The sequence below is a fragment of the Anguilla anguilla genome, chromosome 5 (genome assembly GCF_013347855.1).
Source record: "Anguilla anguilla isolate fAngAng1 chromosome 5, fAngAng1.pri, whole genome shotgun sequence".
In the NCBI taxonomy this organism is placed as follows: Eukaryota; Metazoa; Chordata; class Actinopteri; order Anguilliformes; family Anguillidae; genus Anguilla; species Anguilla anguilla.
Genome location: NC_049205.1, coordinates 12778903 through 12839953, shown reverse-complemented (window position 1 = coordinate 12839953; position 61051 = coordinate 12778903). Strand labels below are relative to the sequence as shown.

At 44.0% G+C, this 61051-nt stretch overlaps 4 protein-coding genes across 4 annotated transcripts in view; all 4 read left to right on the top strand.

Annotated features, from left to right (window-relative positions):
- The first annotated feature begins 2081 nt into the window (after positions 1–2081).
- LOC118226801 (WW domain-binding protein 1-like) lies at positions 2082–15234 on the top strand. The gene is made up of 6 exons (XM_035416708.1): positions 2082–2482; positions 6492–6536; positions 6731–6775; positions 7111–7258; positions 8337–8498; positions 9142–15234. Exons 1-6 carry the CDS (start codon positions 2432–2434, stop codon positions 10065–10067), a joined length of 1377 nt encoding a protein of 458 aa, XP_035272599.1. The 5' UTR covers positions 2082–2431; the 3' UTR covers positions 10068–15234.
- A 3949-nt stretch (positions 15235–19183) lies between these two features.
- Positions 19184–38752, top strand: pdcd4a (programmed cell death 4a). Its single transcript, XM_035417506.1, has 12 exons — positions 19184–19429; positions 19592–19669; positions 27291–27599; positions 27829–27926; positions 28778–28891; positions 29097–29318; positions 30781–30878; positions 31364–31478; positions 35009–35116; positions 35447–35557; positions 35905–36044; positions 36492–38752. Exons 2-12 carry the CDS (start codon positions 19633–19635, stop codon positions 36541–36543), a joined length of 1404 nt encoding a protein of 467 aa, XP_035273397.1. The 5' UTR covers positions 19184–19429; positions 19592–19632; the 3' UTR covers positions 36544–38752.
- A 746-nt stretch (positions 38753–39498) lies between these two features.
- Positions 39499–45840, top strand: mogs (mannosyl-oligosaccharide glucosidase). Its single transcript, XM_035417505.1, has 5 exons — positions 39499–39792; positions 40510–40882; positions 41889–42112; positions 43194–43387; positions 43721–45840. The coding sequence occupies exons 2-5, from the start codon at positions 40525–40527 to the stop codon at positions 45483–45485; spliced, it is 2541 nt and encodes an 846-aa protein (XP_035273396.1). The 5' UTR covers positions 39499–39792; positions 40510–40524; the 3' UTR covers positions 45486–45840.
- Positions 45841–59520: 13680 nt separating this feature from the next.
- The window catches only part of LOC118227180 (early growth response protein 1-B), a 3745-nt gene continuing 2214 nt past the window's right edge, over positions 59521–61051 (top strand). The window contains exons 1-2 of the mRNA XM_035417373.1: positions 59521–59935; positions 60214–61051. The exon at positions 60214–61051 is cut by the window's right edge and continues 2214 nt beyond it. Coding sequence (XP_035273264.1) covers positions 59779–59935; positions 60214–61051 — 995 coding nt within the window. The 5' untranslated portion in view covers positions 59521–59778. The remainder of the gene's footprint in view (positions 59936–60213) is intronic.

Sequence of the window (61051 nt, the reverse complement as noted above, 5' to 3'; positions counted from 1 at the left end):
TTGTTCTCTGGGACGTGTCAGATGTTCCAGTCAGTGAACTTGGGCCCTCGTGTGAAACTGTACTCCGCTTAGGCGGAAACAGCTGAGGCCTATAGCAGCGGTCGAACCACAGGCGGGTTGGAAGCCACACTGAACCCCAACAACAATCAGCAGAGAGGATGGGGGAAGGAGAGCATGATCTATCCCATTCTTACCCTTCTGCCTCCGGCAGCACTGCGGTCAGCCGAAGGAGGGTGGGAACAGAATACCCACGGGTTTGGCTGACGTGTGCACCGCACTTACCGTGATGTTCCACTTAGACAGCGACTCGCGGCATGCTAAAACTCAACAGCAGCATATGGTCACAAGACTCCCCTGTCTGCCTGCGACGGCAATAAAAGCTTTCTGTACCACTGGCGATAAAGCAATAAACCGTTCAAATGGGTATGGCAATTTTACTTTATGGTAAAAGTAGCTTGTTATGCAAAGCTTGCGCCGTCTCGAGCGTGTAGTTCATTGCACCATCATTAACAAGGCACAAAAAATGATGTATTATTTGATTTCATTTTCTTCTTTGCAAAGCATAAGCGATTACATTTTTGTTTTCACTGCTAGTTTCTTTGTGTGCAGTCCTACGACATGGGAACTTTTCCGACCGTTTGCTGACATCTAGCGTCTACGTTGTTCGTTGCAACCTATCCTCAGACGAGCGGGCTGACTTGGTCCGCCGTGGAGAAGATGCTGATGCTGCTGTTGAGAGGGTGATGCAGCAGGCTGCAGTCGTTACCCCCCCCCCCCCCCCCCCCCTTCAAGGAAATAGAAAGGGCTGAAGGGCTGATGGTAAACATGTCAGTAAATAATGAATGAAAATCCAATTTTTTAATTTTATTATTTCTTTTTTGTGTATCAAATATAAAAATAAAATAGTTTTTAAAAACGAACAGAAATACAAATGTTTTCTCTTTTAGCAGCAACTTGAAAATGAAAACAGCCTGACCGGTGTCAATATTATGTTTTTTTTTGTTTGTTTGTTTAAGAATAATGCATGTTACTGGATAACATTCAAAGGGAATTGTCTTTTACACATGCTGAAACTGAGTCGTTACTGTAGGTATTCTGATGACTACCACTTCCTTATATACTATTTTATTATCAAAAATGATACAAATAAAATTTAATGAGGATTTGCTATTTGCTAGCCGAATGTTTGTTTTAGCGTATGTGGTGACATGCCATATGTTAAAGGAAATGTGTTTTTTTCTGTGAGATAAAAAATTCTCAGACGAAAGAAAAGATCTATAAACCAGTTTATTTTATTCTGTCACAGTTGCTGCAAAGAAAATGGTGCAACAATTTGCTTTCACCATCATATTTCAATGTGGACATAAATACAGCGCACTGAAGATATACTTTTTTCCCCAGAATAACAGCTGCGTTGTTTTTATTTTTATTTTAGTGCTATACACAACAGATTGCGTTGGCTGTAAAACAATGTATCTTGTTAAGAAACCTATTAATGATCGTTTCCCTCTGGAATCACACTGTCTCAGAACTTGAGATGTTCACAAATACAGATGTCACCATCACATTTTCTTGTGGTTACGGCAAACCAAATGACATCTTTATTCCTCGGTACATGGCACGTGGCATCTTGTTCATATTTTAATTTCGTCCCTGAAACGATCAAGATAATTAAACGAGACACTGAAATGCGCTCGTTGTAAGGTGTACAGCACTTGCTTAAGCGAATATGATGCCAAAAATGCCCCTAAAGCCTCGACCTCTGCCGACAGCACGACCTTGCTCGAGACTCTTTCCCTTTCCCCGGTCTCCTGGCCTTATGGATCAGGGATACTTTCGGGCTGCAGGGGGGAAATATTCCCAGCAATTGACAAAAAAAAAACAACAAAAAAAAAAAAACATACACCTCTGAATACACGTGGATGATATCTTTGTTTCCAAATGGAGCAGATGAAATGTAGTCATTTGGAGCATATTAATAACTATAATAATTATAAACAAATCTCTCTTCGAAGCATCTTATTTCCATTTTTGCGGCTGTTGCTAGGATGAGGCGCATCCAATCAGCGGCAGGGCTTTCATTTCGCTCCCAGTTAGGGGGCTGGAATAAATGACATCATTAATTCAATTCCCAACCCTCGGAGAAAAAAAAACAGTGATTGCTTATCTATTACAACGATAAGCACTCTTTGGGTGAGAATGGAAGGACTTTCTTGAATTGGAATGGTTTCCTTCCCAATCAATATAACCTTTGCCATTTCTGGATTGGCCACGGTTCCTTTATCGGTGTGGGGTTCGGGGAGGGGCGTCCTGTCCTGACGGGAATGGCGGATGGGTTGGCTGGGCATCTGGGGCGAGGGAGCGATGGGGGTTTAACAGAATAATATAGAATTATTACATTTACATTCCAAGAAGTATTCTGTTTATCGTCATGGATTTGGAAAATACTCTCGCGTTCTGCTTGGGTCTGAAAGCGGAGGAGGTGCGTATATTTGCAATTTTACATTAAGATGAACTATTAATATAGCCAATGAATTATGATAAAATCTTAACAACATTTATCTTTCAGAATAAGGCAACATGAAACCACTAGGATGTATACCTAAGATAGGTTCATTCAGCATGTTCTACATCCATACATCGTTTATACAAGTGTATCCCGCATATACAGTAGTTTCTCAGTTTAAACCGCTGTCATAAACAAAATACGTGCAACAAATGTAATTTCAAATGGAGATATTAAACATCTGTTGCAAGGCTAGCTAGATTGAATTAAAACGCGATTTAATAGTAAGTTAATGGTCGCATATAGCGTATTTAGCACGTGTGTAAAATGATTGACTATTACGTTTGATTTTAACATGGTACCTTTTTGTGCAATACAAAGGACAATATGTCGCATTTATGCAAAATCAATTAGAATACTGATCTTGCTATTTAAGAATCCTGTTGCGTAATTTGGAAAGTTGCTGGCTTCTTCGGGAAACTCGTTTTGGCAGTGGAATTGCACCAATGCAGCAAAGCCTAAATTGGTAGCCAACTATGACAAAGATGTTTTTGTGAATATCCACACTTGAACTTTCAGAAGGCATTCATAACATTTTCAGTTAACCCCGGAATAAAATGACATCAGTATAATAATTGTTTACTGGGATAACAAAATTATTGTGTGTGTGTCATATTAAGCTGTAACATTGCCACAAACATACTTAAAATTGTTTACATGCGTACATAAACTGAATAACAAGGAGTTCAATATTTTAGAAGATCCACAATTGTGCAGGACAAAATAAGAACATGCAAGTTACGAGGAACTACAAATATATATGCACAGAATTGTAAGGATACAGTATCATGCCATGAAGTCATATCAGCAACAGTTACTGGTTTAAAAGTGTACGGTTTCATGCTGGACTAAACTGAAAGCCTGGTGAAACAGATAGTCCTAGTATTTACATTAAACTGATTGTCATAAATGCAAACAGAGAAACACATGTGTGTGCATGCACATAAACATACAACATATCCGCATAGACAGACAGGTACACACACACGATCTCATAGACATGCACACATGCACGTGGAAGCACACACACACATGCACCCATACAGTGTATACAAACACACACACACACACACACATGCACATACACAAACAAACATACAGACACAAACACACACAGATGTGCACGCGCGCACACACACACACACACACACTATTAAATAAGAGTATGTGCAGAGTGGAACTTAACACAGGTTCTAGGTCTGTGATTAGGCTAAAATACAATACGATAACACATATCCAAAATTAACAATCCTTACAGTGCTGCAAAGCACAACACACATGGTAAACTGCATGAATGACGGTATGCTTTTTTTTTTTTAGAACAAGCTTCATTCTAGCCTGACCTCTGTTGTGGGTGTCACAGCTGTCTGTTTCTGTGGGAAGTATTGATTGCGATTGTTGACGGAGTTCATCGTCTCAAAACACTTATTTTTTTCTAAATTTAATCTCCACTACTGTGAGCTGTTCTCCTGTGAGTGCCCATGTTCCAGCAAATCATCTAGGTGGGGATTCTTTAGAAAAAATCATACGTATATCATTGGTTCGTTCTACTCTGTATACTCAGATGACCAGCCAAAGATCTTGTACAGTTGATATATCTGACCCTGCTATCTTCAATAGCTTGAACCATGGGGAAAAAAACTATAGCTGGCGTTCTCCCCAGGAATCTGTGCCATAAGGACTTGCAGTGTGATCACTGGTGGCAGTACAGTACAGTACAGTACCGTCCCACCTGTACAGTTCTGCAGGCAGCAGACAAGTATGATAAGTCTAAATTTTTTAATTACTTAACTATAAGGTGTCTATAACTAGCACTGTAGTGGGCAAAGTGAGAACAATCAAGCAATTTTTCTCTGTGACTGGGGTGCTAACTCTCAAAACAAAAGATGCTCTTCTGCAGGCAGAACAGATTTGTGCTTTACATTGCACTGGACTTCTGAGCTTTGAAAAGGACCAACTGAGAGAAGTCAGTCTCTGTTTACCTACCTACCTACATTTTGGTAGAATTGGGATGGCATTGAGGGATGGGAATAAGCTTGGGAGTCCCTGTTTTTCCAGCCCCTCCCCTCCCAGCCAAGCCCTCCTTTGACTGGGGGTGTGATTGATTAAGGCTCTTTCCTATTCTTTTTTTCCCAGACCACCAAGTGCTGCTCCATAATCAATAACTGACCAGGAGAGCGGGTGCTGCTCCTGGTGTACTGCATAGCTGGGCATTGTATGGGGCTCCGGTGCCGGGCAACAGCTCACCTGTTAACAAAAAAGCCCATTTGCATGGCACAGGCCACTGGAAAAAAAAAACTTCCAGAATCTCTGGGCTGCACCTTTTTTGCAGCCACAATGCACACTAAAGACACACTATGCATTATTGTCAGGTTCTATAACTCTGCACTGGTGCATGGAATAGTCATATAGGGAGCTTGGGGGTAGACTGGAGAGCAGGATGGTTTAACTTACGGCCTGTCTCATTCTGCCTGTTGAGTGGCCCGTCGTTGAGTTTCTGCTGAGAATATTGCGGATTCGTTATCACTCTTAAGCGTGGCTTAAGCATATACAGGACTGGTTGGGGCCTCTGATTGAAGGTTTCCTTCATTTGACAGCTTCAGCTGCTTGACAAACAGAGAACATTTCTGCACATTAATGGGTCATTGTAGAAGTTTTGTGTGTATGTATGTGTGTGTGTGTGTGTGTGTGTGGGTGTGTGTGAAACACACCTGCACAGGTGCAATGCACAGGTGAGGGGAAGAAATATGGGAGTTCATGTAATTGCCTTACCACTTATGAACTATTAGCTACACCTTAAACAATATGTCTGAACAACATATTTTAAATAAAGAGAGATAAAATAGAGCATTAATTCATAAAATTGTAAAAGAAAATAAGTAGTGCTGTAAGGCAAATTTTTCATACAGCATCATTCACCAATAGCTTAGCATTTTCAGCTGGTTTTAGTTCACTGTGGCCTTCCTATGTTTTCACTTGTGCGGCCTTCCTTCTAGGGCTAACCTAGACCTCTGAGTATTTAAGATTTGAAGAAACAAAGCTAAACTGAGTGAAATGACTGAATAATGAATGAACTGTGGAAGTGGCCGAGTGTATGATTACGCTCAGGCCGTTGTGAGGAGGTGGGGTGGAGGTGGGGCTCGCGCTCGTTCCGCCCTCCTGTCCCCGGTGAGTCTGGGTTTTTGACACCGTCTGTCTGGACGCAGTATAAAAACGCGCGGAGCACAGAGCCTTCCTGTTTGAAGTCCACAGCCGCGTGTGAGCTCCCTCGACATGGAGGCAGGCCCAGCCAGCCCTGCTGTGTCTCTCTGAGAGGGCAGTGTGGTGGAGACAGAAACCATGGCACCTGTAGGAAACACATCCTTTTGTGATAAGAGGGGCTTATGCTGTAGATTGAAGTCCCCCAGCAAAGAAAGTCGCGACTGTGCCCTGTGCTTTTTTAAAAATTCGGTCAAAACGTCAACTCGCTGAATGAGATAAAAAAAATTATGTTTTCACTATGAAGAAGAACAACAACAAGAACAAAAACAGAAGTATGGTGTGTGATGCAGATGTGTTCATGTTGAATTTATAATGAAAGGATTGGTTGAAAATGATTACACAGCAGGGAACCAGTGTTTGGCAATGTACAACTCTGCTGCCTCTTTCCTGCTCCCTTCCTCTCTCTCTGTCCCTCCTTCCCTGCCATCCTGCAATCCATCCTGCAGCCTAAATGCCACATGCATTAACCCTTTAAGGTGTAAGATCTCAAATATGTGATTAGAATGTTCTTAACTGAACATTCTAAGGGCTGCTGTAACAATCACTACTGGTAAGTGAAAGCTATGGAGTTCTGGAACACTAGACTTAGAATTTTGAAGAAAAAAACATTCCAAAAAAACCTACTATTCAAAGGGTTTAAGCTACTATCTGTCTCTCCCCTCAGATGACCATCTCCCTGCAGCAGGAACCAGATGTGACCACCGTGAAGGTAAGGAGCAGCCGGTCAGTTTAACCAACCCAGACCACGCTTGGTTGGGTTCAGAACTTCCAGAGAGCACTCCTCCACGACAAGCTATTAAAACCACATCAAGAGCGCTGCTGTGAATTTCATCAGTATGGAACTGTGAACTTTGCATGGCCTAAATACAACAAACTAACAATGAAAACTATTTTTACTCGTAGATGAGAGTATCTCAGAAGGTTCCGGACATGGATGGCATTAGCAAGGTACACAAAGAGTTTATGTTTGATTTATTTTCAAGTATTAGAAAATACTGGCATATCTTGTAGCTGTTGAGGTCTTCTCTTGAAATGGACATTGATCAGAGCAATTTAGTCCATCAAATGTCCCCTGCCACTCTCTCTTTTATGGACAATTTTACCTCCAAATTTCCCTCAAAACAAAGTATGTAGTTTTGGGGGCGTTGAGGTATTTGGTAGTGTCCTTCTCCTTGTTATTATTTGTTCAGCATTCTTTGTTTGGGAAAATTGGTTGGATGTAATTGAGAGTTGATGCCCCGCTGTTCTGGGATCAGAGTGAGAACTGGCATCCTTTTCCCCAGGGCGTGGAGTACCAGGGAGCTGGCAGCCAGCCCATTATTGCCAGTCCGAAATACTGCCCCGGCGTCAACAACAACGGGGGATATCTGTGTGAGAGTGGCCACTGCTGTGGAGAAACTGGCTGCTGCACCTACTACTATGAGCTGTGGTGTGAGTAACTTTCACTACTACACCTACTACTATGAGCTGTGGTGTGAGTAACCTTTACTACTACACCTACTACTATGAGCTGTGGTGTGAGTAACCTTTACTGCTACACCTACTACTATGAGCTGTGGTGTGAGTAACCTTTACCGCTACACCTACTACTATGAGCTGTGGTGTGAGTAATTTTTACTACTACACCTACTACTATGAGCTGTGGTGTGAGTAACCTTTACTGCTGCACCTACAACTATGAGCTGTGGTGTGAGTAACTTTCACTACTACACCTACTACTATGAGCTGTGGTGTGAGTAACCTTTACTACTACACCTACTACTGTGAGCTGTGGTGTGAGTAACCTTTACTGCTACACCTACTACTATGAGCTGTGGTGTGAGTAACTTTCACTACTACACATACTACTATGAGCTGTGGTGTGAGTAACCTTTACCGCTACACCTACTACTATGAGCTGTGGTGTGAGTAATCTTTACTACTAAACCTACTACTATGAGTGGTGGTGTGAGTAACCTTTGCTGCTACACCTACTACTATGAGCTGTGGTGTGAGTAACCTTTGCTGCTACACCTACTACTATGAGCTGTGGTGTGAGTAATCTTTACTGCTGCACCTACTACTATGAGCTGTGGTGTGAGTAATCTTTACTACTACACCTACTACTATGAGTGGTGGTGTGAGTAACCTTTGCTGCTACACCTACTACTATGAGCTGTGGTGTGAGTCATTTTTACTGCTGCACCTACTACTATGAGCTATGGTATGAGTAACTTTCACTACTACACCTACTACTGTGAGCTGTGGTGTGAGTAACCTTTACCGCTACACCTACTACTATGAGCTGTGGTGTGAGTAATCTTTACTTCTACACCCACTACTATGAGCTGCGGTGCGGAAAGTCAGTACTACTACACATTCTGTTACAAACTGCAGTGTGGGTACACTTCACTACAACTGAAAACTTGTGAATGCAGCACTTATGTGTGAATGCAGAATGCTGGTTTTGGCTGTGGACCCGCGGTACAAGGCTAGCTGCGAGCTCTGTCGCACTGCTCTGGTCCTGCAGGGTTCTGGCTCCTCTGGACCGTCCTGATCCTGTTCAGCTGCTGCTGCGCGTACCGCCACCGCCGGGCCAAGCTTCGGATCCAGCAGCAGCAGAGGCAGAGGGAGATCAACCTCATCGCCTACCACGGCGCCTGCAACTACCCCACCTCCATGCTGGACCTCAGTACGACCAGGCCTCTCAGCCTACGCTACCTTTAGCTCTGATGTTTTACAGTTGGTTTTCTCTCGCAAATCTTAATATGTGATCTGAATTACCTTGTTTAATCAGATTTACATTCATTAATGCATTATTTATAAATATTTGTTGCTAAAGCCCTTTTACAAGGTGACTCTGAGAGCATTTATGTACTCAAGCTCAAGGTAAGCTCTGTAAATATGTACAGGACTTGTGTTTTGGAAAATGCCAGTGTATGAATTGGCTGTTCTCCTGTCCCAATGTTTCTTGTTAGTTTTAAACAATTTGTGAACATTTGGCGCTTATCATCCACTTGTTGAAGCTCCACCTATTCCATTATGGCATTCCCATGTGGTTCATAGATGTTGGAGATTCATAAAATTGTAAAATAACCTGGGAACGTCGGGTTCTGTGTGAATATGATTTTTTTAGATAGTGAAACCGTCAATACTGTTTCTCACTGTATTCAGCCGTTTTGCAACTGTCAGATTTAGGCTAGACTGAAGATACTCTGATGATCAGATTATTTCAGTTATTATAGCTGAAAATCCTTGGTGAGAAATACTGTGTGTGCTAATGCGAGCGCCCTGAAATGACAGTAAAGCTCACGATAAATTACGGTGCTTTTCAGGTTTCTTGGCCTCCCTCAAGCTCCCGTCCTACGAGGAGGTCGCTGCCCGGCCCAACACCCCTCCCCCCCCTTACAGCACCGTGTTCGCCCTCCAGGGGGGCGGCCACTATGCCCACGCGGGCCCGAGTGGCTTAGCGTCCTCCCCGAGCTCGGACAACTACACCAGCTGCTCCTGCGAGTCCTGCTCGGCCACCTCCCCCTGCAGCACCTCCTTCTCCGTGCAGGTGACCGACGAGACCGACACCAGCAACGCCACCACGCCCAGCGAGGCGGGCGAGTCCCGGCCACCCAGCGCCGCCGAGCCCCCGGGGCCCGCCTCCCCGCTGACCCCGCCCCCTCCTCCTCCTCTTCCTCTGCCTCCCCCTCCCGCTGCTCCCGCGGCCCCAGTCCCCCTCACGGACCCCTTGGGGGTGTTGGCGGAGCAGAAAGACGAGGAGGCCCCCGGCAAAGAGCCAGCCGCGGAGGGGGACGGGCCTCCCCCAAAGCCCGCCCAGTCTGTCCCCAAACAAACGCTCTTCTCCTCCAATGTGGACTTCTTCGAGCCGGACGGCCACACCACAGGCGCCTCGGAGGGCGAGGAGGACGCCGACGAGAACCACTTCCGCCACCGGCGGCTGACGGGCGACTCGGGCATCGAGGTGTGCCGCTGCCAGGTGGAGAGCGAGGAGGAGGAGGAGGAGGAGGAAGAGGAGGCGGCGGCAGGGGCGGGGGCAGAGGCGGGTGAAGGGGCGGAGCCGGGGGAACGGGAGGAGGCCGAGGGGCAGGAGGAGACCGGCTTCCTCCACGACAGCATCGACTGCTCCGCCCGGGCCCACGCCCACGCCACCCTGGCCCAGCCCCCGCCCGAGGAGTGCGCCAGCCTGTGTGGCTCCGCCCCCATCCTGCAGAGGGGCGGGGAATGCGTCATCACTGTGGAGACCGTGTGAGGGTCTTGCGGTGTCCGGCAGGGGCTGCAGACGAGTGGCGTTAATTGCTCCGAAAACACCAGAGGATGATGGGAATGTGGCAGAACTGAGCGCGTCTGTCCGTAGGAACGCCGAAGGAGCGCGGTGGACTTTCGGCGCGGTGTCGCTCACGTCCTGAGTACCGCCTCGGAATGAACGCACTGACGAAATAAAGGTCCGTGCGATACGTCTGTGTGGATCCATCGAGAAATAACCTATCTGGAGTTTCTGAAAAAATGCAAACAACATTAACTAAACAAATGAATGTGCAGACTCATTTATCATTCATTTCCATTTGTGCGCGGAACAACCTTGGTTATGCAAACCAAGAACAAAAGGGGGCGTTTTTTTCGTCTTGTTCAAGAAGACAAAAACAAATTGTGAAGACGGAGCTTGGAGTTCCTCGGCCCTGCGGAGGTACGTGACGAAAGCTGGCGGCTGACACGGGCAGCGTGAGGTCATCGCGCGCCACGGAAACAGCCCGTATGTTCGCATGGCCCCGTCAACAAGAAATGTGTGCACTTAACCCTCCTCTGTCCGTCCTCGGCTGATCAACAGCTGCTGTTGTCATGGGGATAGAGGGAGGGCTCTCCAACCAGCCTACCTTAAAAGGATCCCTCCCTCAGACTAGACTTTCTGTTGCTCCCATTGATCCTCTATGCTGCTTGGACTGCTTGTTGATTCAAAGGCAATAATGATAATTATTATTATAATAATTATTATAACTATAGTAATAATAATGTGCTTGATTGTTTCCTGCGAGTTGAGGCCTGGCAGAGGATTTAGTGAGTTTGGGGTATCCCTTTATTGATGAATGTTTAAAATACTACCGGTTGTGGTGTTGGATTCTTGGCAAAGACTCTGTTCCTTTTACCTGATGCTGTTTACAAGCAGCTTCGGCAAGACTCTAATACAGGGCTGCCCAACCCTGTTCCTGGAGACCGACCATTCTGCAGGTTTTCATTTCAACCTTAACAAAGCACACCGCATTAAACAGATCTTGTTGAGATCCCTAAAGATCTCGTTGAGCTGCTAAGAATTAGTATCAGAATCAGGTATGCTTTATTAGGGCTGAAATGGAAACTTGCAGGACAGTAGACCTCTGGGAACAGGGCTGGGGAGCCATGCTATGATAGCCGTACGGATTCCAGATGCATATGAACAGCTGTGTGTTGCCTGAACCACCAGCCCTTTTAGCAGCTCTCGCCCTTATCAGCCAGCCCCTAGCCCCCAGACTAGAGGGCGCTGTCGAGGTTCACAGTGAAGGCCTGGTGGATGCCCTGCGAGAGCCTGGCTCGAATTCCTCTCATCACTGATATTGAATGTAGTCTCCTCATCACATAAGAGAACACCTCCATTTTCTCAGCGCGCCGAACACTCCGGAACACTCTGGAACACAAGATGGTTCCCGCGGAATTACCCTATGGCTGCTACACACATGCAGACGTACGCCCAACAGGGAAGGTGTTCTACCTTTAATTTTTTTGCAATCGTTCAGTGTCATTCAGTTTGATCACTGATTGATCACTTAATAGTGACTCCACTCCCCCATATATGAGTTTGTGCTGAATTTCCATGTGACTATAACCAAGTGTGTGTTTTTTTAAAATTATTATTATTTAATTGGGTTGTCAGTAGATACACACATATATTCTATGAGAAAGATAGCATGCAGCCAAAATGTGTTTTTTTTAATGTGACTTATTATGTGAAAACGGTACACATCTAGCACCAGTGCCCTTGGACGATAGCTGCTGCTAGGAACATGTGCATTCTCCGAGCCCATCTTCTCATGAAAATGTCGAATAAAGCACTGTGATACTGAAAGCCTTTCATAGTTTTTAGTCCATTATGAAATGGCCGGCTGCATTTAAAGATATGGTACTCTGTGGTGCAGTATTCTGGAAGTGTGGTACTAGATTATATTGGATGTTAACATTTTACATTTTGGTATTCTTTATAAAGCCGTTTTGGATCAAGTTTACTGATTATCTTTTAATATCTGTGAACCTCTGTCGTATGTGTCAGATGGGCTGACCTTTGAGGCCTGTCACGCGGGCTTATTTACTGTTAATGCTTGGGCCTGGCTCCAAGGCTATTAGGTACTTTGTTCCCCAGTGACAGGCCACTTCTAGCTCTGTGGTTCAGTAAATACATATCTACTCTTTACCAGATGGCTGCTGTAATTTTGAAGCAATGCGATGGTGCTGAACATTGTCTTTTGCGCGTAGCACTGTATTGCTGTCTGACCAAACTTGATGTTTACTGAACATTATCAATTTGTATCACCATATATCACCAACCAGTCATTTCATTAATTTTTTATTTATTTTTTAATACGCATTCCACCAAATGATTTCTAAGGCTGTGGGCATGGAGCTAAAGATGGCTTGGACCCTCTGTAAGGTCTGAGTTTGCTTAATATTATACAAGTATACCTGAAGTGTTAAAATTCATACTTGGCTGCTTCTGTAAATGTGTCTAATTTTGGAACTTACTTGTGAGGGTGTGAATCATTTGTATGGAAGCTTGTGCTTAGTATTTAGCCAACAGCAGATGTGTTCTTTGTCACACATATACTTTTTTATGATCTCCAAAGACATGGAATATTTAAAAATTAATTATATTACAAAAGAAAAATTGTTGACTTGAGGTATCCTGTACTAGCATGAACATTTACGCTAATTGTACTTTTTAGAACGTAGAATTACTTGTTTTTTTGTCTCTAACTGGTGACTTTATTTGGTCCCCCCCAAGACCAGATACATTCCACGCTAAGCGTTCTTGTTAATGTGTTCCAAAGCCGTACAGCATTAAATCTGGGCTGCAGCCAGAAATATTACTATTTCAGTAATCTTTTATATAAATTAGCTCCAACAGTGTATGCTATTATCCGGCCCAATCAGCTCTCCTGTGTTAGTTGCCATAGTTATATTTTGCTAAAGATTCTCCTTTGAACGGGTTGCGTTTGACCACATATACAAGCTGTGCCACATCTTCATCATTAATAGAGTAAGACTGAAAAACTTGGAAACAGAGCACTCTATAGATTTGGGAGGTGAATGGAGCAGACGGGAGACTGACATGGAGCGTGTGGTCAGAGGTGCGAGTACATGCTGTGACCCTGAGTTAACGGGGCCTTTTCGCGGCCTTACACACCGCCTACCAATCGGAGCTCTGTCCAGTAGCTCACTGGACACAGACGCCAGCCATTTCTTGGTATTCCGTAGCAGAGAACTTAATTAGCCACCAGCCAGAGCTCCATATAATAAATAAATAAACATGAATGACTTCTTTGAGGGGGATCTCCCTGCTCTTAAACTTGCCTTTAGCCACCTAATGAAGAATGTATCAAGAATTTCAGAATCTGAGCCTTTGGGGGGGGGGGGGGGGGGTGCGGTGGGTATTGCAAAACATATTTCAGTTTGCCTCCAGTTTGGTTTTTTCTAGAACATTGTCACTTTGTTCTACACTCGGTTATTCTGTTCCATTTCAAAAACCTAGTGCCAATGTTTTATAATACATTGACTTAATTTATGGCTTAAGAAATGTACGCCACGTACTCTTTGCTTTTGCTGCATAAGATTACATGGGGACAGTAGGTACATAGACACTCAGCAATTAAACAAAATGGTTTGCTTCCACTTAACTTCACCCTGTCACCATCAAGACTATATTATGTACCTCCAGTCATTCATACGTGGTCTAAGAGTATAATTGTTTTTAAGTAAATTAATATTTAGGATGCAAAAGGAAAAAAATGAAGGATATATAAAATGAAGTGTGTGAACGTTTTTTGCCTGTGCCTCCTCAGAATAGTTTTATGTATGTTTGAGCTTGTGGTTGAGTCAGTGCAAAGCATATTGCTATGTGCAGTTAATGAATGCTAGAGGATGTGTGGAATGCGGACGCCAGGATGTGAAGTAACGTGGGACTTGTTTGCAAATGGCGCTATACGAAAACAAGGTGTGATTGATTTATTGAACGATTGATGCTGAGAATATGACATTGAAGACTGAGGAAAGTGACTTCACATCGATGCTGAGATACAACAATCAGAATGAGGATTGAGACTGATGGTTTTACAATGTGCGCTTGCTTTTAATAGGACTTCCTTTTAGAAGGAAGCTTTGTAAGCCCCTCTCCCACCTTTAAATGACCAGGGCCCACCTTAGAAGACTGTTATCTCACAGTCTATCCTATAGTTTGTGACTGTGAATGGTTTCTTTGCTCCTCATTTATTAAGCTATAAAAAAACTATGTATTCTCTATTTTTAATACTTTGTGAAGCCAAAAAGGAAAAAAAAAAAAGTAAATTATATTTGTTCGAAGAGCCTAGAACCAGTTGAATCAGGATGTCTAAGACTGTTTGATTTCTCATCAACCCCTACTCATCATCTGCAACAGCTTGTGTGAGCTGCAGGAAAAACTTAAGTGATTATATTGCATAACATAAATTAATATTATGTTAAAACATTTTTTTTGTGTGTGTTCCATGAATGTATGCTGTGTGTGTCCCATTGTCTTGCGTTCTATAAAGTAGTGTAACATGCATGTGAGAGAGTGACAGTGAAATCCTTCTGGTAATGTCATCAGCTGATGACTCCTATGTCCTATGTTTTTAACGTTTTTTTTTTTCACTGTTGATGCCGATAATAATGTGTACAACATTACATAGTTATTATTATTATTGTACAGTGTACAATCATGAACATGTAAAACTAACAGGCCTTTGTAAGACAAAATAGCCACATCTTGATAATGCTCCAAGACAAGGTGGCAGTGAGAGGTAGATTTTCTGGACTATCTGAGCAGTGTGAAGTACGTTATTTATATTGCAAAAATTTTTCTGTGAAGTACTGTTGTTACTGTGCCACTTAATGTGATGAATTACATCATTGTTATTTTTTACCCATGACCTGTTGTAAGGCGTCCTAATGCCGTGCTCTCAGATATTACTTATCTTGATTGAGTTTTACATTGAGCATTGAGAGTGGGACTATTTCCGCGTACCTATCTGTGAGAGATCTTGATTTTCTCATGAAGCTACTGTTCTGTTGGACTCGGCAATCAGTGATTTTCATAAAACGACATGTGAATTTGTGTGAAAATAAATGTTACACGATGTTACACATGGTGTACACTAGTACACGGCGGTCTGTGTGTTTCTGTCAAAAGATGAATTTAAAAAATCATGAGAAATATGGAATAGTAAGAATAATAGTGATAATGATTATTCTTCTTTGTCATCTTCTTCTGCTTCTTCTTATTATTATTCTCTTGTGATCACTTTCTTCTGTTTTTTTCTGTCCATCCCTTTGGATGACATCAGGCAGCAATTAAGCCCTGGTTTTTCCTGCCAAACAGTGCAGGGTGTGTGTCGCTGCTACTGTTAAGAGTTCAGTACAGAAAAAAAAAATCCCCATATCAGAATAACCAGTTTTATCAGACCATCCAGTTCCTGGCCGGATCTGGCTTCTGCCACCTTATTCTATATCCTTCCAGTAGAGTCACCTGCTTTGGGTGTGAATTGTGTGCATGTAAACCACAGTTAAAGTAGCCTTTTTCCAATTCCGTAATCTTCCCATGTCTCTCCTTGAATAATCAAGCACCAGCAGTTTTTCCAATAGACCTGCTCCTGTCCCAATGACCCATGTTAATAATATTGCCTCATTTATTAGCATTGTATTAGCCTTTACATAGAGAAAATAGTGTTTTGCACACAGTTTGTCATTATTAATGTTTGGTACAGTAAGACTAGATAACTACATAACAGACTGTGACACTTGAGAACACTGATATCACTCTGCAGTACTCATCTTTGTTAATCTCAAACTTGCCCAGCTGACTATCTTGTGGATCTTCTGAATGTGTGAGTGTTACTCTAACAGCCTCAGATGCCATCTGCTCTTCTCGATCTGATTTTAATGAATCTCTACTCCTTCAAAATCAGACGATTGATCACTAACCTAACTAAACTGCCAAATAATCCACAAGAATCAATTTTTGCTTCTATTTATGTGTAAGTTAGTGCATTTTGAGTATATTTTAAAAATACATATTGTGCAACACATGAAGGAAATGCACATATATACTGTATATACTGCTAATAAATGCGATAAATGTTGTATCTATTGTATAATGGAAAATTAATACAAAATGTTAAAAAGCTTGAAAATAACATAACCCATAATTCAGAAAATGACATATACAGTCCAGGCTGAAACTCAAATTTTAGGCAGTTGTGTTTTCTAAAATTCATGTTATGCAAATATGCAATGTTATTGATTGACCTTGAGTACAGACTGTTCTGCAGAGCATCAGAGGGAGACTCACATCTCTCCGGCACCATCTAATGGCACATCTAAGCAACTTCAGAAAGGAAAGATTCGGAAGTCAGGAGAAGAAAAGAAAAATAATCATCATTTGTTTCTATGAAAGGAATTACTGGGTGCTTAAATAGTAATTTAAAAGTTGAAGTGAACCTAGGGTAGAAGGTGCTCATTGAACGCAAGGGCGTGTATTTATCAAAAAAAAAAAAAAAAAGCCCAGAGGGTAGTTTGAAAAATGTGATGTAAAAGCTGAGCTTCTGCAGGCAGGTGCCTGAGCACTTTGGTAAAATATATTCTGTATAATAACTAAGTCAAAAATCAGTTTTTCTATTCTTGCATGCCCTTTTCTCACTTTAAGCAACTGCCCCTCAAAGGTCTCTGCACGGCTGAGAGCTTCTGCAGTTTGTTCGTTTCTTTTTGGAACCTGACTTTCAGGTTGAGACAAACACTGTCACAACACTGCAAAGTTGCTCAAACTCCAGCACAACTCTGAAAAGTTGCTCATACACCAGTACAACTCTTGAAAAGTTCCCACTGCTGTGATCACAGCTCCAGGCCCCAAATGAGTTGTTTTTCATTTTCACACAGTAAAATTACATGTAATCTTGACGTCTGCAAATAAGTCTGTGAATATATAAGAGCATCTTTATTTTGCTTTGCCATAGTCTGGGTACTAGTTTCAATTCAGATCCAGGGGTTCTAAAGTGGTCAAAAGCTCTACCTCTGGTCTGAGAGAAGGAAAATTTATTTAAACTGGGAATGACAGGTAATTATGGATCTAGCCAATGGTACCAGACAGTTTGTTTGTTTTCTCAAACAATTATTCCAGTCGCTCTCCAAAGAACGAGTGGTTTCTTAGCCTGACCACAAATACACAGTGTTATAGTACGCAAGTCCACAGCTGTGTTAACATCAGCATACACCCACCAGCCAAAGCGGTGATTATGAAAGGGCCCTTGAAATCAAACACCCTCTTGTTCTCCCCCTGTACATATGTTGCGGCCCTCTTGATTCTACCCGTGGGGATACTATGCCTTGAGGTGGAAATAAAAAGTTAACTTCTGAGACCGCAGGATTGACATGGCACAAAATTCCCATTTCCACACATTATGAAGGGCAATACAAGTGCAGCCTGTTTGAAACAGTCATCCATTCAACCAAAATCCCTCACACACCTGAAACTAATCATGATACACTGTCACTTAATGAACCCCAGCCAGCCTCAGAATAAACGTTAGCCCCACCCCTGCCTCCATGCTCAGATACTCACCACAAAGCCCAAAGTTGGATCGGCTTCTGATGTCAGTCTACACAACATAATTCTTTTTTTATTTATTTATTTATTTTTTTTAAAGTATGTGCTATATATGACGTTAGGCTTTGTGCACTTGCATTCAAATGTCAAAATGTATCTGGAATCATGGAAGACAGCCCTTCATATATTCAATCTATCAATCAATTTGTACACAAAATATCCAACATGTTATACAGCAAAAAAATATCCAGATATGCAGGATGAATACACTGGACGAATATTCAGTAGTCTCATTTTATTTAAGAATTAAATTTAACAAGAAGTAAATAAAAATTATAATATATATAATATATATCTTATGGGAATTTTTTAATAGTATGATGTGTTGAAAAGCTATAGACTGGAGGCCAGACTCAGGGTCTTGGGAGCCTGACAAACTCAATTTTTCAAGTTTATGACTGACAAGTATTTTGGGGTCAGTGTTGATACTTAGCTCAGCATTCAATCCACATACGGGGTCAAAGAAATATAAGCCTGTCCTCCTACCAACAAGAGGCTGATTAATTGTAAGGTTGCTGAGATATTCAATGTCAGACATCTATCCGGTAAATGACAGGGTGCCGAAATGTAAACAAATACTGCAGCTACAATGTGCCCCAGGGAAGATCATGGACTATATATTGTAAGCAATTCTAACAAGAACTTTTGTCACAACACAACTCTTGGGGATTTCAGGCCCGTTTAAGCTAGGTATATCTCTAGGTTTGGTATTCCATCTAAATCACTCAAGGTTGACCAGCTGTATAAACAAGTCCAGCACCACAGCTTGTCTGACTTCTAGGCCTATCCCATAATAAATGCCACCTATACTTAGAGCAATTGCATTGACTGGTATAAACTAGAGCAAAGCTGTACAATAGCATAACCTTCCCTTCAGTGTTTACTCATGTACATATATATTTTATGTATATGAATAAGTTTAAAATGTAAACGACGATCACTGTGATACAGCACCAGAAAAAATGTATGCCATGTATACCAGGGTGTAGGCTATATGGTGCGCATGTTTGAACACGTCAAAATTAGTACAGGATGTACCGAGTCGACGTTTCAAGAAAATGTATATGAATATAAATAAATGAAATCGTTACCCTCACTAAAATAGCTAGATTTTCATCATTTCGGTTAGGAAATTATTTTTACTTTTTATACGTTGTTCTGTGACAATTGTATTCGGTTATTGCACATAGCTAATTCTACAAGGAAGCACGTTAGGTATGCCGTTGCAGCTGAGATCCTTAAAAAAGCTGAAGACATAAGCAAGGCTCTGAAAGTTACAAAATAAACAATATAAAGAACATTTGTTACTCCAGCCGTAAAACGTCTCCTTGAAAAATAAGATTCTCTGCACAGCCAGTCGATTTCCTCTATGTCTCTTGGGATCCGATTGGCCGAAACAGAAAAGTTCCTGCCCCCGTTTCAGCCACTCCTCTAGCGCGTTTTCTCCATGTGATTCATCGAGTCTCGCAAAGTTAAAAACATTCTGTTTATGTTTCACACTTTGAGGGTGCGCAGGGTTGGCCACATACATTTTTCGGTCTTCAAATTTATTCTTGCTTGTGCAGAATTCGTTTCCTTTAGTAACTTAACAAGAATACGGCTGTATAATTTTAGCTGATTTCTGTCTTGCTATTTGCATTTGCTAGCTGGCAATTATCTGCTAAAAGCAGCGAGCTAGCTGGCTACGCTGGAGAAAGGTGAGACGATCTTTTGCAAGATAAAATTATTGCAAAGAAATGGCGTATTAAATTTTTTTTTTACAACATTAAAATGCACATATTTTGATGCAATTATTATATTTGTATCATTGCACTACTGACAGGTCATTGCTTTGCATTTTGTTTTCATTTTGGAAAAAGGTATTGGGGTAATCAAAAATTAAGGAACAGTGGACGAGAGAATGGCGACTGAAGTGGAATCGCTGAACGCACATGATGGTGAGTTTAATAATTTAGCAAACGGAACAAATTCTGTACCGTTTCCAAATCACAGGCGAGGTGAACTTGTGAAGAGTATCTCCTTTGCAAGTATTGAGAAAATGCGTGTACGTTCGACGTTCAGTGTCAACTATTGTTTCCTGGATGGGGGTGTAGCTAGTTTGTTTCTGGGTCCACCATGTGCTTGCACAGTGCGATTGGAAATACCAAGCAAGTTAATATATCCGATGTGCAATTTTATTTAACATTTCATAGTATGTAGGCATATGTAGTGTTGTTTAAATGTACTTTTTCTGGTCGAGGGACACGCTTCAGTGTTTAACTCTTTCGGAGCAAGAGTAACGTAGCGATATCTTCAATTCTGCTACTTCTGTTTTTGCACGAGTTCTTGTTGTGTTGCACAACTCTTAGGTCGTGGAGAAGAACGTAGCTAGATGAAAATTAATCTTCAATTCTCTTTTTGTGTAGACGCTGCAGTATATTGTCACGGCTGACAGTGTTAGTGTCATTTCCTTGTTATTACGCCTGCTCTGCTTGTCTCCGACGTTTACTACTCTTGTTTGTATGTGCACCAACAGCCGTTTATCAATAAATAATATTTTTGATGTTATCGAGTTTACGGATTTTCGTCTGGATCTGTTAAATGCCTTTGTCCACAGACCTCCATGACGTAGCCCCTAAATTTTGTATTCAGCGACCACGCCTCCTCAATGCAGCGATGCAGTTGTCACCGAAGATACACATAAATCCTGCTAATATATGGGGGGAAATGTGGGTTTGTTAGATTCCCGTTTCAGGATTCGAAAGCTGTTCTGCCTGCGATCAGCTTTACATTCTAACCACGTGCCTTTGTCGTACATTGTGCTCTGAACACGGAACACTCACTGCCGCCTTGTAAGGTGAACTGGTTGTAATAGGACATCTCTTTGAGGTCGGTTCTGTTTGTTGTACAGTTTTTGTCTTATTTTGCCATGCTATCATCTGAGTGGCATTGGCATATACATCCAGCTGAGGTGTGTGTAGGGTGTGAGACCAGTAGTGATCTCTTATGTAAGCAATAGCTTTGTTGCGCTTGGTGTTACATAACTGATGTGTATATAGCTTCTTATAAACATATTGGATAGATTCATTCAGCTTCTTTATAAAAATGCACTGTAGAGACAACACTGTACAATTTGTCCTTTATATTAATGGCTTCCCTGCAGTCTAAAATTAGATGAAGCCAGAGAGAAATATATAGACAATGCTGCCACATATACCCCTCCCATTGCCCGCAGGTTTGATATGAGCGTATAAGAGAGTCAAGCATCCAGGTCACCTGTGTGAATCAGCTCCTCCCCATCCTCCACCCCTATTTTGCCACACTGTATGGATCAGCCTATATGGTCGCTGTAGTAGTGTGCAGATGTGAACTCGACTGTTCTTGCTTTGGCAAGAGTGGGCACGGTTGATTAAACACCACCCTTACCCCCCCCCCCCCCCGCATGTGTTCTTAAAATGCAGTCAAAGATTCTTTTGTGTGAGCCAGGGAGAAAAAAAATAGCTGCCACAAACATGCATATTGATTTTGGACCTTCAGCTGCATGCCCAAAACAATTTAACCCTTGCAATGCCATTTTTAAAAAAAAAATTTTATTTTTATTTTTTTTAATAAAAGCAGCGCTATGAATCATCAAGAAAAAGGACTTCCCAGCCGACGATGTGGTTTCCTTTGTCGGACTGCAGGCCGGTGATGACCAATGGGAAATAACCTCTCTTGATGGGGGTGGGTGAAACAGGATGCAGGCCTTCAGGAGTATCCCCTGCCTTCGAACTGAACTCTGGCCTCCGTGCACAAATCTTAAGTTTCCCTATAGAATTCCCCAATGCAATGCTTCACGCATTGTGATTCATTATTCAGTTACCTCACGGTTCAAAGTAATTAAGGACTAAAATTAGTGTTTGCACTTTTGATTGCAATGTGCTGGTTAGAATTAATAGGGATGAATCTATCCTGTCGGTGAGATGTTGGTGCCCTGCTTTGCAATCGAAAGGAAAGCTCAAATGTAGACTTTCTCTGTTCTGCTTCCTACGGTGCAGGCATGCAGTACAAGGCATGCTTGTGGGTTGCATAGTGCAGGCATGTCCTCTGGCACTAGGTCAGTCCTATGAGTCCTGTGAGAACTCTGCTCTACTTTCCCGCAGTGTGAACCTATCCCCTTGCTGAATAGGGTAAATGCTCCTAAGTGTCAGCTCAAGTTGACCACTGTCAGCCAGTCTCTGGCAATGTTATTGAGGGCGTTATTCATTTTCTGCAACGTGGTTACCATTAAAGGAGGAAAATCCTGTCTGTCCTTTCAATCGTCCTTTGTTTAATTTGTCTTCTGCACCACGGTTACCATGTCTAGTGTTAAAGAGGAGTTAAGAGTATAATCTTTCCCTGGGGTACTGCTGGGTAGTCTGTGTGTGTATTATCGACAGAACAGAAGGGATATGTGTATGATTCCTCCAGTAACTAGGAAATTGTGAAAGAAGCACCCCCCCCCCAAAAAAAAAAAAAAAAAAAGAATAAATACTGTTCTGTACGTTGTGTTCTAAGTTTGCTACTCATTGGAAATCTTTCAGACATTCTGGATATAGAGATCTGCATCTGCCTGTAGTTTTGGTGTACTTTGCTTCACTGGCTGATGCTCGCCTTGGCTGGTCTGAAAGAAGTTTTATTTCCTCTGGGCTAAGGCAGGTATTTTGGCCACGGGGTGATTAAGTGGTTTTTGGAGACATCTGTAGGTGGAGGGGCGGACTGTCAGAGCTGTGTGTCAGGGGAGCAGATAATGCTGATTACACATTTGGGCTGATGACCGTCTCGAGGCCTGGGCTCACGTGACTAAAATGAGAGCTGTGTTTTGTGTGTCTGTCTGAAGCGACCGATTATGGTTGTTTGTGTTTGTTTGTGTTGTGTATGGTTGTATGTCTGTAGCAATGTTTCCATCTTCCTCCATGGCACATCAGTTGCATTTATTTTTTTACATTTATAAAGTGTAAACAGTAGATGGGGGAGGAGGGAGGGAGTATGAGTTTGTTGAGTCAAGCTATTGTTTGAACTTCCTCCTCGGAGCTTGAATCTTGAGGCCCTCTGTTGCTTTTCCTGTTCCATTAGAACCATGTGCTCACAGGTGAAAATGGATGGCCAATTGACTGTCAGGTGTTTGTCATGTGATATGGTGCATGTATTTTGGCAGTTTGTCCTGGCTGGTGTCCAAAAGCAGGTATGTTTGTTTTCTATCTGTGGACTCCATGTTAGCGCAAGACTAAAGATAGCCTTCTTAATATGGAGCTATGAAAGATATGTGTCCAGATTATTACAAAGTTGAATTATAAAAAGTTGCTTTAAAATGGTGCAGGTGGAAGTTGGAGATGCACCAGTCCAGTGCTGATCACTAACCCATTCCATATCCATGTCTGTTTATGTTTCAGTTAGTCAGGGAATGTTTATGTTGCCAGGAATCTACTTAGTTCTCAAAAAAGCCAAGTCCAGTAGATATGAGGGTATAGGGCGCTTTTGCGCTAATAACTGTTCTTTTTAATTGTGAGGTAGTAGGACTTTAAAATGAAGAAATGTGAAGTGGGCTACAGATGATATGTTATCCTTCTCCTTAATGCATTGTGTTTTTTTTGTCATCTCTTTCAAAGACTTGTATCTCTTGTATCTGTCCTTTAACTGTTGTTCCTTATGACTTGATAACTATGATAGTTATGCTACCATCCCCACTCTGCAGCACATAAAGGTTGCTTCATACAGCCAAAGATGAAATTTGTGACATCTGTGTGCTTTACAGAGATGAATATGCATGGACTGCAATTAGGAGCATTGGTTTTTGGTTTTTACTTGTTCTATGTCGTTGGTTCCCAAACTGAGGGTTGGGGCCCAAAGGTGGGTCATGGGAGGGACTGAAGTCAGTTAAGACATAGGCTACGAATTACAAAAATTATGTAGGTTTGCAATGATCTGAATGTAGGTTTTTTAACATACCCACATAGTACACTTAATATTCACACTAGTAAAACTGAACAGTGCACCTGCAACTTGCAGTTTAGAATGCAGGTGTGTTGACAAGTTAAAGACATTTAACTCCATATTTGAGCATATGTCAGGCAGCATTTAAAATAAGGTATGAGGTACAGACGTGCTATTCATTTATTGGCTGGTTTTGGGCCTCGCCTTATGTAATGGGACATGCCTACTGCATGCCAGCTTAATGGGGAAGAACAGCAGGCTCTAGTTGGGATCGGCTTGAAGTATTGCGTGTTAATAGAGAAGAGCGTGTTTGTTTGAGGTTTGGAGTCGTCGTTTAAAAATGTAACTTCCCATTTCCGCCTTACGGCAGCAACAGCCAAGTTGCTCTGATCTTAATCTTAATCCTAATCCTAATCCTAAACCCAGTCCATAGAAAGAGCTGTTAGTGATCCAAGGCTGGTCATAGGGGAAGGATGAGTGTGAACTGTGGTTAAAGCCATGGATCGCGGCTCCCAGAAGGGACCAGGGATTCTTGGGAATGCAGATGGTGTAATTCCTGGAGTCAGCAGTGTCAGGCCAGACATGGAGGGGGATGTGGGCCGTATTACTGTGTAAGACATTCCTGAGCTTCTGCAGATAACTGCCAAAATAAATGAAATGCCCGCCATAGCATCCCTTTCTGTGAAGTTCTGAACGGAGCAAACTTCACCTCATACCCTAGATTGATATTTGCAACTGTGTGATTCAGAGTTACTCTTCTGTTTTGCCTTGCATCTCAAACTAATGCATGGACTTCATAGTTTGAGGAGTATGCACTTTCAACCACAGCTGCCCCTAGGTAATGATGTCTTTCCCTCAGATTTCCATTTCAACATCAACAAGCCATGGTTCCTTGTGAAACTTCAGCAAGTTCAACAGTCTTTTTTTTTAGTGAAGACTTTTTCAATGTTCACCTACAGCCACTTCCACTTTAAAGTCACTGAGATGTCTTGTAGCTATGGTAGCCAAAGTAATGGGCAACTGGGCATGCTCACCATTTCTACACACAACCAGGAGCATGCTGGGATGTTGATTTCTTGGCAACTCCGGAATCACACCTTTGTGGAAGTGTCTGCTTTCAGAATACGTTGCATCCATTATGTATTCAGGTGTTTCCTTTATTTTGGCAGTTAACCTACCTGTACCTTGGGCAATGGTCATGTGACCACCACAGTTGCTGTGCTGTCAACTTTTCAGTGGGCAGATGAGAAGAGACTGCTGCTGCTCTTACTTGTGGCATACTTTCAATGCCATTTCAGGTCCATGTGGACCACTGCACTGGTTTTAATGAGATTTGTTTCCCTTTGTAAAGAAACGGTCAACTCCCATCCACCAACTTATTTATTTTGCTGTTGGCAACTCGGCAAGAAATTTTTGTCCAACCTTTGAAAATTTCATTGGGAGAATTCCCCTAGGGGGCTTCAGGTGCTGAATTTTGTTATTTGAATTTCCGCTTTGACTTCAGTTATCCCTGTTGAAATTCCTTCAGGCTGCTGACAGACTTTCCAACTGCTGAAATGTCAATCAAGTATTTGACACATATTGTGATTGGTAATCCCACATGTGTTCAGAATTAGCATGTCGCTGAAATGAACTCCAGGGGAAGAGTGGGAGTAGTCTGGCTAGTGGGGTTTAACTTCCCCGTTCTCCTGAGTTTGAATCCCTGTTCCTCTGTTTTGAAAATGAACAGGAGGGTCAGGGGCTTCGGTTCTGCTGTGCGAATCAAGCAGGGCCTTGCTATACAAACACCATTTTTCTGTTTTAACTGAAAGCAGCTCAGGAATGTTGCCTTGCACACTGAACTCTGTGCATGACTGACTACTTACTTTCCTCAGTGGTGTCGTGACATCACAGAGGACGAATGTTGCCTCGACTGGTCAGTGCTTAACTACTGGCGACTGCATTTTATTTGAACATAAAGTTACCATAATGCTTTCAGGCTAATATCAATGCAATTTCACATTTGCATGAGTATTGAGATACCACTCACTGCTAAACCAAGGCTTGTTGGAACGCCTCAAGCTGCTCCTCCAGCTGTCTGATTTAGTTTTTCTCCTGAGCAGTTTTAGCTATTATAGTATAATGTTTTGGTAAATGGTCTTGCCTCTTTCTTCAGAACTACCCGTAATTACAATCGAAACGATCACATTTAAAAACGTTTTTCATAAATGCAGGAGAATATGAAGAAGTTAAAATATTCAAATTGCACTGCTACATTTTATTTCTTCTCAGCCCATCTTCCACCCAGACAGAGGAGTGTATTTATGCTCAGTTTATCTAAAGTAAAGCAAACACAAAATGTTCTTTATGTCAGTTTGACAGCCTTAATCTCATCAGTGCATCTTGTAACGCCAGCCTGAACAGGAGTTATCACCGGGAAGCAACTTTAGACCAACTGAAGGGTTATAAAGCAGTAGAGTGCTTTTCAGTGTAAACATTAGCGACTTGATAGTGTTTTGAGCCAGTAAAAGGGTGGGTCCTAGAGACAAGGAATCCCATTTGTTTACTTTAGATAAGGGGCCTGTTATCTTGGAAAAGTGTATTCAGGTCAAAAGATGTACGGTGACATTACAAAGCCCTGAAATGGTGAAATTGATCCGCTTTCATGTTGAGGTATGCGGGATCTTTTATAACTAACGGGCCCTGATCATTGTGCTGTCATCACTTTCACAGTTGTCATTGTACAGCTTTGCGGTCTGTTCTCAGGGATTTTCATTTCTGGATGTAGGCTGTTACAGTGAATGCCTTTGTATATTTGAAATGTCTTGCCGTGTGTTAACACTGCGGTGAATCAGAGGAAGGAATGAGGTTTTGAGAGCATGAAAGATCGGAATGAACACACTCTGGTTTTCACCTTGAGATCCTGTGTTTTTCTGGATAAGAATGTTGGCTGCGTCATCGAGCTGTGATGTTCTGCTTTGAGTCACCGGCTGGGTTTCCCTGCTTGTGGTTATGATGCAACATCATGAGAGGCACCTTTGTGTTCTTTCTGACTTTCTGACTTATTCAGATTATGTAGGCTATAACATTTTTCATTTCAGTTGACATTTTTGTATAGGGCCTTTTATGCACTGGCCACACAGCACTTGGATGTATTCAGTAGACATATCCCAGGGATTATTTATTTAAAAAAAAGAAAAAATATTGTTGAAAAACTGTTACATGATTGTATTACAATAATAGCCTAGCATATTTTCACACTCGACACGGGGAAAACGTGTCAGGGATTTTAATGGATGCAGGCCAACTCTGGTCCTTTGATGGCCAGCTGTAGGTAGCCTATAATTTACAAGAAGGATGCTTATGAAGACTATTAAAATGCAGTCTATTCAGGGATGTGGGGGAAACCCTAAGTACTGTAGAGTCTTAAAGGCCCTTCAGGCTTATGGAGCAACCAGGAAGACATTACTGTACATGTGTAGTCATGGATTCCATGCACTGCTAATGCTTCTGGTGTTCTGTTTATCATGTTCATTCCACCAAATAACTGACTGTCCTAATTCAGAACATTCGAACCTACGTGAGCTGGTACATTAATCACATTTAACAGCAACGGTGTGGATTGAACTGGCTGTCCGTCTCTGGCAGGGGTGTTCCTTTTGGACGGCGCCTTGGTGGACGGGGAGGTGGACGAGGCCTACGTGGACGACTGCGAGGCGCTGGCGGAGGCGGAGGCCAACGGGAACTGGACGCCGCAGGAGAAGGCCCTCCACGAGGCCAGGCTGAAGGCCAAGGCCAAACGCCGGCTACGCAGGACCTCGTCCCGCGACTCCGCCCGCGAGTCGCTCTCTGACACGCCCGGCGAGCCCGGCTCCGACCCCCACAGCCCCAAGGGCAAGCTCAACGGCAACGACCGCAAGTCTCGGATGGGCAAGGGGCGGGGCCTGCCCAAGAAAGGTCCGCCTCCTGCACGGTGACTCTGTACTAATGGAATTTTTAAAATATGGGTCAGAAATGGAAAATACCCATTTTGTTTCATTTTCATTAATTTAATTTGCTATTGTTTTTAGCTTGATATATATTAGGTTGTTACTTATTTTCAAAGATGACATTTGGGAATAATTTCTTTGAGCCCTCTTGAAAATCCTTTGTCTTCACAGCTGTAAATTTGTGCATCTTTGCACAGGTGGAGCTGGCGGTAAAGGAGTATGGGGGGCGGCAGGGATGGTGTATGAGATGGAGGAGCCTGACGCCAGGGACCCCAACTACGATGAGTCCTCACAGGTGAGCCACAACCCACCAGCGATGTCATCAGAGCACCTATAACGTACACTGACCATAACTGACTCAAATTTATAATTGTAAAGATACTGTGAACAATAGTTGTTGTGACACCCAGGCGAACACAAGTTAGTGAAATGCACTATGCAGAATTGATTCATAATGTGCTACATCAGACAAGGTTAGTCTTCTGTGTTCCATCTATTTGCAAAGCTGTCCTTGGTGTTTCTTGAAAGGGCTGTTGTGATGATTTGGATGAGAGAATTAGTGGCAGGGCTTAGTGGCTTTCGCCGAGGAGGAGATGTATTGTGTCGTAAGGGTTGTGCCTTGGCCAGCTTAAAGGTTGTTTTTCCTCCCCTGGGGAGGGTTGCTCAACAGAGTTAAAAAAGGAAAACAGGAAAACCGAGCAGTAAGTCACGGCTTCGCTAATTGACGGACCCTCTCTAGCTCTCCCCGTATTTCTTTGGAAAGCCTCCCGTTCGTTTGGAAGGAGGTCAAAGCAGTAGAGGTCCCCTCTTGTTTCCTGCGGTCGTTTTCGTTGTAGGCTCAAGCGTTTCTTATCGAAAGGACCGCCGTTCTACACATCGCTCTGTGGATTCCTGCGCTGATCGGCACCTCCTGTTTTCAGGCATTTTACGTCATTTTCAGTGCCTCTCGCTCTGGTTAATGTGGGCCCTCCTGTCAATATGAAACTGTGGAAAAGTGAAGTGAAAGTGATGAGGTTGGCTGAAAAACCCTCCCATGAGCAGAAGTGATCAGTTTCTGCAAGGGCATCCCTTGTGACCGGCCGGCTAAACGGAAGGAGCGGCCATCGATTGAACTGCCACTGTGATTATTGATTATGCTGTCTGCAGGGGGACACGGTCTACGCCACAGTGGTGCCAGAGCTGGACGAGCGGGACCTGGAGAAGACGGTCAACCCCATCGTGCAGGAGTACTTTGAGCACGGGGACACGAGAGAGGTGCAGGTGGGTCCCCTTTCCTCCCCCTTCCCCTTTCCCCCCCGATTCCGCCTCAAGATCACTGTCGTACTCTGTTCCTCTGCTTAGTGTGTGTGTGTGCGTGTGCATGTGCCTCTGTGGCCTGTGTTTGTGTATGTGTGTGCGTTTGTGCTTGCGTGTGCATATGTATGTGCGTGCCATCCACGTGGTGCGTCTCTGGGGCTCTTCTCAGATGCTGCTGAAGGAGCTGAACTTGGGGTCCAACAAGTACGAGTTCTCCTCACTGGCGGTGTCTCTGTCCCTGGAGGGCAAGGCAAGCCACAGGGAGCTGACCTCCCGCCTGCTCTCTGACCTGGTGGGCAAGGGGCTGTCCGAGGACGACATGGCGCGCGCCTTCGACAAAATGCTGCAGGACCTGCCCGACCTCATCCTGGACACGCCCGACGCCCCTCAGGTAAAGGGACGCTGCCATGTGTTAAAAAAAGCACTCCAATTCTTCTCCCCCAGTGGCCAACTACTGTTCCATTGCTGCAACATTGTCAATTAATGCTGTAGGTCCGCATGCTAGAATGCACATCCTCAGGAAGTCAGCAGCCTCTTCTTTTGAGTCATAATCCACTAGCTCAGAATAGTCTGTGTAACTGACAAAGATGGCACGCAGACTGCAAGCACCCAACTGGCCAGAGGGGTCGCTGTTGAGCAGCTTTGCTGTAGCAACACTGGAAAGTGTCATAACACCATTTGGTTTCTGTATGAACGGTAAATACAGCATTAGTGAATTGAGCTTACTCGTTGGAAAAACGGGACCACTGCACTCAGTGGTCCCGTTTTGTGATCTTGTGTGGCCTACCGCTTTGTGGCTGAGCTGTTGTTATTTTCATACGATTCCACTTGACGATATCAGTCAGTCCCCGGAGGGACTCTAAATCCTTCTTTACCTCTTGAGGCGATACACGTTCCATCCCGGTGTGACTGAGTGGGGAGCAGCACACTGGATCAGGGAATCACTGGATCACTGGATCAGGTTGCGGCTGAGCGGTTTGGATCTGCCTCTGTACTGCTGTTCCGGGAGCCGACCCCTCGTCAGTGCGGGCCAACCTAATGACCTGCTGTTAGACGCACAAAACTCTGGTCAAACCGGATTTTCAGTCTGCGCTGAAGTTTTACAAATATAGGCGTTTGGCCAGTTCTGAGCCCTGCAGTTTTCAGATACACGTGTGTGTTTTTCAGCAGGTACGCCGTGCCTTAACTAAATAGTATTTATTACATACAGTACAAATGCCTAGTTTTTTTTTACCTGTATTACAAAGACATGCAATCATTTTCTTAAGAAATAGAATTTCCCCTGGTAAAATATGGTCTTTAATGTCTACTGTGTTGAGAGGGCTTCTTTGTTATGCATCAAACATGTTCACTGTCAGATGGCATTCTATTTCTGTCTCTATGAAGTCAGTGAACATGGTAACCAGCTTGGAAAAACATAGCAGCGAACATTTTATTTAAGGAAAACGACTGTAATGACAAGGTCTTTGGTACTGTCGTCTTCCCCAGTGACGAGGGGCGGGGGTCGGGACTCTCAACTCTTCTCACCTTCGTCTCCACGGAGACTGTGACTGAGTGACAGAGTGAGAGTTTTCTCACGGTAACCGTGAGTCAGTTCCAGCATAATTAATTTAAAAATAAAACGAGAAGTTTCCCCTGCCACAGTGGCGCCGTTAACCGTTTATTTGGTGGAACGGAAGAAGTGTTTTTTTCCATTCAGCGAGCAGGTGCGCGGTGAGGTGCCCGTCTGACGTTGCGCAACGGTAAACTCTTTCACCAGCGCGTTGGGCCTGGTCGGTTGTGAAATCGGGGAGAGGTTGTGTTATAACAGCGCGCGGTGCTGTCCGGTTCTCAACCGCCCCTCCCCCACACAGATGCTGGGCCAGTTTATCGCCAGGGCCGTCGCCGACCACGCCCTCCCCATGGAGTTCCTGGGCCGCTACAAGGGCCGGGTGGACTGTGACCATGCCAGGTGAGGTGCGGTCCGTGTTGGGCCGAACGCCGAAAACCGACAGCTCAACCCACATAAAAGACCTTCAGACAATCTAACACCATGCGCCGCCAGCTGTCGCTAGGAGATTGTTGCTAAAGAAATTGTGGTTAGGAGGAGAGATTAGTGAATGTTTACATGCTATCAGAATGACTAAAGAATGTTCTTGGCTGAATATCATTTTATATCTGTACTGTCCTCTTCAAAACAATCAAACGAAAGCAGGGCGTGTAATAAATTAGAGATTGGACACTAAAGATAATGGATGGATCAGCTTGCCAGGATCTGTTGTTGAATCAGAAACTCTTGGTTTGTTCAAGACCAGGCTTGACTCTCTTATGTTCTTTTTTATTTGAACAAGAAGATATCATTTTGACCTGGTATCAAAGTACTATATTAGTATGACACTTAGTACAGTTAGTACGGTAATGCTGGGCTCATGGCCTTTTGACTGTGGTCTCTCTCAGGGCGGCGCTGGACCGAGCCGCTGTGCTGCTGTCCATGAAAAGGGAGATTGTGCGATTGGACAACGTATGGGGCGTGGGCGGGGGCCAGAGACCCGTCAAACATCTCATCAAAGAGGTATGAGTGGGTGGAGTCGGGTTCCAGAAGGGATTAGAATGTATTAAACGGGCACATTGAGAATTGGTGCTGTAAACATCAGTTTTTTTAAATGCTTTTTGCCCCATTTTCTCACCAATCGGGTGCCCAATCAACCAGTGGGGGTTGCTAGAGAACAATGAGACGTGTATCCCTGTCGACTGAAACCTCCCTGACCCTGTGCTATGCAGCTGCCAATTATGCATCGCCAATTAAACATCACCTGCAAGGCTGTCGGCCACAGTTGACGCTAACATTGTAGGGATACTATTTTACTGGGCCATCCATGCCTGAGAATGATGCTTGAAGGGTGCCCTCCTCCCTCTAAAAACCAAATTAACAAACTTGTTTAATTTCTGTTTATTCACTTCTTCCCCAAGACAGCATATATATATATATATACATAAATACATGAATTCCCAGCATTCTCTGTACAGGGGGCAAATGCATTCATGCTCATATCCTCCATGTGATATCTGCCACTGTGTAGATAAGTGCCTAGTGTGATAATAGTGTGATAATGGTGTAATCTGAGTGGCTGGTGTAGCATTAGGCGAAATGACTGATGCGGTCTCCGGCTGTCTCCGAGGGTCTGTTCTGCTCATATGAAGCACGATCGGGAGTTAGCGCATCGCAGCGGGAAGCGGGCCAGCTGTCAGCCTTGTGCCAAGCGGCCATGTTAGCTGCGCACTCGCAGCCTCTCGTCTTATCCTGGACCTGTACGGCCTGGAGCTCAAACTCAGAGCTGTCAGATCTTACAGAGAGTAGCAGCACATGCAGTCCTGAAGACCTGTATTACCAGCCCTCCCACCCACTGCCTGACTGCCTTGAGTAACGCCTGTGTGCACATTTGCCTGCACATGTATGCGCGTGCCTGTGTGTGTGTGTGTGTGTGTGCGTGCGTGCGCGCGAGTGTGCAGCTTTGTGGGTTTGTGGGGGTGTGTGGGTGTGTGGTTTAGCGTGTATATGCCTTTATATGTGAGTGTTTTTGTGTGTGTATGCATATGTGTGCTGAGTTTGAGTGCACTACATGGTCTGAAGTATGTGGACACCTAAACATCGCACCCATATGTGCTTGGTGAACATTTCAAACCTAAGGGCATAATTATGAGTTGGTCCCCCCTTAGCTACTATAACAGCCTCCACTCTCCAGGGAAGGCTTTCCACTAAATTGTGGAATTTGGATGTGCTTCCATTCAGCCACAAGAGCATTAGTGAGGTCAGGCACTGATGTTGGGCCATAAGGCCTGGCTCACAGTCTGCGTTCCAATTCATCCCAAAGGTGCTCAGTGGGGTTGAGGTCAGGGCTTTGTGCCGGGCCAGTCAAGTTCTTCCCCACCAGACTTGGCAAACCATTTCTTTATGAACCTCGCTTTGTGCGAGGGGGCATTGTCATGCTGAATCAGGAAATGGCCTTTCCCAAACTGTTGCCACAAAGTTGGAAGCACGCAATTTTCTAGAATGTCATTGTATTCTGTAGCATTAAGATTTTCCTTCACTGGAACTAAGGGGCCTTGTCCAATCATGAAAAACAGGCCCAGACCATTATTCCTCCTCTACCAAACTTGACAGTTTGCACTATGCATTTGGTCAGGTAGCGTTCTCCTGGAATTCGCCAAACCCAGATTCATCCATCAGACTGCCATATAGTGAAGCGTCATTCATCATTCCAGAGAACACGTTTCCTCTGCTCCGGTGTCCAATGGCGGTGTGCTTTACACCACTCCAGCTGATGCTCACCTTTGCACATGGTGATCTTAGGCTTGTGTGTGGCTGCGCGGCCATGGAAGCCCATTTCATGAAGCTCCCAACGAACAGTTCTTGTGCTAACGTTGTTTACAGGGGAAGTCTGAAACTCGTTAGTGAGTGTTGCAACCGCGGACTGACGATTTTTGCCTGCTACGCGCTTCAGCACGCAGTGGTCCCGTTTTGTGATCTTGTGTGGCCTACCGCTTTGTGGCTGAGCTGTTGTTATTTTCATACGATTCCACTTGACGATATCAGCACTTACAGTTGACACGTTGAAAGTAACTGAGCTCTTCAGTTCGACCCATTCTACTGCCAATGTTTGTATATGGAGATTACATGGCTGTATGGTTGATTTTGTGCACCTATTAGCAATGGGTGTGCCTGAAGTACCGGAACCCACTAATTAGAAGGGGTGTCCACATACTTTTGGCCATGTAGTGTGTGTTTGTATTTGTGACAGTTTGTGTGTGTGTGTGTGTGTGTGTGCGCGTGTGATGTGCATGTGTGAGTGTTTTTGAATATGTGTGTGCATATACAAGTGTTTTTGTGTGTTTTTGGTGTGTATGTGTGTATACATGTGTATGTATGTATGAGCAGGGCAGAGTTTGCAATGCACAGTGTTACATAAGCACTTGTTTGTCTGCAGCAGATGCCCCGGCAGGGTGAATTTCCTGCCCGGCTGGCCACTGCAGGGGAAAAAACGGGCACTGCTTCAGATCACTGCTCTGGCATTGATTAAAGTCCCTGCCTTATGGTCATGGTTCCTCATTTGAGTAGCTCTCTGTGGCCTGTCTTCTCCAATTTCCCCTCAGATTTATTGCTTTGGTTGGAGAAAAGTTTGTGCAGAGCAGGTGAAGAAATGTTTTTTTTTCTGTGATGTGTCGCTATGAGAGGGCAGCTGCAGGAAGTCTTGGCGGAGGTGGGATGTTGAGGGGATTTTTGCTGTCTGTGCTGGGAGTTAATCTGGGCTTTGCCTTGTTCTCTTATCCCATCTTCTGACTAAAGCTGTCTGGGAGCCTGCGTTTAGCCCGTGAAGACAGTCTAGAGAAGCCAGCTTAATGGCGTGGTCAGGTTGAGCGTGTCTGGCCTGGGTCAGTTAAAGTTCGTTATCATGCCTCCAACCCCCCCCCCCCCCCCGGGACCCTGTGCCAGGAGAGCGCAGACGTGTCTGTCGGTGCCTTTCTTGGGTTACGGTTCCAGCGCTGAGCAGGGCCTGCAGGGTTTTGGCCTTACGGCATACCCGCCGATTGTGCTGTTCAAGTGGGAATAGATTGTGGGAGCGTGTGGAAACGGACCCCCTCTCAGAGGTCTCTGGAGACTCTGGAATTTTAGTGAAGGTGTTGCGGATTCTGTTACAAAAAACTGACCTCATGCATCGTGAATGCTGGAGAGCAAATCGTCAAAAGTTTTGGTTCAACGTCACAGTGGGCTGCACGTTGAGAAGGATTTATGTCTGCGGTACTGCCTCGGAAAAAAGACGCAACGTTTATTTAATGTAGAAAAGACACAAAATATCTCCGTCCATCGATGAAATGGGCAGGGTGCTGACTGTGAATTGTATATGTATCGACCTATTTGCATGACTTTTTTTGGCTGGTGACAGGAAGAGAAACCCAGAAACGACAGTGATTTCCTGCCACAACCTGTGCTGCTGATTCAGTGTGAAAAATACAGTGTTGCAGAGGACGGAAAACCTCTGCATCTCGAGATTGATCTCAGTCGGCCTAATATGTGACGTGTGTGTGTGTGTGTGTGTGTTTCAGATGAACCTGCTGCTGAAGGAGTACCTCGTCTCTGGAGAGGTGTCTGAGGCAGAACAGTGCCTGCGGGACCTTGAGGTGCCTCACTTCCACCATGAGCTCGTATATGAGGTATAGACACCCCGACACCTCTCCACCCCCCCCCCCACCCCCCCACCAGAATAAATTAAACACCCCAAATTTATTGACTTAATCACCCATGCGTTGGGTTTAAGAGTACGTCTGGTGTCAGCCATGTTCTGTACTGCGCTGAAACTGAGCTGCATCCGTGAAAGCAGAACTCTCAAAAACAGCGGGTAATTGTGTCTGTTCAATCTGCAGGGGAGTAAGAGTATTCCCTTTCATTACAAAAGGGACATGTGGCAATCATAGTATTATGCACGGTTGTCACCAGGTTTGAATGAGGTCACCGGTGGATTAACTCCATGTCTTGGCTCATAGGCCGTGGTCATGGTCCTGGAGTCCAAAGGGGAGACAGCTGTCCAAATGATGGTGAAGCTGCTCAAGGCCTTTTGGAAAACCGGGCTCATCACTCTGGACCAGATGAACAGGGTCTGTATGACCGGCCTTGCGTAGACAGTCACTCTGCGTCACAGCCTTCTCAGGGTGCCACTGTTACTATGTCTGTCACTGTGCCTGTCAGTGACCAGAGTGTTTGTCACTGTCATTATATTCAACTCTATCTGTCACTGTGCTACTGTGCCTGTCAGTGTAGATGTCACAGGCGTGGGATGCAGGTACTGCATTTAAATCTGGTATGAAGAAACAACCGTCTCAGATGTGTTTATTCTTTTTTGAGGTCTGTCTAGTTAAACCGTTTCAGTCCAGAGGAAAGAGAAGGGGAAAGTATTCATACTGTTAATCTGTGAGTTTTGTTCTTGTTGCCGGGTAACCCTCAGGGCTTCAATCGTGTGTACGTGGAGCTGCCAGATATCACCCTAGACGTGCCCCACGCCCACATCATCCTAGAGACATTCGTAGACCTGTGTTACCAGGAGTCGGTCATCACCAAACACCTGCGAGATGCCTGTCCATCAAGGTCAGCCCAGCCATTGCACAAAAAAAAAGATGCAACTTTAAAATTCCTGTTTACGGCCTTCTTGGAGCTTGGGAGAGTCTTTTGTACAGTTTCTGATAGTGTCTCCCATAATGATATAATGACAATATTTTTATGGCAAATTCCTGCATCCATTGTCTTAGGTTTGCAAATACTGTCCTAATTATTACTTGTGAATCAGTTCACATAGCATATCTTGTTAATGGGCACAGCAGTAAAGATTTGAATGAGGTTTGATTTAAAAAATGTTTTGCCCTTTGTAGTGGCCATGATTTATTCAGTTTATGTCTGCCCATAGGAAAGATTGTAAGCTCAGCATTTTAGATATCGCCCATTCAAAAGCAGTCATCATTTGGAAAAAATGTTGCAGTGAACAGTTATTATGGACCTGTAAATGCCTGCTGTGCTAATCGCGGTGTCGTCCACCAGGGGGCGCAAGCGCTTTGTCAGCGAGGGTGACGGAGGCAAGATCAAGAACTAGAGAACAGGAGCAAAGCCCCCCCGTTCCGTGCTGCAGGTGGTCCCCTCCCCGCTCAAAACCCAGCCTCCTATCGCCACCAACCGTTCCCTTATGCCCACTCCTGCGTCGCCAGTTCACGAGGGGGGTCTGCTCTTTGGGTCTTCGTTTTTCGTTCCGAGGATTTCGTGGTTTATGTTCAGTCAGTTGTCTCCTGATTTTTTTTTTCTTGAGTTCCAACAGGAAAGGTGTTTGTACAAAGTTGAGGGGAAGGATTTTGGGATGGTTGGGGGGAGTTTGTTTGTTTATGCTGCTTCCCTGCACCGGTGCCTGTCTTGTGTTTTTTTTTTTTTGTTTGTTTTGTTCTGTTTTGTTTTGTTCACTTTTTTTGCATTGCATGCATCTTGCTTGTAAGATTATGAAGTACTTATGTTAAAAAAACAGAATAGCAAGCACTTTCTATGTCACTCCCTCCTCCTTCGTTACTTTGACTCAAATCTGTTTCTCTGAGTGAAGACATTAGTGTTGCCGTACAGAGCGATATCCCCGTGCCGGTGTGCTGCCGTGGACAAGCACTGCGCTTCTGTGCGTCATACTCTCCGTAGGGCATTTCCCTTGTGCTGTGTGCGTTCTGTGTGTGCTGATGTCACACCGTCTCTAGGACCAAACTGAGCATGCTTTGTCCCCACACCCCAGTACTTCCAGACAGATGCAGGTAAGCTGCATACAGCCTTAGTAAAAGGTGTTTATCCCTCGCCTCTTAAAACCACAATGCAGCTGATGGGCTGGGTATAACCAGGACAAAAAGAGTGTGCAACACACACCCAACTGGAATGAGGTGCTGACTAATAGTGCGTACTTAAGCAAAACATATATACATACATATAAAATTGCACATTCCTGTAGTCTAGCCCTGATTTTTTTATTTTATAGATGTTTCAACATTACATGTTTTCATCGGGGTTGGTTTAGGTTAAGCATAACCAAGATGGAGAAGAAAAATCGGCTTGTGTAAGGCTACTGTTCATGACCTGTTGCGCCCCCTGCTTTTGCTGAGCATTTGCTTGAACTAACTTTCTACGAGCTCAAGAATATTACCGTGTGCTAAAATCAAGCCAAGATGCCTTTATTTTGAATTAGGACCCTTTTACTCTTCACTGCTTGTGCAGCGTCACAAGCTCGGTGCATATTTAAAAAAACAAAATCTTCAAAAAAAAGAAATGAAAAATAAACCTAATTTTGTATTTCAAATATAATGACAAAGGCCACTCGTTTTTGGAGCGATGTTTAAGCTCTTGCTGGTCTCATCAGGAAACCAGGGTTCTGTTAAGAGTGCCATTATATGAACAAAGCACTCATGCTTTTGATAACAATTGTCATTGTTAAAGATTGTAGCCAATGGCTTTTCACCAGATTATAACATCGATAGTAACAGAAATGGGGAAATTCTGACACCACCATAGTGCTGTTGGTATTTGTTCATGGTTTCCCCAGCCAGCGGATTGGTCAGTGTCCCACGGGTGGGCTGAGACGATTGGCTAGTGACGCAGTCTTTGCTGTGTGGCTTAAGCTGAGTGTCATTCTCAGTGGATCTGACATTGTTTTTCCTGTTGTCAGTTTCATTTCTTCCATTGATTTGCCAGTTTTTTTCCTCAGTCAGTGTGACTGGTTGGGAAATACTTTAATTTCTATCTGCGTGTGCGTGCACCAATACCCATAATATGTGAGTGAAAAGCCACCAGTCTTAACACTTTGTGGGGACTCTGTTTTTGTAACCCATAATAAATAAATAAAAAGCTTGTACCCCACATAGCTGTCGAAGATTTAGAGATCTGATTGGCTTGATAAAGGTATCTGTTGTAACTGTTGGTGATAACATTTGGCATATGGTTAATTCAGTGGTGGTGGTTTTGAACCAAACGTAAATGCCTGAAATCTGAATGTTTTATTGGCAGGTTTTACATGTTTGTGGCGCGTTTTAAATCTGTCAGTTTCACTGTTTGAAGGCTTTGTTTCTTGATCCTTGTTCAGATGCAGTATGTTTACGATGGCATCTCATGTGGTAGCCAAAAATCTCTTGAACCCCTGAAAGCCATCGTCATATCTCTGTAATGGAATGGAAAAATAGCTTTATTTTGTTGCCATTTTTCTGTAACTGTTACCCCTGTCTACCATTGCAAATACAGTACATTTGGACATTGTAATTATTTCCAATAAAAGTTCTTTTTTCACATGTGCTGTGTTTTTGTTTTAAATGTATAAACATATTGTTGCATTTAAACACTTGATAACATGTAAGATGCTTATTTTTCTATTTCACTTTGAGTTACTGCAGTAGCCTATCCATAATGTTATTTATTTAAGCCATTGTTCTAAATTACAGGGTTTAATGGCATCTAAATAAGATGCAGATTTTTTCGAATTACTCTGGTTTGTTCACTTGAAGGGCAATATATTCTTTGAAGTACATTTACAATCTACGAGGAAAAATAATTCGGCATTAACCATAGAAACCGTGTCGTCTAATCATGTAAATCCAGAGACTTCATTAAGCAAAAGCGGCGTGTTTGTTGTTTTTTAACCGCAGCTAGTTTCAATTAGTTGTTTGTTATGGTTTATTTTTAATGGTTGGGTGAACACGATCTACCAAACTCAGTCAGATTTGAGAATTAGAGCCTTTCCCGATGTTACCTGGGGATTGAACCGCATGACCTGATTCTGAAATCCTGCAACTTGATATTAATATGGAGACCTCGCAGCTCAGTCCCAAGGTCATTAGATGCTAAACTGAACTTAATTAAGAATGGCATGTTTGTAGTTAATTTATATTTGAATGTGTTCCATTTGTCTTAAATTATATGTTGCTTTCAGGTCAATTCTTTCTATGAGTATTTCCCGTACCGTGCAGGTGCTGGCACAAATATTCCGAAGAGAGCCGCTTCATAAACGTACAGGCGATGTGGCTGTCACGTGATTATAAAATGGCGTCATTCATAAACGCCTGAATGACATGCGGATTATTTTTGCTAAAGCTGTGGCGCTTCGGCAAGAATGTAAGCTCCGCCATAGATAGCAAAGTAGAAATGATGTAAACAGTATTGAATAATTATCCCGCAAATATATTTTTAAATATTTAATAAGTAGTACGCCTGAATGATGACGTAATATTATTGCACCGTGTGTAGTTCGTACACGTCTGTACCAGATGGAAGCGAGGCGAGCAGGAAGTAGCACAACTGATAATGTACACCTGGAGTTTCATACATTTTTAAGGTACATTTAACAAAAAAATCCGATATAATTTTTTACATGCAATTTCAAACTATATATAAAATTAAACGCATGTTTGTCTTTCGCCCGTCCGTTTTGTGGACTAGGTTGCTGTTTTTGATATGTACAGCTGTCTGGGAGCTAGAGCAAGTGATTGCTACTTTACCAGCTTCCTATTTGGAAACCATTCATTACCCATACAAAACGCAGTATTATTCGCTAAATGTAACCGCTCATAGCTTTATTAACAGGAAATGGATCTTTTTTCGTAAAGCAGTTTTAAATGTTCCCTTTAAATATGTAAATGTTCTTGCGTTTAGCTAGCCGGCTATATGTTTGTAGTCCAGTAGTAACATGACATGAGCTTGCTTGCTACAAGCTTTACTTCGCCTGCAATAGATTTTTGATAGGTAATTAGCTGGCTAGCTGTACAGCAGTTCGATGGCTTATATTTTTTCTGTATTTCCACGGAAGTTGATGCATTGAAGAACATGAATACGTAAACAAGCTTAAGTTTAACTTTTAACTTTTACTTTTATTGGCTTCGATTCAAATAAAGCTGACCGAGATATGAGGCAGATGCTCACTTCTGAAGCCTTGGTACGAGTGTCGTGGTGTTGTGACTGCGATTGCTCTTAGATGTCTCCAGAGATAGCTGGTTTCAGCTATTGGACCTTTTTTGAATTGCTGATGAGAGAGCGGTTTCTCCTCGGCTCACAGGTTGTGAAGGGAAGGATGGGCAGGCAGAGGCATGGGAAGAGGGTGCTGCCGAGCGATCCCGTCCCACACAGGAAGGAAGAGAAAAGCTCCGCTCCCCATCGCAAGGAGAAGGAGAAGAAGAAGAAGTTTGACATCGGAAAGCTCTTCATCAATATATCCATCGGCCTCTGCATCTTCAGCCTCACCTGGTTCTTCTACGCTCTCTACATGCGAAACTCACTTGCCAAGAGAGTTGTGACGCTTCATTATGCGCCTCGGGTTCTGGACGACAACAGCACTAGTCCTGCCGTGTCTCCCGAACGGTTCTGGGGATCGTATCGCCCCCAGGTTTATTTCGGGATGAAAACGAGGAGCCCCAGATCTGTTGTGACAGGTAGCAGCTTCTTAGCCAGCCCTATATATGAAGATAGAGGATTTGGTATTGCACATTTGGAGACTATGACTGGGATTCAGTCAACTTAAAGTCCTTTAAAAGTCCTTAAAGTGATAGTTCCAATTTATTAGGATTTAAAATATCTTTTAAGCTGACGAGTCATCACAAACATCTGCAAGTATCTGCACCTTTCATTGCCCATCAAACTTAAAACATAAATAAATAAATAAATAATAAATGTAAAGGCATAACTATTTTTCTTTCCATTTTATGAGTTAAGCAATTAATAAGACTCACTCGCCAACCTGGGTTTGTAAAGAAAAAGTGTAATGCTTGCATTTATTGGCAAGTCAAACACAAATGTTGACTGACAGGCAGGTTGACTACAGGTCCATGTTTCTTTTATAACGTGCATTTGCATTTGAATTAATCGGAGGTGTGACGATTTAGTGGGCTGCCAATCAAGGTAACTTCCCTAGAGAAACACCGCCATATAGGCACACAATGTCAGACCTCCAGCGCGCATGTTTAGAAATGACATACTACCCATCAAAAGGAAATTATACAGTTTACCTGTTTGTAAATTTGAAAAAGTGCATATCTTAGTCTCTTAGCTCAATAAACACCTTTGGTGTAAAAAAAAGTAACTGTACAGGGTTTTTACAGTTAACAGTGTGGGGCTACAAGCTGCAGAACCACAAAAATGTAGTATGATGGCTAAGGACCTGGGCTTGTAACCTAAAGGTTGCAGGTTTGATAGGACACTGCCATTGTACCCTTGAGCAAGGTACTTAACTGGCATTGCTTCAGTATATATCCAGCTATATAAATGGATGTATGATGTGGTTACATTGCTGTAGGTGATAATGTTGTGTAAGTCGCTCTGGAATAGAGCGTCTGCTAAATGCCTGTAATGTAATGTAATGTAATGTAGGGGTTCTCCAGGACCAGGGTAGGGGAACTGTGGGCTCTCCTGACCCCGGCTTGCCTCTGCGCATCTCGGCAGGGCTCATGTGGCTGCGGCAGTTCTCGGAGACGGACGTGAACCTGCGGCACACGTGCGAGCAGGGCGACCGGCTGCCGAGCTACGGCTGGCTCATGCACGACGGCCTCAGCTTCGGCGTGCAGGAGATCCGCGACAGCGACTTCACCCTCACCACCGAGTTCGTCAAGAGGCCCGGCGGCGAGCACGGCGGGGACTGGACCTGGAGGGTCACCGCCAAACAGCACGTGAGCGAGAGGCCGTGCCCCGTCCTATCCCGTACCCCTTATGTCCCCGTCCCCCTCTACACCCAATGCACCCCTTTTCTGCCTGTCCACTCCGTCTGTTCACTGGCCTACACGTGAGTGAATTTGCTAGCGATGGAGCTGAGGTCTCCACATGTGGCACGTCCCGCTAAAGTGCTAGCCGCCGCTCCTGTGACATGGAATCAGGTCCTGGCGTCAAAGCCTGACTGTGGCAGTGCTGTCAAATCCTGACTGTGGCAGTGGTGCCTGTGGCTGGTGGCCCAAATAGGGGCTTTGGCCTAGAGGGTATCTGTTTTATTGTGCAGGACTCAGGAGTGCCTCCTATGGGTCATCAGGTGCCTGTGCTCTATATTGCATAGTGAAGAGAAGCAGTGACTTGGTGCATGCTGGACTTGGGGCTCAGATGTGCTAATCCACACTCTCTGAAGTTGCCGTTATGGGAAGGCCCTTCACATATGACCTCACATTCCAATTTGTGAAAGAAGTAATAAGAAAAAGGGGGGGGTATGTTGTGGGAAAAAGAAAAGAAGGCCAGAAGTGAGTCAGGGCCGTCTGATTTTTTATTTATTTATATTTTTTCCTTTGTTCGCAGTTACCTCATGCTGTGTGACTAAGGTTGTGCTCTCTAGAACTGAGTGGAAATGTTATGAAATGCACACTCACTACCGTTTCAAAAGGGCTGCTCATTTTTTTTCGCGTGATTCATTAATGTGTTTGATTTGATGACACAGTTCTCTGAGTGACCTCTTGTTTGTGTCATGAGAGCGCGTGGCTGAATGTTCTGTCCCAGCCTTGTGTACATGCCGCTTGCTTCGATGATTTCTTGCGTGCCCGCATCCGGGCGGCAGTGTGGGTCTTATAACTAGAAGGTCACTGGTTCGATTCCCAGGTAGGACACTGCCGTTGTACCCTTGAGCAAGGTACTTAATCTACATTGCTTCAGTATATATCCTGCTGTGTAAGTGGATGCAGTGTATATGGAAAAAGTTGTGTAAGTCGCTCTGGATCAGAGCGTCTGCTGAATGCCTGTAATGTAATGTGCGTTCGTGCCCTCCTCGCGCAGAGCTCGGCCGCCCAGCCGCCCGTCATCTCGCTGATGTTCTACGTCGCCACGGACACCCAGGGCTCCCTCCAGGCTCACGTCGAGGAGAGGAACCGGCTGGGTTCCGTGACGGGCTACTCCGAGGAGCTGGGGAACTTCAAGGTCACCTTTCAGAAGCCGTCCTCCGGGGAGGCGGCCAGCGCCAAGTACGCCAGGTACGCGATTGGGCACACTCGGGCACATGTGACCTCCACCGAGGAGACGCCTGTGCCGCCAACTAAAGAATCCTCCTCAAGCCGCGCCATAATTCATTCCTGGAAACAAAGATTTTGTTTGCTATTTCTTCATTTCCCATTTCCTCAAAATCTCTTGTTCTACAAAGACTGTTATTTTCTTCAAACAAACATTTTGTAGAATAAGATAATTCTGCAGTAAGAAAGTTCTCAATTATAGCTAGAGCTTTACTTCGTGTTTTTAAAGATAAATATTCTGATGTTTTTGAAGTTTTCATTTTTGTCCTTTTCTAATGTCGCCTTTCTGATTTCCAGCTACAATTTCTTGAAGACCGTGACCCAGGGCCTGGAGAAGCTGACGGACATCGTGAGGAACAGCCTGAACCGGAGGTTCGTCTTCAGCCTGCCATCGGGCGAGAAGAGGCCCTACATCGCCGTGGATACCTACAAGCCCCCCCACCAGCAGCACCAGCAGAAGCACGCCGACACCCGGAAGGAGAGCGACTTCGTGGTCCACCAGGTGACCGTACAGACCCCGTTCCAGGTGGAGGTCCTCTTCGAGTCCGGAAGCTTCCGGGACAGGCCCGGCCAGCTGGTGGGCGCTGCGATGACTGAGGAGCTGGAGAAGAGGAAGGCCGCCTTCGACCTCAAGTTCGAGAGGACCTTCGGCCTCCAGGGGCGGGGCTTCTCTCCGAGCCAGGTGAAGTTCAGCAAGGCGGCGCTCAGCAACATGCTGGGCGGGATGGGCTACTTCCACGGCCAGTCGGTGGTGCAGTCGGCCTACAACGAGTACCCGCTGCTGTACCCGGAGGGCGCCCTGTTCACCGCCGTCCCGTCCCGCTCCTTCTTCCCCCGGGGCTTCCTGTGGGACGAGGGCTTCCACCAGCTGCTCCTCTCCAAGTGGGACCCCCAGGTGACCCGGGAGGCGACGGGCCACTGGCTGGACCTCATCAACGTGGAGGGCTGGATCCCGCGGGAGCAGATCCTGGGCGACGAGGCCCGGAGCAAGGTGCCCGCCGAGTTCGTGGTGCAGCGGAACGAGAACGCCAACCCGCCCACGCTCTTCCTGGCCCTGCAGGAGCTGCTGGAGCAGCTGGAGCGGAGCCCCGAGGCCTCCACCGCCACCGTGCCCTTCCTCCGCCGGCTCTTCCCGCGCCTCCAGACCTGGTTCGAGTGGTACAACACCACCCAGACGGGGCCCCTGCCCAACTCCTACCGCTGGCGGGGCCGGGACAAGGACACCAACCTGTTCCTCAACCCCAAGACGCTGACGTCCGGCCTGGACGACTACCCGCGGGCGTCCCACCCCTCGGCGGACGAGCGGCACGTGGACCTGCACTGCTGGATGGCGCTGGCGTCGGGCGTCATGGCGCGGGTGGCGCGGCTCCTGGGCGAGCCGCACGGCGAGTACGAGCGCACGCACCGGACGCTGAGCGACGGCGGCCTGCTGGACGAGCTGCACTGGTCCGAGCAGCTCCGCGCCTTCGCCGACTTCGGCAACCACACCCAGGCCGTGTCCCTGCAGCAGGAGAAGGTGTACGTGCCGCCGGGGCAGCCCCGGCACCAGTTCCCCGTGGCGAGGCTGGTGCGCGCCGTCCGGAGGGCCCCCAAGCCGCAGTACGTCAACGCCCTGGGCTACGTCAGCCTCTTCCCCTTCCTCCTGCACGTGCTCCGCCCCGACTCGCCCCGCCTCCAGCACGTCCTGCGCGACCTGAGGGACCCCGACAAGCTGTGGACGCCCTACGGCCTGCGCTCGCTCTCCAAGGCCGACCCCCTGTACATGAAGCGCAACACGGAGCACGACGCCCCCTACTGGCGGGGCCCCATATGGATCAACATCAACTACCTGGCGGTCAGGGCCCTGCATCACTACGGCAACGCCGAGGGGCCGTACCAGGAGACGGCGGCCGCCCTGTACCAGGAGCTCAGGACTAACGTGGTCAGCAACGTTTACAGACAGTACGTGGAAACGGGTTACATCTGGGAACAGTACAACGACAGCACGGGCAGGGGGCAGGGCAGCCACCCCTTCACCGGCTGGTCCGCCCTGACTGTGTTAATGATGGCTGAGCAGTTCTGAAGCCACGCCCCGTCTGCACCTGTTTCCAAATTCAGTCTCATCAAATGTGCCATGGCTTACCCCCCTACCCCCCTCCCCCCAAATCATCCTCTCTCGTATCATCATGCTGAATTGTTACTAAAGCAAAAAGCAAAAAAAAAATATTTTTCTCCTTAAACTGTTCCCGGTGTGTTTTATACAGAAGCGTTTTTAACGATCAAATAAACTTGGCAAATTTTGCCGAAGGCCAGGGGGGAGGGGAATGTTTACTCAGTTTGTGTGCTCTCGAAGCAACTCAGCGATCGCAGTGTCTCAAACTCTTGTGTTGTAGCTACTTTTTCTCACGACAGTGAATTAAAGTACTCTTGACCCCGTTCTTTGTGTGGATGGTTTTGTGATGGCTGAAATGCTCTTGGACAAAGAGTTTTTAAAAAAAATCTGGCTTAGAAACCCTATTAACAGTATTTTTTTTTATTTTTTAAACTCCCGACCTCTGGGGTTATACTGAACAAGCACAGATTTCATCCGGATAAAAATACCTGTTGCAGAAAGGACAAAGTTTCATGTGCAAATTTTTTCCTCAAGGTCTCTTGGGTTAATATACAAGAGAATCCATTTTGGTTGGGGTACATATTATATTTAAAACAGTGAGATGGAAAATTCAGTTTTTGGTTTGCCAAAACCTTGGTTTAAAAGTGCTATGAATAGGTTGAATTTAAATAATTGTATTGTTCTTTATTGGATAAATGGTTTAAGCATGTGTGAACAGAAGATTACTTTTCTCGGCTTCTGTTAAGTATAGAAGTGAACCGGGAGCATCTTTTGAATGTCTGCTTATTTTATTTCAGTGTTTATTCGGTAAAGACAGATGCATATTGATATTGTATAAACCAATAATCCGTAGCTTACGTTAATTTCCAGCGCCTGTTTGGGAACGCCACACTCCCAGTGTTTTATTCGTATTGTGAGACAGAAATTTATTCATCCAAATCGGTTACAAAAATATCTGCGGTCGCCTTCCTACTTCCAGCCCACAAAAAAACAAGAGCAGTACTTGATAATCTCCACATAGTCCCGCTGAAGGCAGTGCGGGGAAGAATGGCACTTCCTATACTATTTTTGAAATAAGTCGACGGATAAAAAAGTCCAAAGTCTTGTGTGTGTTATCCGCTGCTGACTGCTTACAGCCTCCAGGCCTATACTTCAGCGCTACTCTGGGCATCGTGGGGCTGGTTTTTAAAGAACGGCACGATGATTTCAAAGTAAACGATTTGTGCGGCAAACCCGTTACTTTAGTATTGGGAGTGACGTTATTCCCTTCTGACTGCCTTGATCAGAGATATGTTTGAGTCTTATGTAAGAGAATGGTAATGTTTGATGATGAGAAGAGGCCATCCTGGCTAATTTTTGCCTGTTGTCTTGAATGCGACCAACAGTGTTTCGAACCTGGTTTTGTCCACGCCAGGGTCTTTCGTTTTACTCCCCATCCTCTTAACCTATTCCAGATATTCAGTCCTGTGAAGAATAATTTATACTGTCTGTGTGATTTAGCCTTTGATTTTTTTCCCACCTGTGCCCCCAAACCAAAACGTTAATTTTTAACAACCCGAATGAAGTCTTCTGGTTATATTTCGCCCATCTTGAAGAGGTTGCATAGTCTTTCTTTAGGTACTGTAATTTAACTCTGAACTTTTTTGTGACATTCTGTATTCTTTACATTGTGGGATGCCCTGACCTGTAATCTGTTACTTAAAAGGTGGTCTGACAAATATGTTGTATATCATTTACGTAACCTCAGTCTATTTAAACTAAAAGCTGCAATATGCACAATGTCTGCCTCTGAACAGCATCAAATTTTACAGATGAAAAATTAGATAAAATCTTTGCCATTCGGGTAAATGGAATTTATTGACATATGAGTAGAAATATTGCTGGCTGGATGTCTACTTTCATTCCTTTTAGCCCTATCTATTTAGTTCCCATCGCCTTGGGAAAGTTACACTTGACTTGAAATGCGCTCTGTAAAATTAGCTTTTGTTATTTTGGATTGCCATTAACAAATTCCTTTTTTCATTTGTCTCAGTCACAGAGGACACTATGTCACTGATTTGGCCCAAACACGCCAATTTAAAATGTGAATTTAGAGGACTTAAATATGACCTGAGGTTGCTGAATTTCCCACCGAATCTCATTCACAGTTAGCGGCAGATGTATCGTCATATTTTATTGAAAAAGTTTCATACTGCAGCTTTTATGTCCCTGTTTGCCTTTTACTTTGCGTCAACACAATTTCTAGATACAGACACATTTGGATCAAGTATGGGTCAAATATATTTCAAATGGTGCTCATTCTAATTCAGCCTGTCATATACCGGAATTGTGTCATATTCCAATTCATGCACTGTGTGTTACGGTGATAAAAGTTCTGGTTAAAAAGTCTTCACTGCACCAATATGTGTAACTTGGCCCCTCATCTTCTGACCAGGGAGAGTGTCAGATATCAGCCACAAATGGCACACGTTGAGCAAGTGCTCTTCCCCTCATTTTCTCCCTGAAGGAGTCAGCGGCGCGAGCGGCGGCAGAACAGCACGCGAGTGGTGCATGAGCGAGCCTCAGATGGGTGAAAATGGGGTATCTGGCGCCCGGCGCTGGACCCCGGTCCGCCTTGGCGGGTGGAAGCGAGAGCTGAGTCAGAGGCGTGTGGAGTCAGGGGGCCCGGTCTGGGAGCCTGCTCTCCGCCAGGGCTTTGTCATTCTCGTACCCGCGTGAAGGACAGCGCCTGACGTCAGTCAGCCGCGGGCCATTGTTTCTACCGGGCCTCGTTACCATGGCGAGATGTTGTGAGGCCCCGCTGCTAAATTGGACAAAAAAACTGCACACAGCCTCCCCCCCCCCCCCCCCCCCCCTCCCCAACCAAACACACACACATGCACACACGCTGACATTTTTTTTTTTTTTTACATCAATGGCATTTTCAGAAGCCTGATGGCGCTGACGTTGGCTTTGCGGGTTCCGTGCGGTCTGGAACAATTGATTTTTTTTTTTTTATGCTCTGAAATGCTCTGTTTGAAAACCTGCCTGGTTCAAGGTGAAGCTTCATACACTCAGGTTAGCCGGACTGAAAATAGATATATTTTCAAGAAGCGAAGCGGCAGGTACATTCAAAAGAGTCTCGGGGGAGGGGATTAAACCTTGTGCCTCTGTTGCGAGGTGCTGTTGTATCCACTTGGAAAACATCATGCTGCAATCTTATTCCTTTGTTATTGTTTGTTTGCTATGCATCTTATTTTAAATAATTTTGATTATGGTATATGATCTGAAGAATTTGGTGCTGCAAGAAGCAGTGTCAGCCATTTTAAAAGCTCTACATATCCCCATTTATTTATGCAGTGCAGTATGTGGGTTTGCACAGTGACACAATTTATATTCTGTGCTCCCGCACATTGGATTTGAGATAAAATAATGAATATAAGGTTCCAGTGGTCACCCTTGAGTGAGGTACTTAACCTGCATTGCTTCAGTATTTATCCATCTGTATAAATGGATCCAATGTAAATGCTATGTAGAAGGTTCTGTAAGTCACTCTGGATCAGAGCATCTGCTAAATGCCTGTAATGCAAAGTGAACAAGACAGAAGATATTTTGAAGTGGTGTATGGCTCCCTTGGTAGCAGTAGTGCAGTGTAACCACTAGAGGGCAAAGGGACAGTAGAGTGATTGCAGAAGTTGGCTTTGCCTCCCATTTTCCTGCTTTCATCTTCATGGAGGCCCATCTCTACTCCCCACAAATTGAAAGAATGCACTGTTTTCCCCTTTCCCCCTACCTTTTATATTCCACTATATAGTTCACTGGGTTTTTTAAGGTGTGATGCACTCCCCCCCCACTTGAAGCACTCCTCCTAGTCAATGGAGTGTCAGCTCTGAGCAGCTGCTATCTGGGACCTTTCTTCTACTGACTCCCATACACATTTACACTGAAACCTCCACTGCGTGCTTTTCACAAGCTCCTACAGTCGGGGGAAAAATCCCCCCACCTGGCAACCCTGATCCTGTGCAATTTGCTGTGTCTACGTCTCTCTGCTGCTGAAGTTAGTGCTGTAATTGTTTCAGGTTGAAACTGCATCATTAGGTGCAGTGACTATGCCACGGCATTGCGATTGTGGGCCCACTGAAGAGATAGGAACAATGCCTCTGGGCCAGTGTGGGGAACAGCCTTTGACCCTTTTCACTCGATTTTTGGGAGGCAGAGTGCCTCGGGTAGCGTGTGGTGCCGTCCGACGTATGTGTAACTCGCGCTGATCCCCACCAACACACTGCGATCTGTATCCCCAGCACCCGCACGCTGTCAGAAAATGAGCTCACGTCTTTGAAGAGCCGAGCCGATCTTTGTGACTAAGTCACGCGCTACGCAATTCATCCCCTCCTAAAGACCCGGGTTTTTTTTCACGGCATAATGGCCAAACAACATTAGAGCTTACAGCGGGCGCATAAACAGATGAGTCAGGGGACATCCATTTGCGCATTTATGAAAAGGTCTGGAGTACATGTGTTTCCTCTGGTCAAAGATGTAGGCTATGAGTGAGTCATGGACCAGAGCCAATATCTGCCTTCTAAAAGCTAGCAAAGGTCACACATTCATATTTTATCAATTTCACAGATGGGCCAAAAAACTCATCTAAAGATCTTTTGTTTTCTTTGCTTTGTAAAAAAAATAATGACTTTGGAAAAATTAGTATAAAAATAATAGTTTTCTCCCCAGTTCACTTTTGAGAGCCAGGTTACAATTACTGGGAATTAGGCTATAATATTTCAAAAATTGACTAAAGTGCACCCTGACATATGAATTTAATTTTATGTTTGAGAAGCAATCATGATTTTTCTAATTTCTATTACTTCACCGTTGTATGGATGTGAGCACAAACACTTAATGTTTGTAATACTAGTATGCATGCTGTTTATAATATATGACATTGCTTTAGTCCTCTTTGATTTGGTGTAAAGCAATGAGCTGTTGAACCAGATGAATGTGGGGATCTGTCTTTATGATGCTTTGAGCTTGACAAGGTTAGCACTCCTGTTAAAGATAAGTCCACCCAGTCTCTGTGGATGAGCATAAACAGATGGTTAGCTGCTTCTTCTGAATAACTGTCATCTTGTTTAAGCTGAAACATCTTGTTTAGGCTGAAATTAGAGGAGGGGATTCAAACAGTAAATTTTGATCATGCTTCGGTAAACATCACTGACAAATCAAATTAAGGCTGGTTAAAATGTGCTCGAATAATTAGATTGAAAGATTTTTAGGAGAAATGGATTTCTCTTTCTAAAAAATAAATTTCACTGGAGAATCCTTCCTTGGTCACACCCAGCCAGGCGCTGCAATAACCCCACCCTTGGCTCTCTCAGCCCTCTGAAGAATCAGGATGATCAAGGGGGCTTGGGAATGTGCATTAAGAAGGGATTTTTGCTCAGATCAGAGCCTGCTTTAAAGTTTACAGAGACTGTGATGAAGCCGAAGGTTTGATCAACCCTTAGTATGCTCTGTGGTGGTGGGACTATGGAAAGGTGTCTATTGCTACAGTAAAAATCAGCTTGGCTTGCACTTCTGCACTAGACAGCACTGATGTGCTTTGAACCCTGCCTCATTTGGAATTCATGTGACCCTGCTGGTACAAACTGAAACTTCATTTTGTTTCCCCGTGCACATTCAATATATTGGAAGGTTTCATCGTGAGGCAATGCACCAGGGCATACAGCCTGCTAAATGTACACTTCGCCGTGTAATAGATTTCCTTTTATTTGATTCAATCGGAGTTAAATAGCTCTCCTGTATAAATCTTTTATGTATTAGCTAGCGACACAAATTTTGAAAGAATGAAAGCAAACATTGTCTAGCATTGATCTTCCTTTCCCAAACAGGAGATGGATATTTATTTATTAGTGGTGGGACAGCCAGTTCTTTTCAACTTTTCCAGGGAACATTGTCCACTTAAAATTTTTACATGGAATAAAAAGTACAAGGAGTAACAAGAACCAAAGAGAGGCCACTTTTTCAAAGACAGAAATGCATCAAACAGACCGGATCAGCAAATTTCATATTTATAATACATTTGTGATAACGTACGGTGGTATGGCAGTGTGGTGGGTAGCACTGTTGCCCACGGCAAGAAGGTCCTTGGTTAGGATCCAGGCCCGGGGCTTTTCTGCGTGTAGTTTGCCTGTTCCCCCTCCGTGTCCGTGTAGGTTTCCTTCGGGTACTCTAGTTTCCTCCCACAGTCCAAAGACACAGAGGTTAGGTTATTCGGAAAGTCTAAAGTGCCCCGTAGGTATGCGTGTGTGTGGTGTGTGTGCCCTTTGATGGACTGATGATCTAGCCAGGGTGTATTCCTACCTCTCGCCTAACACATGCTGGGATGGAAAATAAAACTAACACTTGACCAGCATGTTCATTTTACTTCTGGAAATTCTGCCAAATAGGTGGTCGATTCATTTATTTCTTCTTTATGGGCTCCGCAGCAGATTAAAAATGATATTTAATAATGGAACACCAGTAGGTTGAATTTTAATAACCAAATATATAAAGCCAGAAGATTGTATTGAAACCAGGAATGAGTGAAGGGGGTGCAGTGAGCAGAAATAGACTGATACCATTTAATTTTATAACCACAATAAGAGCAGCATTTATGAATTTACATTAACGCCTGAGGACCTAACCTGGAGAAAATAAATCTTATTTTTAATTCAAGAGAAATGTTTTTCTCTAGGTGTAACCTTGTAACCTTGGCCTTTGGCATTATTTTACCAAATACACCATTTCTGCTCTTCTTTTTCAGAGTCAGTTCTCGGTTTCTGCCCGAGAGAGTTTGGTTTAATGCATGAGCAGAAAAGTTGCTGTTTGAAAACAAAATGGAGGGAACTCCTGAAAACACTATTCCCTCACAGCTCAAAGGCCCAGTGGAGAGATTTATTTACTTACTTTTGTTTAACCAGGTTGGTCAATTGAGAACAATTTTCAGCAATGACCGGGGTAATCAAAGTGGGAGGGGAGTGAAATTTATTGTGTATCTTGTCAGATGCAAGCGTACCTCTGTATGGATTCTTATCCCGTCCTGTGTTTGTTGGATGGTTTACTGCACCTCTACAATGGATAACACTGTTGCTCAAAGTGCATTAACAGTGAAAAATAATATTAACCTTAAAGAAAATTGCTTGATCTTAGAACATTTGTTTGTAATATAATTAATTATGTAATTATATAATTATGTAATTATGTACCTCCATTGAATCATTAAAATATTTAGTTGTTTAATTGTTTGACATTTTAGGGTCTACAGTACAGGTCCCTTCCTGTGGGAACACAGTCCCATGTGGTGTTTGTAGTGAAGCCCTCTACAGGTCACAGAGTTTAGCACGCTCATCTTTCTTGGCAGCAGTTTATTTCAAAACGTCCTCTCAGTGGAAATTTAGTCAGGTGACTGTGATGATCAATTCAGAGCAATAATTCTCAAACCATGCTATCACACTGCTGGCATCAGGGAAATAATGTGATCCTATAAGTCTGGAATTTTATTCTTTCCTAAGAATCCTCCAGAAAGATTTCAAATAAATTCTGTAGATCCTGAAAAATATGCTTAAGTATATTTATGCAATATCCTCCAATGGATATTGAATGCGTGAAGTCACTTGTATGAAGTCAGAGGCTGTCAAGGCCAGTGGCTGTTGAGTGCTTTTGTTTCACCAAACACCGTGCAACCCTTAGCCCTTTGATCTTAGCTTATATTGCTCACCCCATCAACGGCAATTACCCCAAAGCGCGGTGATGCAAACTTCACAACGTTGACGCTCTTTGGGTTCCCTGGCGGTTTGCTGTACCGTCATCAAATATCCCAAGGGAGCCTGGCTGTTGACACATAATTTCTGCTTAATTCTGACTGTCCGTTCATCCACCATTTTTTTTAAAGCATGGGTTTCTCACACACACACACACACACACACACACATGCACACCCACATGCACGCACACACACACACACACACACACACACACACACACATAAAAACTCACACACATGCACGCACACATGCACACACATACACACACTCACACACACACACACACACACACACTCACACACACATCCCAAATCTCCTATCCTACAGCCACAATACCCTGTTGTTTCCCCTCTGTGTTCTGTCATCGCCTACATGTGCTACTGAAATCCTAAATGGCTTCTTGGTTTTAGCTCCTTGCTAAGTGCTGAGCTCTGTGGCCCAGTACCCCTGCTCTCGGTAGTTCACATTCCAGCACCCTGTTAGCATGTGCTTGCAGTGGCCTCTGTGGAAGTTATATAACTGCAGCACTATAAATAGGCTGGCTCTGGATCTTTTGTCTTTACCTGCTTGCTGTTATTCTAGCAGTTATATTTCTGGAAAGCACTGGAAGCTATGCCATGTAGCCAACCGTTACCATAGTTACTTGTATTAGTGGAAGGCACCCAGTCCAAAAGACTGTTTCTTCTGAGATACAGAAGATTATTTTTAATAGATTTATTTGAGAAGCAAATGGCATTGGACTCTCACACACTGCTTCATCAACAAGCTGATGGGCATTTGAACAATACTGGACAGTTGCATCTACCTCAAATGTTTATCTTGAAGGGAGAACAATGTTCTGGGTCAAAAAGTTTTTTTGCATGCAAAAAATGATGCAAATATAAGGGCAAAACAAATATATGATGAGAGAACAGCACTAAGCAAAGCTTCCATGTGAATTTTGAATTTGAGCATAAGCATGTTTTACGAAGGTGGTACATTAGAATTTGATGTACCTGACTGGAAAATGTTCAGGCTATCATCTGAAACTCATTTAACTCATTTGTACTCTTTTTGTCAAATGTGACATTTTATGACCAATTTCAAATAGAAGGAAATAAAAAAAATGGTCGACTTTCAGCTTTTCTATTAATCAGAGCAAGAACCGTGCGCAAGTTTAATTATGAGGCATATTAGATTTTGCGGCAGTGTAGAGGAAATTGATATCTTGGCATGCGCCAATGAAGACTCAAGCAATATGAAACAACAACAGCTTTATTACATACATAAACCAGCATCTAATGAGAGCAAGAGACGCATTAGCTGAGGCTGAGAAATGAGATATGTTGAGGAAACTGTTAAAGGCAAATCAGGTCAAACCGCTTTCCCATTCTTTAATCTGGAGACTAGGAATGGTACATTCTACCCTAAGTGTAACAGAGTCCTGATAGTTTTAGAATTGCCCTTTCTATCAACAAATTATTTACACCTAATACAAAAAGTGGGTGAAATTGCCATGGAAACATTCACTTAATTGTGCCATTTAAGAGCCGAAGAACTAAAGTACAGTGAACCAGTGGCTCTTGAGGCAGAGTGTAGATTGATCCAACCACAGACCATGAGTGGTTCATTAGATCTATTATTGACTCGGGGAACATCGGGCATTTTATCCACCAGTATGTCGGTTCCTGGGAAGTTGAGATTACTCTTGATGTTTTTTCATTTTAGAGGTATGCAAAGTAAATGTGTGCCCTTGTTGATTGTTGGACATTCTCTCTTTTCAAAGTGATGCTGATTCCCATGGTCAAATCCAATTGTCTCCTTTGTCCTCGAGCAGACAGGAAAGTTTTATTTATTTTTTTATAAAATAAAAAATAAAAAACGTTTTCTTTATTTTATATCAGGATTTCATAAGCTCCTAAGAGCTGGTAATTCATTTTTGTCCCTTATAGGGGACATGAGCCCCGGCTTTAACTGAATAAATATATATTGTACTATGATGAAACCTACACTAAATGTGACATTCAATAAAAATAAAATAAATAATATTTTACTGCGACATGTTTTTGTCATTGTATTATATAAAAGAAATAAAAACTTTATCTTTTTTTGGTCAGGTAACAAGAGGATAAGCCTCTGTTCTCCACATACATTCTCAACAAACATATTGAACCTGCCAATGATAAAAAAAAAAAACGACCATTTTATGTTAAATGATTTGTGATTTGCAGAGAATTGAATGCAATAATTTTGACATCCATATCAGAAAGCAAGGCTATTTTAGAGTTCCGCAAGGTGCTCATCATATATAATGCACTGAAACAAGCCCACTAAATCCCTGATCATTCACATGTGAAAGAGCGGCATTAGGCAATGAAGCTGTAAAACCTTGAGCCAAAATGAAGGATCCGACTAATCCTAATGCAGGAGAGATGAGCATGGGTGGCTGGGGACAGAGGTGGGCGAGCTGCTATTTTTGGTTCACAAGGGGAAACCTGCCATCGACCGCGGCCCCCCAGTACACGGGCTTCCCTAATTCACTCCTACACTCCAGGGAAGAGGCAGCTCCTCAAAGGGCTGTGCTTCCGTTCCCTCCGAAACGGCATTCAGCCGCCGATGCATAACCAATGCGTGAAAACCTGGCACCGGAGGTGTACGCCTAGCCTTCTTAGCGAGTCGTGTTTCCGGACGCGGGTTCCAGTGTTAGGGCTCCCAATCCGTATTCGGTTCTGAGAAGCTCCATTGTTTCGTTCTGTGAGATAGAGGGTGCGCTTTATCCTTTGCCCGAGGGAGCCTAACGTGCTGAAGGTGGCACAAATTTGCTTTGGAGGTGTACAAATTTGCGCTCCCTGTACCGCCCTGTTAATCTTATTGATTCAAGGCTATTGTTATCTGAGGTGTGTTTGTGTGTGTGTGTGTGTGTGTGTGTGTGTGTCTGTACACATGTGGAAACCATCACAGGCTCATTCAGGTTGTGAAAACTTCACTGTCAAGTAAATATTAAAAGTTTCTGATCCAAAAGCCTGTGGTTTGTGACATTGTGTGGTAGACTGAAATTACCGAAGAGTTCTTATTCATAGAACTTTAGAATTCTACCTATACAATAACACTGCAACTACCGTGTAGCACATACAAGTAGTGTACTGGCATGCAAAGAATATAGATACTGAGTACAGAAAGTAGCACTATAATCAGTACATTTACCTGGGCTCTATTACATTTCTCACAGGAACAACATGCGCACCGATGTTCAACATCATTCTGGTTTTTGTTGGGTGAACCATAAGGGCACAGAAGGGTTGGACTCATTTTGTACAAGAGCCCTGGTGGGGTCTCAGGGGTTCACTAGAGAAATCAAGGTTCAACTTGCAGCAGGAAGGAGCACTCTGAGATTAAAACCCATGACCTTCAGGCAAAGTGTCCCTATCATCCCCGCACAGAGCTGCTTGACTGCCAATTCACTGCATGTGGTTCAAGCTACAAGGAGGGCCGCAGTTCCCTCCATCAAAGGGAAATATGCAGCAGCTGTGCGGGGTGATCTGTCAGTCATCTCAGGCGACTGAAGCAGCGGCACGACTTGAACAATGCGCTTCCTGTTTTCACTGTGAAATCCTTCCAGTCTGAGCCTGGGTGTATGTGATGGCTGTCAGGAAGAGGGAGAAATAGTCTATGGTAAGCATTGCCGTGGCAACACTAATCATACCTTGACAAATTTAAAGGCTAGCTAGCTGCCATACTCATTTCCTTTTGAGGCCTCAGTACCACCCCTAGCTCAAGTCTGTAGTTGTTACAGTCTTTAATTTAACATTTTTAATATTTTATTCAATATTTTGCTTGTTATTCAGGGCCAGGTAGTTTATTTCAATGATGCTTCTTATGACTTTAAAACTAATTATTATTTATGACATAAAACATTCAGTTTCAGATGTTTATATGTTTAGTCCTGGGGCACGGGGATATATTAATCTGTATAGTATTCAACCAAGTGAGCTTGTTTCACGGGAGACTTCTTTAGATGTCACCCTAGTTGGTTTTAAGTGACGGGCACATTCTGATTGATCTGTAACTTTGACAGAAACAGAAAAGTAAAGGAACAGAAAATTCGAAATTCTACGCCATTCCGTGGCGCAGCCACGAACAATACAATGACCACACGGAATTGGAATGTTAACATGATCCTCAGAACCAGGGTTTTAAAGTAGCTTATAATGGTTGAGTATCACGGTTAATGTAACGTTTAAATGCAATGCAGTTAGGGTAGGGACAATGCTTTGAGTAAATTAACCATTGCAGAAACATCTAACCATTCGTCCAGAGGAAATGGGAACTCTTCAACGTGAGTCGACATAGTAATATGGGATTGTGGTGCTGTCCTTGGTCCTGGTTCAGCGCGCATTCGCCTTGTCTGTTCTCTTTTCTCTGCTCTCAAGTCGACTGCATCTAGACAACTGCACGTCAGTAAGTAATGACAGGGAAACGTGAAGTTGCAAGTACTGTCATGAAATATGGTACAGCATAGCTTTTCAAACCGTTCTTCACGTCTGTTCCAAAGTTACGGTCCAAAACTAACTATAAAACTGCAGTGCCTAACTTGAATTGAATAAATACGTTTTGAAAAATGCCAGCATGTAGCCTAAACCATAGTGTTTTACTCCCAAGCACATCGGGATTGTTGTCGATGTTTCCATCTGCCCACTGGGCTGGGGCGTCTTTTATATTTGGGCTTCATAGCTACCAGTAAATCTGTCACGTTTGTAGCGGCTTTATTCGGCAGTGTCTACAAAAACAGAGCAAGAATACGGAGTTGTGGGAGTGCAGCCCGCCTGATTCTGGAGAGAGACCTCTCAGAGGGAGTTTGAAGCAGCTATTTACAGCAGAGTGTATTTTCAGTAATCTGTCACCATAACCCACACGTGCACCGAAGTGCAATATTCACCATTGTTTAGCTAAGGAATTCTGGCAGGCGATAATCCCTGAATGTTCACAACTCCAGAAAACCTCGCGACCTCTTATACAAACGATGAAGTCACGTTCTTGCCAAACGACCGTTTAAAATTATCCAAGCAATCAATAAAAACAGGTTAATTTTTTGTTTTGTTTTAACGACTGCCATTATTATTATATTATTATTATTATTATTATTATTATTAGGCTATTATTATTATGCATTGTAAAGAAATTTCATTTTGAGTACGTAATAGTCAGCTGCTCCCCAAAAATTGTACTTCGAACAACAAAATGGGCTGTATTTTATTACCACGCTGATTTGTATAAATCAGGCATTCATCGATAGTTGGTTACCAGTCAGCTACGACAGCCAAAAATGCCATTGAGTCCACAGGACAGTGCAGAAATTAATAACGTTTGAGCATTACTCTGCAAATGTGCACAAAAAGTACATTCAAGATGTTTAGAATCTACTGAACATCCCCAATGGTCCGAATTTGTCTCGGGCTAATCAAAGTTTGCATTGCCACGAACTCCCTATCGTAAATTTGTATGTATCCACGGCGTCAGCATTCTCGTATTATTGTTATTAACACTCGTTATGCTAGTTAAACCCATCTTGATCTTTACCTAGACTAGCCTTTAAAGTGTTGCAAATTTTCGCTTCAGTCTCTATATATCTTGTCACAAAGTAATCGTGTACTCTAGCGTGACTAAATTGCATATTTAATCGGAACAACTGGTTTGCTGGACAGTTTATTGATTGGAGACCGTACTCCGCTGTTACATAACAGAAGAGCGAGAAAATGGCGAGGACAATGCGACAGAAAAGGAGAGCCGTTTATAACTGATATGAAGGTGTTGGTTCTAAGACTTAATGGAAATCGGTTTTATAACAGATAGGAATGTCTTATACCAATTTTTCGATAGCATGCAAAAAAATGCATGTGCGACGTATTCCTCTTGGACTTTACGCACGCATAGTCCTAAGGCATGATTTAAAGAGCAAATACTGAAACCATAAACTACGTTATCAGCATGTCACTTGAAAGCGATAAAAGATTCACATTTTATAGTCTTTCATAGGAAAAAGTCGGATACGGCCGTGTCAGAACCTCATTTTCGCGTACAGATCTTCAGGAGAGTTGCGGCAACGTCACAGACGTAGGTCTCCTTTTTTGGGGAAACCCGTCACATCCTCTGTCCATGTATGGGCATTGAGTTGATACGCAGCGGGGAATCCTCTCAGTGGAGATGATGAATGGGGAGGAGGGACGACCGATCAACCCAAGAGTATATAAGGCGAGGGAAGGGAAGCCGCCGATGTGAATTCACAGAAACAGATAGGACACGCGCAGCAACCCTGATTTTGTGCACGCAGATTACAGAATAAAGGGAATCCCGGATTATTTTCACAACTTTCTCCTCTACAGCCTTTTCGGAAATTATCTGAAGGATCTGTTCCCCTGAGATTTAAGGACATCTGACATTTGCCTGTCATTTTGCTCATCCACCTGCATTTGGATTGATACAAATCGCTGGACGTTGATTTTAGAAACATGCTGAACAACATGGATTTAAACTCCAAAGATTCGTTTTATTCCCATTTTGACAACTGTTGCAGCTCTTCCCTTGGGCTTGAGACGATTAGATCTAAAGAAAATCAGGACATTTTCATGGAGGCTGAAAGCCAAGCACCTGTTCAGTTGAATCAAGGTGAGCCGTTTTGCTGTTGCAACATAGATCAACAAATTCATGCATGCACTCTGAATTGCAGCAATAATGTGAACTATAATTGCAGAGTCCGTGTGTGGCAATTTATTAGAGGAAATGTATGAGTTTTTTTAAGTGCACCATAATGCGTATTGGCTCTTTCGCATGCTTACATAACAAATGCATAATTTGCATGCATACAATGTCAGTGTGTAGCCTAGTTGATGTGTGTCACTGAGTTTTTTATTTTTATTTTTAAAAATGTTTTTCGTTTTCCTTAGATGGTGCAACCGTGCATCCCAAAGCCGAAGCATCCAACTCGGATTTCTTCTTTGACCCAAGCGACGTCTCAAAAGGCAGCGCCCCCTCCTCTTTCGCCTACTCTGGCAGCTTCTACGTTGAGTCATCGCAAGGACCGGTGTGCAGCACAGAGACCCTGCTCAACATGATCACAGAGATAGTCGGTATATCCACGTTGCCCATGTCAGAATTCCAGCAGGGTGATCCTGGCTCGTCCTACGCATCCCCTTCTCCACTGGAAAACGGCAGGGGAAGCTTTCCAGACACGGGATTCCAGAACCAAGGCGCTACTAGTGCCGTGGTGAGCTCTTCTCCGCCAGTATACTCTCCAGAGCAGGTCTGCAACAGCTACCCCGGAGTTCAGACGAACCTCCAAGATCCCACTGCAGCCCAAACAAACTTTGGTTCATCGGCCCAGGTTCCAAGCCAGGGGCATCCAGAACCGCAGCAACCGCAGCCTGCAACGTTTCCAGTGGTTGTCAAAAATGAGTTCGAGAGCAGCTGTTACGAATGGGACCCATTCAGCAAACCCGATGCATACTTGCCCTCAAGTTTAGAACCAGATATATTCCCGATTTCTGGTAATAGCCCATCTGAGCAACAAGTGGACGTTAAGGACTTCCTTGACTCCTTGGCTCCCATTTGCCCTACTGCTGACACTGAGTGCAAAATAGAACGTGTCATCAAGCAAGAGCAATGCTTCATGGACAACTGCGCACAGAATTTTACCAGTCCCCTTTACACTAACTACCAAGTACCAGTCATGGATGTCTCAAACAACGTTTTGAAACCAGACGTGTTTTCCAATATTGGATCTCA

Bases quoted from the DNA above. Each gene is read 5' to 3' on its own strand.
- mogs (XM_035417505.1), top strand. From the start codon at position 40,525: ATGGGCAGGCAGAGGCATGGGAAGAGGGTGCTGCCGAGCGATCCCGTC. The intron at 40,883-41,888 runs GTAGCAGCTTCT...GCATCTCGGCAG, and splicing joins CCCCAGATCTGTTGTGACAG to GGCTCATGTGGCTGCGGCAG. The intron at 43,388-43,720 runs GTACGCGATTGG...TCTGATTTCCAG, and splicing joins GCCAGCGCCAAGTACGCCAG to CTACAATTTCTTGAAGACCG.
- pdcd4a (XM_035417506.1), top strand. From the start codon at position 19,633: ATGGCGACTGAAGTGGAATCGCTGAACGCACATGATG. The intron at 19,670-27,290 runs GTGAGTTTAATA...CGTCTCTGGCAG, and splicing joins ATCGCTGAACGCACATGATG to GGGTGTTCCTTTTGGACGGC. The intron at 29,319-30,780 runs GTAAAGGGACGC...TCCCCCACACAG, and splicing joins ACACGCCCGACGCCCCTCAG to ATGCTGGGCCAGTTTATCGC.
- LOC118226801 (XM_035416708.1), top strand. From the start codon at position 2,432: ATGGATTTGGAAAATACTCTCGCGTTCTGCTTGGGTCTGAAAGCGGAG. The intron at 2,483-6,491 runs GTGCGTATATTT...CTCTCCCCTCAG, and splicing joins TGGGTCTGAAAGCGGAGGAG to ATGACCATCTCCCTGCAGCA. The intron at 7,259-8,336 runs GTGAGTAACTTT...CTGGTCCTGCAG, and splicing joins CTACTACTATGAGCTGTGGT to GGTTCTGGCTCCTCTGGACC.